Source organism: Adiantum capillus-veneris, chromosome 18 (assembly GCF_014529385.1).
Source record: "Adiantum capillus-veneris isolate H3 chromosome 18, ASM1452938v2, whole genome shotgun sequence".
Classification (NCBI taxonomy): Eukaryota; Viridiplantae; Streptophyta; class Polypodiopsida; order Polypodiales; family Pteridaceae; genus Adiantum; species Adiantum capillus-veneris.
Window position 1 is genome coordinate 54,685,420 of NC_140948.1, and position 72,089 is coordinate 54,757,508.

Genomic DNA, 72,089 nt, shown 5'->3' on the forward strand with positions numbered 1-72,089 from the left:
CTGAATACTTTCAAGGGAGCTTCACTTGCTCTACCTTGCACTAAAACTTGTTCACCATTTGCGTTTTTGAAAAGAAATAGTACCTTTTACAGGAAAGATGGGGTGGAAAAAATGCTCTAGCATGGTCTCCTTTTCTCTTTCAGAGTTTCTATTTCCATTTCCTCTTGCACAATTTCAAGAACTCCTTCTCAAGAGTTCCTTTCCATTTTTTAGTTTCATTTGCTCTTGCACAATGTTTTTGATAACATCTCCTTCTTGAGAGCTCCATGAAATTTTCTATCCACATCTCACTCTCTTCCTACAAAATATCTACTAAAATCTCTATCTCGGTAGGGATATAAAATGTGCTCTTGACATCCCTCCCGCTTGAGACCGACACCATGACATGACTCCTCCTACTCTTTGATGCCAATTCAAGGGAGTGATAATAGTAACTTTTTCTCATAAGAACCCTTAACCTCAAAATATCTTTCCTTATCGATTCAAAACTTTCCAAACAAAGCCATCAGACGAAATTTGAACTCTACTTTCTATGGTCAACTGCTGAGAGTTCTCTTTTTCACCCTTGGTTCAATGTCACTGACACATTTTCCCTGCTTTATGACCAAGCACAACTATCAATGCGTTCCCCTAAGATGAATGTATTTACTAACTACACGAGTCCCTTGTTCCCAATTTTGGTCTCCACTTCATAGATCATAATTCCTTTCCCCGTTCTTGACTTAATTTAATGAACAACATAAAATTGGGTTCAACTTTCCGGCCAACAATTAACCCTTTAGAATCCACACTCCCACCAAACTATTTGATAAAAGCACCTTTCCAAGGTAGTGCTAGGAGACTAGGGAAACAATATTCCAAACATGTCAAACGAAGAATACATTTTAAGCATTTGAAAGTAACATGCAAAGTGTTCAATACCCTTACAAGTGTGCATTTATCAAGTCATTACCACCTTTTTTCTTTTTAGAGTAGTTTAATTCCTTTTTCATTTAGTATCATTAAAGTTATCTAATTATTTTTCAAGCAATCATATATACTTCTCTAGGCATATCCCTATCCTCATCCTAGGACTCGCGTATCGTGTCTCCTCCGCCACGTGTGGAGGCAGTGCCTTTACACAGCTTCTAATTCTTATTTTTCTTTATATTATTTGGGAAAGGCTTACAATTAATCTATCTTATGTTCTTTTTAGTTAAATATTCCAAGAAGTAGAGCAAAGTTCCGATTGATGAGGACAATTGAAGAATATCAGATTTAGGTCTTCAGTCTTTCCAAGTTTCTTTTTCACCAAACAATTGGAAGAGTTCCTTAACTAAATAACATCATCCTCCCTTATCTGATCCCTTCTTGGATTTTCTTTTCCTTCCTTTTTTTCCCGTCAGCATCACACCTATCCGGACTAGCCTGATTTCCAGACGCATCCACGGGTCTCACCACCCAGTCGGGACACACTATCATCCAATCCCACTTCCAAAGGCATTGAATGAATACGAGCTCAAAATATAGACCAACGGTTATGAGTCCTAGCCACAAAGGACCATACCCCATTGCATCCCACAGGTAAACACCCACGCCGGTCTTTTTCCAAACATGCAAGACAGTTTTAACGCTTAAAACTTCTATGCTATACTAGGGCTATCCATGTCAAATCTTCTCGGTAAAGTTCTAATCCTAGTTGAAGTTTAGAAATAATTTCTTGAGTTATAATTCGTTAGTTCCTATTTCCTTTTAATGTATGCTCAAACAAGACCTTAAGAAATACAATGAGTCTCTTGGGTGTTTAAGGTTTTGTCTCAACGTAAGTTTCAAGTTAACCCCGTCTTGGACAAATCCCATTTGTTTCTGTTGGGGGTCCCATCGTTGCAATAGCTCAAATGACCAACAAAAATATCAATATGGAGGAATGAGCTACCCGGCTAGGGCATGGAAACACTCACACGGTTAGTGAGCTAATCGTGGCAACACAAATGGTTAACTCTATGAGGTGAGCTTCTCGGCCTATGGAGGAGAGAAGCCGCAATCAAGGGCAATCTCCATATCCACTTCTCTTCACCTCTAATCAACCCAATCACACACACTACGATTGCAAGATGTACACAACACTAATCCTATCATGCAACACACTAATCGCAAGCACACACACATAGATCTATCGAGCACCACACTCCAATCAAATCTACATGCACACAGAAGAAAAAGAGGGCAGTTATAAGAAGTAAGAGAGAGGCATAGTGAGAGAGAATGAATCATTGATTAGTGTTAATCAAATCTCATGAGCAAGGAGAAGCTTAAGGACTCCATAGCCACACACCTCAAGATCTCTCACCAAAGATTGCTCTCCACAAATGATTTGAGAACCCTAATTTCTTTTACACATTGCCTTATATACCTAGGTTAAAAATATGCAATGTCCGGGCGCCCAAGGCCTTTAGGGCTCACCACTTACTGAATCTGCAACCTAGGCACAGTAAGTGACCTATTCTTTACAACTTGGAACTCCCATTGAGCCCGTAACACATGAGAAATATTACAATGGCTTGAAATAAATCAAGAATTTACAATACGTGACCATTTTTGGAAAACGTGAAAGATGTGTAATTCCAATCTTTACTGCTTCTTCGTATTCATCCTCGATGTGCATTTGTACATCTTAGGTCTTTAACAGCTTCTGTTAACTGATGTTGACTCAGTTAACATTCCCCCCTTCCTATTTTAGTGCCCGTCCTCGGGCACTGTTGAAAAGTGTCCATGGAGGCTCTAGAAGGTTTTGATTGGTTGTTGATGGGCTGATCATCTTCATTGGTCGTTGAATTTGTTGATGAGGTTCGATTTTTTGTAGCATCTTCATTGGTCTAAATATGTCTTATGTGAGAGATAATGTTGCATTTGTCCGTTGTAATAGCATAATGATGAGGCTTCTATTTATTTATGAAAAGTATGTACAAGAGAAGTAGAATGATGAGGTTCTAAATTAGGGTCTAATACCTAGATGACCAAAGGGAAAAAACCCAGTGGAAAAAAGTGCCTTTGGGATACACGCATTATTGGAGTACTTATTAGCATGGGAAATATTAATAAAGTACTCGAGGGATTATTTGCTAATAGATATGCAATTAAAAAGGTAGAAAATATGAAAGGGTAGCATGATGGAACATTGGTTTTCCTGTTGTAGTCCACTCAAGGTGCATAGGTGGAAGCAAAAAAGAGTGTCTAATGCATATGTCCAATGATGGGACATCCTATATATGCATACACAGAAATGCATGGAAAACAATATGTTGTGCAAGAATGATTTTGAGGGGTTATTCAAAAAGATGGTGTAGCTATAAAAGCATATGACATGGCTTTGCAAGATGGCACCCCTTTAAGAATGGTTTTCATTGACGAGGATATGTGCTCTCATCTTACTGTGCACTGTGCGTGAGTGTTGGACTCCACGACACTCCACCAATTGTAAGTTAATAGACTTCGACTCTTATGCTCATCTCATCCAGCATGAACAACATGACTTTAGATATACTCAACTCTTCCAGCTTGAGTGTAAGCCTAATAACTACGACTCTTAGCACAAAGTTTCATATGACTTGAAGCTTTGGGACAAATGCTTTGCTCATTTTGTGGCTCAGCAGCCCGACTCTGACTATGCCAAAGAGTGTTTTTTGCACCCTCGCGACTTGACTTTTCACATTCTTGTGCTTACTACAAACATTTCTTCAGGAAAAAGTAAGCTTGAATCCTCAAAAAGAGGATTACTGAAGGACCAAGTTGGCATTGAAGGTTTCTTTTTCCATACCTGTTTTATCATCTTTGAATCTGCATTTGTGTTGGTTGGGTCGTCGTTCTTTGACTGTGAAGACTCCATTATCCGTTTGATTCTCCAAGTAGGCCTATTGATAGGAGTCTTTGATATTGTTGTAGGCCTTTGTTGATCGTTAACATTTGACTTTTGACTAGGAGCATTGGAAGACTTAGGAATCCAAATCTCTTGATGACATTTGTATCTCCATAGTTGACTTTGCTTCGTTCTAGGTCTTGTTGAGTTCTTGAGATCTTCATGCAGGTCTAGTTGCAGCTGGCTTTTGGTTGACAGGTAGCCAAATCTTTGTATAGCCTGTGTAGAAGCTTTTTCCAAGAGAAACATTCTTTGAGATCCATCTTGTTTTGTATCCTCTTGAAAGTTGTGGTAGATTTTAGCACCATTCAATGTTTTTTTGTTGTATACCTGCTTCTTAGGTATCCTAGGATATTGTCGAGGTTGATACCTTGTGGGCCTTCTTTCTTGGGAGGGACTTGAAGTTACTTCATATGCTCTAACCTGTGGTTTTGGTACCCATATCTGTCTGTTACCTCCATAGTACTCTTGTTCTTTTAAGCTCCATTGTGATGCTATCCATCCCATGTGTTTGTATTTCTGTGTTGATTTCCTATCTTTAATCCAAACAGGATCATTGACTTTGACTAAACTGCTCAGAACAAACACTTGCTTGGCTTTCCTTTGCTTTCTTGAGTACGTTAGTTGATATACCTTTGCTTTTCTGGGCGTCTCCTTAGAGGTTTCCGTTGGGTCAACAGTTGACTTGAAATTTTGAAATCCTGACTTGCTTGAAGAAGCTGATCCATGAGGGTTCTTTGATGTAGAGGCTAATCGGCGGAAGTTCCACTTTAGCTTTACCTTTTTCTGCAATATTTTTCTTTGATTTTTGTGACTTGTGAAACTCTGAATCTAGCATTTTTGGTTCTATTGAAGATCTTTGTTCTGCTTTTGCCATGGTCTCATCTTGATCTAACTGTGTCTCTATGGAGGGTTGGCTGATTCTGCTGGCAATGAGTGATTGATCTTTGGACTTCCTGTTGCTTCCTGGTTGTCTGCAACCCCGTTCTTCTTAACTTCTGGCTTTGGTGGCATTTTTTGCTCCGTAGCTATCGTGGTTGCTCTTTGCTCTGTTTGGTCTACACTTGCTATTGCCTTATTTTCTTTAAGCTCTTGTGAAGTTTTGATTGATGGAGATGAATCATCTTCAATAAGATTTTCGTTGGCATCGATCTCTATTTTAAATGTGCTCGAGGACTTTGTGTTGTCGTCCGCGGTGACCAGTCTTGGTTTCCATTCTTGGTTGTCTCTAAAGACTCCGTCATGTTTGAACTTTGTATCTCTAGCATCTCCTGGGCCATTGGCGTTCCCATGATGATGTGTTTGGGTATATCTTTTGCTGTGATCACATAGAATTGAGCTATGATGATTTGTGAACTTACTTCAATGGTGGTGGAGATGATTCCCCAGCATTCTGCTCGTTTAGTTCCTGATATGATCACAAATTCAGGAGCATCTTCTAGTTGTGGTTGGCCACATCTTTTCCAAGTGCGAAAAGACATGAAGTTCTTGTCTAACTTGAAATCTAGCTTTACTTCTCTTGACAACTTTTCTTCGTGTTCACCAACAATGTTGCACTTGATCCTCTCAGGATTTGTGTTTGATTTGACTTCTTTTGCTATGGCAACATCCTTTGGTTGAATTTTATTTGCATTTTCTTTGCTTTGACCACATGCTTCAATTGATGTTGACTCCATCGGTTGTAATATTGCACCTTTTTGCAATTGTTGAGCATTGTCCTCTTGCATCTGAGTAACCTTTGACCTTAGAAGATCCATTGTACTTTCTGGCAGAATTTGTCTCTTCGGAGGAGATTTTGGTGGTGACCTTTGTATAGCTTTCTTGACTTTAGCTTCTATTGACTTTGACTTTTGTGCCACCTGTTCTGGTAGCTTGAGGCTTTGCATCATCTTCAAATAGTCTTTGACTTCAGTCGAACCATCCGTAGGGGTTTGTACAAGGTCATGACCTTGTTGATATTTGTTACCATGTGCATCTTGATATGCATATGTGAGCTTCGTCACATGTAACTGTTTGAACACTATGGGCTTTGTCGGCTTTTGGCTTTGACTTGTGGAGATCAACTGAAACTTCTGTCCTTGATGATCTTCATATAAGAATTTATTTACAGATTCTGATGGAATCTGGGTCAATTGGAAACTTCCAACAACCATATGATCTTTCAATGGTTTCTGCTTTGAAGAGGTCTACTGGCTAGAAGCTCTAAGGCTTCTAACTAGTGTAGCATTTCCTGGGACATAAGCTGAGCTTGATGGATTTACAGCTCTCCCCTTCCTAGGGTGATCACTATAGCCTGCTTCATTGTAAGAGTTCAAAATTGGTTGGCTCTAATTTAGTTTCACCTTTTGGGACTGTGAAGGCACACTTTGGGTAGCACTGTTGACATTTGGCATCTGCAAACCTTCTACATAGTTTCCTATGTATCTTTGTGAAACATGACAAATGATTCCCCAAGTTAAGCTGTAGATAGCATTATCTTTGCCATGATACTGTCTATCCCATGGGTCTCCTATGATATGAGCTTCTGTGGTTTCAGGACTCAATGCATCAAAGATGCTAGACTCCCGTCTATATCTACGACTGTTTTGATCAAAGTATATGCTTGTTTGTTCACAACATCGAAGCTTGATTTCCAGTGGAGGAGGGTTTGGCTCTAAACAGATTTCTGGGTTCACTCGGGTAATATCCTTCAACTCTAGAGAGGATGGGCTATAATAGATTCTTTCTTTTGAAATGAACCATCCTTTCAGATCTATCACTGGACGCACTTCTTGAGCTGGTATGTGGGTCGTTCAAACACTAGTTGATCCTTTTTGTACAGTTTTCCTTTTTGGTCTACATAGTGTGCATATGAATGATGTGTACCATACAAAGCTAACATCATTCTGTTTGATGTGTCCCTTAGACTCAGGCAGTGGATGCAGAATCATTTGCAAACCTAACAGTCTTTTCACCCTTTGGTGATATCTCGACACCTTTACTAAATTCATGCAAGAATTTGTTGTTCAAAGAATCTATTTTAAGCTTTTCAGGTGCATATGCATCTTTATGCTCATTATGAATTTGTAGTGCTTTTAGTGGTGCTTCTATTGGTAATGCAGAATCATCTGATTGCATTAAAAGTGACAAGTTATATGCACTTACATCGAGATCTGCATTTCCAATTTTCTCTGTATCTTTCTTGGCGGTTGATGTATCCCTGTTGTCAGGATTTCTTGGACAATCTTCAGCAAAATGTCCACCTTTTCGTCCACAATCTGAGCAATATGCCATGACTGGTGGTATTTCAACTGGCTCTATCATGTCAAGCTCTTGCTGAGAAGTTTCTGTTTCTGTGCTTGCCAAATTGTCAGCTTCTTCTTTCAAAACACTGAGTATCAAGCTGTAGATTGCATTATCTAGACCTTTGTATCGTCTTTGGCTTGGTTTTCCAATTAGATTTGCTTTTATTGGTTGATCTGTTGGATCTTGCAATTCTGGCTCGCGACTATAGATCTAACCACTATAATCCATGTATAATGATCCTGATTGCATATGCACCAAATGTATGTTTTGCGGACTTGTGCAGGTCTCTGGATAAACACTTGGGCTGACTTTTTGAACTTCTATCTGCACTTCATCTTTAAGCTTGCAATACCTTGCTCCACTGAAGTCTGTGAACATCTGGGAGTTCTTTGAATTTGGCTTTACTCTGATCAATAGGACCTTGGCTCATGTGCTGCGTTTGCTGCTCATAAGATACCTATGACCTTCTGTATCTGTATACAAGACCTTATCCCCATTGTAGCCATATAACTGCAAAAGTTGCTATGTTGCAGTTGTGCATGTGTTGCCATTGCTACTGGCTTGCTCTGCTACGCTTGAACTCACAACTCGATTGAGTCCATGTTGCTCGATCTACAAAAACTGTCAATTGGCAGATGCTAGTGTTGACTAGCAGAATTTTTGATGCTCGTTCTAGCCTAATTGCTTCGAGTTGGTCGATTTCTCGCTTTTTTCGACTGATCTGATTCGCTTTGCGCAATGTGCGGCGGTGTTTGCTCAATGTCGGCACTCTTTTCGGCTTTGCCTTTTCGACTTGTTTGCTTTTGTGCGGTTTGTCCGACGTGTGATTTTTTTGCTTTTCTGGCTCTTTTTAGCTTTTGCTGGCTTGTTCTGGCTTTTTGGTCTTTTTCAGGCACTTTCGGTGAGTTTCTTTTTATTTTTCCTAATTGTTTGTGAATTTTAGAATTTCTTTAAATTTTTGGTATTTTTTATGATTTTTTAGGAAAAGTTTTGCTTTTTCTATGATTTTTTGAATTTTTTGATTTATTTTGATTTTTTCGGACGATTTTGGTCTTTTTGTGAGTTTTTTATATTTTTGTGATTTATCTGTGGGATTTTTTCGGTTTGTATTGATTTTTCTATGTGCTTTTTATTTTTTTGTGAATTTTTCTAATCTTTTCCATGAATTTTAGAATTTTTTGAGGTTTTTTACTCTCTTTGTTTTGGTGATTTGTTTCTGATCAATTTTGATTTTTTATGAGTTTTTATGTGTTTTGTATTTTTTATGTGAATTTTTTTATGTTTTTCTCTTTTCTATGAATTATTTATTTATCTGTGAGTTTTTATGTCTTTTTATTTTTTTTTATAATTTTTATCCCTTTTATTGATCTTTTTCTTTTTATTTTTAAATTTTTTTGGTTATTTTTTATTCTCTCTTTTTTTCTGATTTTTAATTCCTCTTTATGAGTTGTTTATTTTTTGTTTTGATTTTTTCTTTTTTGTGATTTTTGCTTTGTTTACTAAAAAAACAAAACCACTTACCTGCAGTCCCTGCCTGGCAGCAGCGTTGACGTCTAAATCCACTTGGCAGCGTTGAATGCGAGTAGTCAGTCGACTGGCCTGGCGCGTCGTATGGCGTGAATGAAGCGTGTGGGACAGCGAAATCTGGCGCGCGGCAGGATCACGTTCAGCCGTTGGTGTGCGTGTGTGTGTGCGTGCGCTATATGACAAAGCCGGGAGAGAGAGTGAGTGAGGTAGAAAGAATGAGAGTTAGAGGGAGGAGAGAGAGAGATAGTTAGAGGGAGAGTCTATGAGCTAGAGAGAGGAGAGAGAATGAGAGTTAGAGGGAGCAGAGAGAGAGTAGAGAGTAAGTTTAAGAGAGAGAAAGATGAGGGGTTCTCACGAGAAAATAAGGGCAAACTCGAAATTCCGTTTTTAGGTCAAAATTTGAAGCTTTTGCCGGTAATTACACTAAAACTTGTGAAAATTTTTCGGTTTTCTTCAAGGCAAGCTCAAAATCTAACCGGGATTTTATGAGTTTCGGCCGGTTAAAATACATTGGATCCCGGTTTTTTTTTTAACACTACACCGCGAGCGAGAGAGTGTATGAGAGAGAGAGAGAGAGAATTAAGTGAGTAGGGGAAGAGAGAAAGAGAGAGTGGGTGAGAAGGGTGTGTGTGTGTGAGATGGGTGAGCGGGTGGTGTTCACCCGGAAAGAGAAGAAGAAGAGGAAGAAAGTTTTAACGTCGCAGGAAATTATTGCAAAAATCCCACCGTGATCGCCACCGACAACGAATTTGATGCGCCGCAAGGCACGGCGGGAGCCGAGCCCAGCTTTTCCTTTTTTATTTTTATTTTTTATTTTTTGTTTCCAAAAATGCCAAAAATTAGCCGAAAACTCCAAAAATAGCCAAAAAAACTCCAACAAATTTACCAAAAAATTCTAAGAATCTCAGATAATTATCATAATCCACAATCGAGCATTGCCGACATGCAAAAGCACACCGAAAATAGCAGATTTTATCGAAAATGCCGATTTCGACAAAATTGTCCACCCGGCCCTCGGAAATAGTAAAACGCTCAAAACTCGACAAACAGAGGCCACGAATGAGAACAAAATGATTTCGTAACTACGCACACACAATATAGCTCGTAAAGATCGCAAAATCAAATTTTTATGAAATTATCCAAAAATTAGCAAAAAATTGTCAAAATTTTGCAAAAATTATCCGAAAAATATCCAAAAATTTTCTTAAAATTCTCCACACAGTGGGAAATGGTGCAGTCAAATAAAATTGCACAAATCACCTCAATTCAATTGCCAAAAATTTTATCATAAAATCAAGAATAAACAATTAAACCGGCAAAATTACCGACAAAAATAGGTCAAAAATTGACGCAATTAGATTGTGTAAATCCCTGTTTTGAGCACAAAAACACAGCATTTGATCATTACACACATCATTTATGCAATCAAATCATTGAATTAACCATGCAAATTACACACTTTTTAGGCACACACACACTAAAAAATTGGCAGTTTTTGCCAATCTTTTAGGTGCGCACACAAAAGGGTGAAATTTGTCGGATTAGCAATGTGACTTCACAAATCAATAGTTAAGCATGAGCACAATATATATCAATCATCACAATTCAAAAATGATAATGCACACATTGATTTTTAGGTGCTCAAACATAGGCAAAATAGTGCACACACACCTAAAATTAGCATACACACACTCAATTAGAATGCACACACACTTGATTTTAGTGCACACACACCTAAAATTGACCATCCAAGCATGCAATTAACTCAATTAGGCACTCAATTAGCAACCTAAAATTATCAATTAGCAATTGAAACTTATCAAATTCATGCGCCACCAATTCTTAAAAATTTCGGCATTACGACGGCGTGAAAATGAAAAATCACAAAATTTTCAATCCCTGACATCACATAGCATAGCATTACATTGCATCATGGTGGGATATCTACACAATTCTACACATCTCTAAATTCTAGGGAGGTTGAGAATACCACCTTAATTACCTTTCCGTTGAAGATCAATTGGGTGGTCGATTGCTCCAATCCTTCATAGCACATTAGTAAGTTAGCAAAAATTAGTCAAATTAGAAAAGGGTTAGTGAGAAATTAGTGTGTGTAAACACACAAATGGCAAGATATGATCACACATTAGGGAATTATGAACACAATGCTTCATGCACACACATTCAAAATCCTCAAAAACATAAACACACAAGTGAAATTAGTAGTAAAATCAGTGAGGGAACGCATTCGTTTATGCCACAATTACACTAGCATAAGCCATCATCCCCGACAACGGCGCCAAATATTGGGGGTCCCATTGTTGCAATAGCTCCCTCGGGGAGGTCACCTAATAAAAATGTAACATATCACGTGAGTTCAACAAAAGGGTATTTAAAGTTCTTGAAACTTACTGAAATATGTATACAGAAGGGCATTATTTTTTCAAATTTGAAAAAACATTACAGATTTTAAAAGAAAAGGATACATCATATTCTTAACAAAATTCACAGATAAGGGGTTTTACAAACATGTCTTGAACGCAGGTGATATGGTAGTTTTACGCATAGTGAACCCCCCAGGATAGCTCCAATGACCAACAAAATTATCCATCCGGAGGGATGAGCTACCCGGCTAGGGCATGGAAACACTCACACGGTTAGTGAGCTAATCGTGGCAACACAAATGGTTAACTCTACGAGGTGAGATTCTCGGCCTATGAAGGAGCGAAGCCGCAATCAAGGGCAATCTCCATATCCACTTCTCTTCACCTCTAATCAACCCAATCACACACACTACGATTGCAAGATGCACACAACACTAATCCTATCATGCAACACACTAATCGCAAGCACACACACATAGATCTACCGAGCACCACACTCCAATCAAATCTACATGCACACACAAGCAAAAGAGGGCAATCACACAAGATTAGAGAGGGATTAACCACTAATTAGTTAAGATCTAGTTAATCTAAGCATCATAGGCAATCATAAGAAGTAAGAGAGAGGCATAGTGAGAGAGAATGAATCATTGATTAGTGTTAATCAAGTCTCATGAGCAAGGAGAAGCCCAAGGACTCCATAGCCACACACCTCAAGAGCTCTCACCAAAGAGTGCTCTCCATAAATGACTTGAGAACCCTAATTTCTTTCATACACTTCCTTATATACCTAGGTTAAAAATATGCAATGTCCGGGCGCCCAAGGCCTTTAGGGCTTACCACTTACTTAATCTACAACCTAGGCACAGTAAGTGACGTATTCTTTACAACTTGGAACTCCCATTGAGCCCGTAACACATGAGAAATATTACAATGGCTTGAAATAAATCGGGAATTTACAATACGTGACCATTTTGGAAAAACGTGGAAAATGTGTAATTCTAATCTTTACTGCTTCTTCGTATTCATCCTCGATGTGCATTCGTACATCCTCAGTCTTTAGCAACTTCTGTTAACTGACGTTGACTCAGTTATAACAGTTTCCTTTGCATCAAGCCATCCATGGGCTATCTCTATGGAAGTGATGGGAGTTTTATGTTCAAGCAATACGGTCATCACTTTTGTGAAGCTAAACCCTTATTCCCCCCTATCGCAATTGCAAAACAATTTTGAAAAAATACAAACTTGAAAATAACACTGCATATACTCTCTATGATGACCTTTGCTTTAGTGTGGGCCATAAATTGAAAACATAGTACTTTAGAGTGCTCCAACTTGTAATCATAACTTCTTTTGAGTGATTATGCAAGAATCGAGACTTGATTATCTGAATGATAGTGTAGAAGTTAAATGTGAAGTTTCTAAGAATGAGTATGCTGGTGTAGTGAAAATGGTCATGCAATTAGGTATGAATGGTTAACAAATCCTTCTTTGAGTTTGGATTTAGGCATAGCTGGCACCGTGGAGAGGATTAATATTGTAGCTAGGAATGGTTCAAGGATTTGGGGTTTTTCAATTGACATGAGAGGGGAAGCATAAACCTACTTGGAATGGGATCCCTATTCCAAAGAAAACTCCTTTGATTATAAAAAAAAGGGAAAATATGAACCCCAAAAGGACCCATTAGGTCAAAGATGCTTTTGGAATATACTCTCTATACCAATGAGAATGGGCTGGTGGCCACGGTCCCACCTTATTTTGCATTTCTTTGAATGGCCATAACTTGAGCATTTTAACTTCAAACTTGTTGGACAATAGTGCATTTGGATCGCATTACAAAGCTCTTTTCATAAATATGTTACATGATATAGTTTTGAGGTACGTAGATATGAGCTATCCATGCCCCCCCTTTTATGTCCTATTGTTGACTGAAACTTGATTGGTTGCTCTTACAAGGCCCCTTTGAGGTCCATCTTTTTCCTAATGAAATCAACTTCCTCTTGAGAGAATTAGGTACTAACCTCAAAAACAATCTCATGCAGATACTATGTAGAGAGGGAAGATGCATAATCAAGAAAACTTTGTGAGTCTTTTATGAGATTATTACAATATCTCTCTTAAAACAACAAGGGTAGTTCCAAAAATAATTTTAATACTTAGTTGCCTTTGATTTTTTGTATTTACCTTTATAAGAGTAATTTAGGTAAGAGTATAAAAGTAGTGTAACATTAAAAAAAGGTAATGCAGGAGATTAAGTGGTAATTATAGATATTAGTCACCATTCATCATGCATACTATTTAAGTAAATAAGATCTCCAGTCACCTATGTTTAAAGAGAATGCTTTCTACTCTCTCTATGCCATATTAGTCTGGTAATCTAAGAAACTTGAAATAACATCGTGGTTAGTTATGATTAATAATGAACCATAATTAAAATGGGACAACAAAATTAAGAAGTTGTTCCTTTTCCCAAGAAAACAAGGGAAATACTTGCTTGTAAGAGTTTAAGCATGAATTCAAGTAAGCATGAAAGGTAAATCACTTTCAAGCAAGTGCAATAGCATAAAAATAACGAAAAAATGTTACCTTAGTGTGTGTATGGTATAATATTCTCCTTGCTTTGGATATAGTCGGCTTTCTCCTTCTTCACCTTCACTTGATGACCACCAATTTTGCTACTTGGATTGAGAGAAAGGAATGAGATAAACGAGATTCAAGTGATGTAAAGCTTAAGGGTTAGGAGAGAAGAGAGGGAGAGTGTATAATGTGAATAAGAAGATCAAGTTTTGACAAACTTGATTAGGGTTTTGGCCATGGATTCTCTTGGAGAGGGTGTATGTGTGAAAGAGGCTTAGCTATGCCTTTCTCAAGCTTACTCTCAAATTTTCACCTTGAGAAATGAAGGAGAGAAGTGTAAAATGAGAAGAGAAGCACTCTTTTTATGCACATTTTAGGTAAGTGCCTTCTCTTATCTTGATAGCTTATTTTCTTTATCGATAAGTTCTTTCTACTTATCTTGATAAATTATCTTGCTTTTCAAAACTTCTTTAACAAGTTACTTACTCACCTTATCCGTATCTTCTCTTTTCCTTTATCCTTACCTTTTTATTTTTCCTTTATCCTTATCCTTTTCCTTTATGCTAGCTTTCTCAAAATGAAAAGCTAATTTTTTATGCATTGGTTAGGCCTATGTCCCCATGGTGTAAGCTGGAAGTGACTCGTGGGTAAACTTTGGAGCTTGAATTTAGCTCGAATTTATTTGAAAATATTATTATTATTATTATCTTTTTTCTTTTTCTTCTTTTGAGACGGTGGCTTAGATGTGTTGGCTATGCGTAAGGGCTAGGAGGAGGCCCTTACAGGAGTCAAGATGACCATTAAGGGTTTCTAACCCCTTTGAGAAAGGTTATTGGGAGTACATTCATAGAGAGCATGAGAAAGCACCAATTTTACCAAAGCAAGGTGCAATTACTATGTAGAGTGAAGACTTTAAGGATTGGAACCAGGGAGCTTGAAAGTTCATGTATTGTATTTGTATGAGTGTATTGTTAACTATAATTGGGAACACACAAGATGATCATACCTCTAAGGAGTCTTGGGACACCAAACTGTCATTGGTGGATGTGACCAACACAAAAGAAAGGAGATACTATTGAAGACCGAGTTGAATATAATGCAAAAGAAAATCTTGTCTATCAATGACCATTCATTGAAGATAAAGAATAAAGTCCCTTGCATCAATCAGCAAGGGAGAATAAAAAGGACTATTTCTTCTATTCAATTGTGCGTGTATTTTGATTTCCTAAAGGGTAGTGATAGTGAACCTGAGGGGCTATTTGTGGTGAATCACATGTAAAATTCTATGTTTGCAAATGTGACAAAGTCTAGAGATAATGTTTGTTATGCATATCTAGGTGCATCAAATCATATGACGAGTTAAGGTAAGTTGTTCAAGGAAATGCAGATATTTTGTAGAGTCTGGTAATGTAGAGAATGGGGATGATATTACACATCCCATTATGCATACAAGAAATGTACCATTATCTACAACAAACGGTAATGTAAAGTATCTATATTATTTGCCACATATACATAATATTACAAAGAATTTGGTTTCTATCATGGACAGATGGTTGAGCAAGGTCAGCAGATTAGGCTTAGCTCAAATGGTCTCTATGTTGAGTAGTACAAGATTAATGGAAAGTTCGTTGCATAAGGAAAAAAAGTGGGAAGAGATGTTTACTTTAGATATAAATATTCCTAGGTGAATGTGTTCATGTTTTCACAAGGTGCAGGAGTTGTTGTAGATATAAAAATCTGGCACAAGAAATTGGTTATGTGAATCTACAACGACTGAAACATGTAAAGTGCTTGAGTTTAGATGGAGGGGAGAATACTTATCAAACGAGTTCAATAGTTCTATAAAAAAAGCATGGTGTAGGTATACTCCACAATGAAATGGTGTTGTAGAGCAGAAGGACATGCACATAACAAAAGTTGCTAGAACTATGATGAATGAGAAGAACATGCCTTAATGTTATTTGGGACAAAGTTGTTGCTACATGTGTTTACATTATGAATAGGACTCCTATTGTTGTAGTGCATGGTATAACACCTACAGAAAATTTTAGTGGTGAAAAACTTGATGTGTCAGATTTCAAATTGTTTGGCTGTATTACTTATGTACATGTGCTAGATGAATTGAGAAGCAAGATTAACCCAAAGATTGAAAAATGTGTATTCATTGGTTACTACCTTGAACAAAAAAGATATAAGGTTTACAATCCCATCACAAGTAAAGTGAGAGTGAGAAAATATGTTGTCTTCTATGAAATGGCAAGCTGGTATGCTGATGTGAAGGATGACTTAGGGTCAAAATCTATGGCTGCAAAAAATACAAGCGTGTAGTCTCTCAAGTTTTGAGTGGGTTGCAAGGGTCACCTAGTGTAGGTTATGGTGAGAATCCATGGAGTGGCAGGTAGCATGAAAGACTGCATCCTACTAACTCTTCAAATGTATCAAGAAAAGGAAAGGAAAAGGTTGATTATGCCCCTAAGGTGTCAAATTTGAGTGAAGGTCATGATGATGGTGACATCAATGGTTCTCAGCAGAGTTTAGATGAGGAGTTTTGCATACCCTCTATGAAGACTACGGGTAGATGAAGAATGCAAGTAGGGAATAAGGCACCTAGAAGTGATCTTAGACCACAGCCGGATCTGAGAGAGTAAGAAATCATATGTAGAGATTGACTTATGAAAATTATGTGGCTTGTCAATGTGCATATATGGAAAAGATTACGGAAGGAGTAGAACCCACTTGTTTTGAGCATACAATTAAAGATGCAAAATGGTGGCAAGATGAGGAGATGGCTGCCCTTGATGCAAATGGAACATTGCGCATATATGGCAAAGATTACAGAGGAGGTAGAATCCACTTTTTTTTGGATGATATTAATGATGCAAAATGGTGGCAAGCTATAGATGACGATATGGATGTTGTTGAAGAAAATGGAACATGGGAATTGGTGCCATTACTAGAGGGAAAGAAGAAAATTGGATGTAAGTGGGTTTACAAGATAAAGCACAATTTTGAAGGCAGTGTGAGTAGGTACAAAGCAAGGCTTGTGGAGGGCTTGTGACCAAGGGTTATGTGCTTATATGGGATTGATTATGAGGAAAAATTTATCCAAATAGTCAAGATAGTTGTTCATTGTTTATTGTAGTGGTTGCAACTTTTGGACTGGTGTCGAAATAGACAGACTTGGCGGAAGCTATGTATATGATGGATCCACACAGTTATGTAAATATGAGTCTACATGAACTTATATGTACATTAATAAAGAAATCATTATATGTGCTGAAGTGATCACCTAGAGCTTAGTATGAGAGGATTGTGGCATTTCTCTTCTCTTTGTGCTTTTGGATGTCTGTGATGTAGATCACTCTTTATATGTGCAAAAGAATGACGTGGGAATTGTGATTATTTGCATCTATTTGGATTACTTGATTGTTGTTGGTGATAATGTGGCTAAAGTATAGGGTGTACATGCTCTACTTATGTAGGAGTTCATGATGCAAGAATTGTGACTATTTTCATCTATGTAGATGACTTGATTGTTGGTGGTGATAATGTGGCTAAAGTAGAGGGTGTACAAAATCTACTTATGCAACAATTTAAGGTATAATATATGGGAGATTTGTGTTACTTCTTTTTTAGCATTGAGATTATTTGCACACAAGAGAGTGTATGGCTATCGTAAAGGCTATATGTTTTGGAACTGTTTAAAAAGTATGGTATTGTTGATTATAAGCCTATGCCCTTAGGTTAGAATTTGAAGTTGGGTAAGGATGCAAGTCAAGTGCATGAGAATGCTACCATGTATAGGAATATTGTGGATAGCTTGATCTACTTGCCTATCTCACATCTAGACTTGAGTTAAATATTTGGATTAGTGATTCAATTTATGAAATCTCCCAAGAAGCCACACTTTTATGCATTGAGGTGCACATTGTGTTATGTGAGTTATGCTTTGGATGATGAAATATTTTTAGGGTTGATGTTGAGTTGCAGCTCTATGGATACTCAAATGCGGGTTGGGCTGGTAGCACATATGATTGCAGGTCTACCAGTGGGTTCATATTTTCACTTGGGAGTGCTACTATCACATGGAGTAGCAAGAGATATAGTACATGGTCATATTATAGGGGTGTTGTAGTGGCGGAATGTGAGGTAGCACGGTTGCAATTACTACTTTAGGACTTCAAAGTACATGTATAAAGGCTGGTTGTAATCTATTGTGACAACCTTAGTATCATACAGTTGGGATCGGAACTAGTGTTTCATGCAAGAAGAAAGCACATTGAGGTGCATAACCACTTCATTAGAGAGAGAGGCATGGTAGGTGACATCGACCTTGAGTACGTAGCCACAGATGAGAAGGTTTGTAAATATATTCACATAGGCCCTTGGAGTGAAGAGCTATGTCAGTTCTTGGCATATGAGAGATGACATTGAGCTTAAGGGGGAGTGTTGAGATGTCAAGTTCAATATGCACTAATCCTAGATGACTATCACACACAATCATCATCACGGGTGTGCCTTGGTGGATACACATATCTTTGCCAATGATACTACAACTGGACTACACCAACTTTGTCTACCTACTCGAGTGATGGCACATTTATCCATCTAGATCATTCATAGTGGTTCAGACTAGACCGTTGTACTAGTTTTCTCTTATGTTGTATTTTCTCTTTTATGCATTGTAGATTTCTCATTTTGAGTTAGTGAAGAAGAAGAATAATAATAATATTTTGCCTCCATTTGTCTGTGTGTGTGTGTGTGTGTGTGTGTGTGTGTGTGTGTGTGTGCACGCTTCAGCTTGCAAGAGCTCAATCTCTCTCCTTCTCTATCTCTTGACACTCTCCAATCTGGATGACAATGCTAGGTCATGCGTGGAGATAGAAATGAGGAGCCTAAGGCGAGGTAAGGAGAATTGGTTTGACTTGCCTATATTCGGATATAGGCTTGGTGTATCTTTAAGGAAGACATGGTATAAAAAAAAGAGGAGTAGTCAAAAGACCTATACAAGGCAAGCATGGATAAAATCATTAGGAACATCGACCGAACTTATAGAAATAAGACCTTAAAGTGTGCTTGAATTGAAGACCCAAGCAATGGAGAGGATTTCTAGAGTGCCGTATTCTCTTTGCCATGGCATGAGTCAAGAAACCACATAGAAGAAGTTGAACATGATAGCCTCTTCCTTTATCAATGACAATGATAAAGATTTGATTTTCAAGATGCTATTTCTCAAGCTACCATACACAGCTTATAGGGGATCCTTGACCAAAAGTAAGAGATGGTTGCATATGTTCTTCTTTTGGCTTCAACTTGTGGACCATGACCGTGGGCTACTCATAAAGATCCAAAATGTTGATCGGTGCCCATTGCTGCTAGACTCAAGGTTTACCTCCTATTTTTTGTTTTGTAGGAGATAATTCTTCCAAGAGGCCTTCTAGGCACACGAGGGGGGAGTAAGTCTAACAATGAGCTAGAGCATCAACCAAAACTAAAGCCTACTACATTGAGGATTTTTACAAGTATGCTACTCAAAATCTCCTCTTTTGTGTTCAAACATTCATAAAGCATCATTCAGGTGAAGTATATTGTGTCGCCACCCCTGGGGATACTTTGATTGAGCACGAGTACTTTTGGCTTGGCCATTACCTTTATGGACCGGTATGTGCTATTGTTTGAGCAAGACCAATGCATATTTTGTGCACTAATTTCCCCTTATGTAGTGGAAGTATGAGGATTTTTTTTCCTTATTTGTATGCAATGGAAGTTTGGACCATTGGTTTTTGAAAAAAATTGGCCTTCATGGAAACCAATGTGTTTGTGTATGTAGCGGGCTCATGGTTGCTACCTCAATTAGCTATGATTGATAAATCAAGTTGAGTCTTGGTCACACTTGATTGGAATTAAAATTTCATTTTTGTCCAATCTCTCTCTCTCTCTCTCTCTCTCTCTCTCTCTCTCTCTCTCTCTCTCTCTCTCTCTCTCTCTCTCTCTCTCTCTCTCTCTCTCTCTCTCTCTCCTTATTATAGTGACATACAAGTAGTAATGTTTAGGATTGCACTCTAAATTTACATAAATTGTGGCAAGTTTGTGCTTTCCATCCCATGCAAGTGTGTCACTTGGCTTTAAAGATTTCATTTGAATTTTTTGCCCCTAGCTCACCCTGTACTCGCACCCGATTTAGCTGCTTTTGATGATAAAATAGCATTTAGGCCATAGTTTCCTTCATTTTCATAGATATGTCTTTGTTCTAGTTAATGTATAAGCATATATTAGATCTCTACTCCCCTACAAATGCATCTGAACTAATAAGATCATCTTCTATAGCAAGCATCAAACAATGAAGCACTCGGGGGGTGCCCCTTTAAGAAACTATTCATATATTGTGTGTTCAAAAGGTATTTAAAAAACCCATTTACTTACATGCTTAAGGTGATAAAATGACCCCTTTTCTTCAAAACTTATGGATTTTTCTCTAGAATCAATTAAAAAACCCCCTATTGTTAATATAATCCTGTTAAAAGTTTAAAATTTTGGCAATTTAAAAACTCGGTCATTTGAACGTCTCACATGGTAAATTACATGTCTAATATGTGAACCCCCCAAGATGAAGCACAACATGCAAGAACTCAAAGCTTCCTACATACTTTTCTAATTTGCTGCTTTCTAGACCACAAGTAGAGTATACTCCAACGCACAACTTTTAGGAAGGGTGTTCTCCTCTCCAATAATGTCATTCTTTATTTTTTTGCTCAAAACTGCCATCACTAAAACTAAGTATGCACAAGCTTCCACCACATTATTGGAGAAAGAAAGCTGCACACCTCTCTAGGACTTTCAAGACTTTTCCAGGTCCATGTCCCACTCTTTAGGATGTTCTCTAGTATACTTTGATAGCATCTGCACAATTTGATCATTGCAATTTTCAACCAACCCATTGCATTGCAGGTAGTAAGGGGAAGAATGCATATGCTGAGTTTTCAAATTCTCCATGAGAGCACCAACAAGTTTTCCTTTAAACCTTGGGCCACGATCAAAAATGATAACCATAGAAACTCCAAACCTGCAACACACCTGTTCATACAAAAAAGAGGCCACTCTTCCTGCTGTTACATCTTTTACCGCTCTTGTTTCCACCCATTTTGACAAATAGTCCACAGCCACAAGGATCTACTATTTGCCATTTTTTCATTATTGGTCCTTGGCATTGGACCTACAACATCCACTCCCCATTTTTCAAGTGCATCAAAACACATTATAGTTTTTTGAGGCCCAATAAAAAGGTTTTTGTTTGAAAACACTTGGCATTCATGGCATGACTTGCACCAAAAATAAGCATCTCTCATCATAGAGGGCCAAGACTAACTTGCTCTCAGAATACAAAATACAACCTGGTCCCTACCTTGATGACCTGTTTCCTCATGGCAATGCTTCAAACTCAAACCTATTTCTTCATTGTACGACACTTTCCTCAAAATGCTATCTCTATGATAAAACATGAGATCCTCACCTACCAATGTGTAGTTTCTTGATTTTGCAACTATTCTCTTACGTCGAGCCTTCGACATGCCCTCTGAAGGTTTCCCTTTACCAAACAATACTTCTACATCTTGCACTGATTCCCTTCCTGCATACAAGGCTTCCTTGACCTTTAAAGGAGCTACCAAGGTATCCAACTTGTCCCTAGCCAACTCATTAGCTTCTTTATTCTGATCACGAGGAACATGCTTAAACTGTATCTTCTCAAACTCATGCAAAAGCTTCTTGATGCCATAGAACCACTTCTTCAAATTGTCTTCTTTAACATTCCACAAACCAAGCAATTGATTCATGACTAGCAATGCATCCTCTTTCACAATTGTCCTCGTCAATCCAAAATCAACACATTGCTTCAATCCAAGGAAAAGCGTGAGATACTCGGCCTCATTGTTACTTTCAGCTTCACTAGGTTTGTAAGCTCTAGAAAAGATTACATCGCCTTTTGGGTTCGTAATGATTACCCCACCACCTGCCTTTTGAAGAAATTTCCTATATGCACCATCAAACAACATCGTATATGCATTTGTAATATCTACTTCCTCTTCATGATCATCCTTGTCAATTCTTGGGTAAGATGGAAGGTCCCCTCCCTTGTGTATCACTATGTCCACCAAGTGAGCTTTAATGGCATGATCCACTTTAAACTCAAACTCATACTCTTGAAGCTCCATAGTCCCCTTTAAGGTAAGCTTGCTAGGCTTCAAATGTTGTACTACATCACGTTTTATGTGGTGAGCACATAGAACTTTTGGGGCAACAAATATTTCTTCAACCTACGACAAGAAAGAACCAATGAAAATACCCACTGTTCCATTTCCATGCAGGAGAACTCGCTTACATTATTCATCTTGCTCTCAAAATAGACTGGCTTGCAGTTCCTTCCCTGCTTTTGTAAGAGCACCGACCCAAAATTTACTGACCCCACACTAATAGATACATAGAAAATTGATTGCAATTCAAAAGGACTCACTGTTGGAAAAGCACACAATACCTCCTCGATACCATCGAAAGCCTCCACTCAAACCCTTGAACTCTTTGACGCAATTTTTGGAGAGGATACACATAGTGACATAGCATCCAAAAAAAACACGACAGGTAGTTGAGCTTATGCACAAATGATGCCAAATCCTTTGTAAACTTACACTTCTTTGGGTTGAGTTGCCCACCCTCTCGTTGAAGCCTTTCAAAACTCAATGTCAGCTTCTCCAAATGTGTGACCATGGAGCTATAACATCCAACGTCATCCATGATAACTCAAATAAACTTACCCGAGTCGGGACCAAACACTCTAGTCATCCACCCTTGGAAGGTAGCATATGCATTATCAAGCCCAAAAGGCATTCTTTTGTAGGCAAAACAACCCCAAGGAATAATGAAGGTCGTCTTCAATTGATATTCAATCACTATCAAGATCTGAAAGTAGCCAGAAAATCCCTCCATGATTGAGTATCATTCATCACCTGCAACCTGATTGAGGATTTCATCCATGAATGGTAGTGGATAATGATTTGTTTTTGTGGCATCATTCAAAGGTTTGAAACCAGCAGGTATCCTAAATATTCCATTCTTCTTGGGCACAATAACTACTGGAGAGACCCATTCAAATTCCTCTACTTGAAAAATGAAATTTGCTTCCAAAAGCTTTGTCACCTCTTCACAAAGTGCTCTCTCATGAATGACCCCCAACCTCCTAAGCTTTTGAGCCTTTGGCTTGGCACCTTCTTTTAGGTTGATTCTATGCTTGACTCCTTTTTCTCCTTGCAACTCCGTATATTCAGTGGAAAATAGCTTTGGAAGCTTCGCAAACATGTCTTCATACTCCTTTTTTTTTTGTCTTCGTCAAGTCCTCTCCTAACATGCTCCTTATGTTCACTTTGGTAGGCTCTACAATATATTTTTTATTCTCTTTCTCCTTCTTGACCTTCACGTCATTCATGGATGCTTCGTTTTTGACACTTATCCCAAATAGATTAGGACAAAATTGCATCAAGCCTTCTTCCACACTCTCTTCTCATGACGTAAATGAAGCATTACTATCATATGAGGTAGTTCTCATTGAATCTTATCTTGCATCTCCAATAGAGGCTGTGTATAGCTCGCGTGTGTTTTCATATTGTAGACAATGGTCCTTCCTTTCTCTTGGTCAAGGATGGTGATCAGTCATGTGCCCCAATCCTACTTAGCACCAAGGGTTATAAGCCATGGCCTCCCTAAAATGATCGGATAAGCATTCTCACCCGCTTGCATCATGTACCAATCAACCAAGCACTCACTCTCCAAGACTTTTGTCTTAACATCTTCAGCTATCCCAAGACACCTTGCCGTTTTGGTTGCTTTTTGTCTTCCTCCAAACCTTCAAACCACTCACGAGTTTCTTCTTTGAGTGCAAGAGTACATACATGAAGCTTTGCTTCATCATTCACAATGCGCAAATCAAGTGTATGCCACTCAAAGTCGGCAATCCAATCTTTCACATCCTCCTTCCCTGTGAACATTGGCCGACTATATGCCATCCCTTTGAAGTCGCTTCTCCCTTGCTTGAGTAAATCCTCAAAAGTTGAAGTTTGCACCTCAACCAAACCACCACTTTTCTTCAATGATGCTCAAACGTGACAGAAAAACCAATTCACCTAGGTGCACAACCTGCAAATTTCCGCTCCCTAGTAGGATTGCCAAAGGATGATGGAGCAACAAACACCGTGCGCACACTCACACACCTTGGAACATTAACACAACACAAAGGAATTTAATTAAATTACTCATCACACACAACCACTCAAGAGATCAATGAAAGTCCTTCCCAAAATCCCTACTCAAACTCTAAACACCTCGACTTATAGGCCCTTGCTTGCTCGCAGACACTACAAGGTGAGTCGAGTTGATCAACGCTTGAAATCACACTTGATGGTGAAAAAAATATACAAGAAAAACCGTGTAGAACTAAAAAACTCCAGCCACAAAAGTTATCTCTCAAACCGTTTCAAAAGCTTCACCAAATTGAACTCTTTGGAGTAGCCTCAACCCTAATGGTAGCAATACAAGGTCACATATTCTTGCAAAACTCCGCACCTTCTTCCCTCAATTCCTTTCACACACAAATCCATGGAAACCTCAAAACTTCCATAGACTCTCCCAAGTGAAAAATTGAAGAGAATAATCTCTCATTTACTCCTCCATACACTCGAAATAGGACTCGAACAAGACGGGACTTTAAAGGACCACCTGTGGAAACCCTACTTCCTCCCACATACAAAGAGGTGAAAGTGTTGTTATTGGGATTCAAAAGTTCTCCCTTAGCCTGAAAAATCACAGAACTGTGAGTGATGTGGAAATTCAAAGCCTTTTCACACCATTTTTAACCATTTTTTGACTTTTTTTAAAGCCTAGTTTTGGCCAGTTTTGACCCTTGACGTGCATTTTTCGTAGGAAAAATACCAAACAGACTCCAAAATCAATCAAAATTTGGAGGCTTGTTCATTGATACCCAAAATTAATTTCCACATGCCCACATTCCACTTTTGACCACTTCTAGGGCGGTTCGCGCACTGCTACATATCAGGTGCCCCACATAGACAATTACCACATGTGTCAATCTTCCCGGGCAGGATGAGAGTTCCCACACTTGTTCCTTGCATTTTTTAAATCCTAAAACGATTAAACACATCTCCTAGAACCAAAAGAAGCCACTTGGGACCACATCCAAGACTTCAATACCCTATACAGGCATGCACGTGTGCTCGACTGCTGCTAGCACACAAGCATGACTATTTACAATGTGTACACATTGCATCATTTTTGAAACTTGAAACCACTTATTAAAGCTCCCAAGTGCATGTATTTACATCTTGTTGTACATATGCCCATGCATCTAAATGCTACTTTGTACACGACAAAAGCAATCTATCAATGTTGTCATCTTTGTGTTGTTTTGATTTTCTCTTTTGTGTTCTTTCTTTATGTGTGTGAGTGCAAGAGAGAGAGTGGGGATTCTTTGCCTATATTCACTACCAACTTCTAGAATTCATGGCATTTACGACATAACTCCTTCAAGTTTCCTCTCAAATTCTTACAAAAAGAGGCTCGGTGCTTTTATGGTAAGACCGCAAACATTTTGACAACGTTCCCTACGATATTATTATAAATGTAGAGAACCGTGTCGACTCCACACCATACATATGATTTATTTTTAAAATGGGCACAAGAATCGCAATGTACAAAATGCATCTCTCTCCATCTTTAAAAATTATTTTGTGCAAATTTTAACTTCCATACATCTTCTAATGCAAAATCTCATTTGTGATGTGAGGCCGTAGAACTTTTGACAAAAGCTTCAAGCAAAGATGCTATGTATACATCAACACAAGCTATGCCATGATGTAAAGTCCACACCACTATCACTTTTCTAATTCTTACCTTGATTGATTCACTGTGTAGATAGTGTGAATTAAACAAGATTAGAAATATTGTACCTTTAACCTCATATTGTCTCTTATTTTGGAGGCTTTGTAGCATCTCCCCTTGAGTCTTAAGCTCCTTGACCTTGTAAGACAACTCAAGTATGGCCTTAATGAATACAGGCAAAATAAAAGTTACACATAGTAATTTTTGAAGATGCAAGGAGATGCATTTTGTGCATTGGATTACTTGTGCCCATTAAAAAAAGAAAAAACCATACATATGTATGATGTATATAAGGTGTGACCATTCTCCACGTTTATAATAATATTGTAGGGAATGTGCCCTTCCCCCGCCACTTTTATCCCATTCAGTGTTGAAGGGGGGATTATGTTTCTCCTCCAGTGTTGGAGGGAATTTCTTATTTCAACAATTTTAGAGTCGCACGAGGAATAATTCATTACCGTTGATTTATGACGGCTTTTGATATTCAAAAATGCCATGCCGTGGTGTACTCTCCAAGTGTCCCTTTGTTGAAGTTCTTTAATTCTTGTCGCGCTCTTCTACAATCTTTTCAATATATCTGATGTGGATCGACTACTAAATGTTCCTTTCGTTGTTCCACCACCTAGCCACTAGTATGTGCACTGATGATATACCCCATCAAGCACAAACTTGGATGTATAAAATATGGATGCATTACCAAATGAATTCTTCTTGAAACCTAACATGTCATACAAACGAATCATAGACCACAAAGTTCTTGAGCGAGATGTTGTTGGTGGGCCCTTTGCATGCCAAGCCAACTATCTTATTGTAATGATAGTGAGAACCATGAACATAAATGTCATACCATAGGACGGAGTCAACCTTACTATTGATGGAGGCTACGAGAGGTTGTCAATATCTCCAAAAACACACTCAATACCTATCTAACACTCAACTACATGTCAAGCACTAAATGCTAACTATGACACAACAAGAAAATCTCTTCAATTCACCAAGCAAACAATTTCCACACAATACAAAACTTATAGGATGGGTAGGTAGTGTCAAATCCACAAAATCGCAATTAATAGCAGCACGGTAGATTTGACCTAGCCATTTTTAGCCCAGAATGCACCCTAGAGCTTAGCAATGATGCTTCAACATGAGGGAGTTATGAGCTTGAGAAGAGAAGAGGAGAGTACACAATGTTCTCTGTAATCGCACGTAGCTTCATTTTCCAAAGTGAACTTCAAAAAGCCTTATGAAAGTTGGCTTTTATACCTTGCCATGAGGTTTTAGGTCAAAAATAAGGAATTAAGGGATCAAGCGTTACAATCTGGAAGCTTATAGCCCCATTGGAATAGACTCATAAAATTACATTTTCAATAAAGTACTTTCTTTGTGAATCAATAAATTACAAAAATTCATGGCTATAAGTGTCCATAGTGTATGAAAAAATCAAATAATACATCCTCATTGTGTCTCTAGATCATCTTGTGCTAGCTAAGCTAGCAACATTCCCTCCCTCCTATTGTGGGTTGTCCGTGACACAGCTTCAAAAAATGGGATAGTGGTTGGGCTTCCTAGACTTTTTTTACTTATTTAGAGCCTCAAGGGCATCATAGTACTTAATCCGCATCTTTATGTTGGCTTCTAAAAAACCGCATATCAATCGGATGACTAAGCTCCATAGCGGTGTATGTGATGAAGCATGCTCACAGGTTCTCTGCCATGGGAGCAAAAATATTAGATTGGAAGGTGAAGAATCCATTGTAGGAGGCCTCTTCAAAAGGTTTGCATATAGTATGAGGGAAAAAACATGACTCGAGCAAAAAATACGTAGAGTACTTTGTCACTTGGTTGATCAGAGGGATTGTAACATAGCCCTTGATTCCCTTCCAAAAAAGCCATCCATAGTGCATCACTTTGTTCTGCACAATGGAAGGTATATATGCATGTGAGGATCATTTTGGCTATCTTGATCATCATAGTACATGCAAGATCAAGGATATGCTTGAAGATCTCCATGGATTCTGTGAGCGTCTTTATCATGTAATCCTCATTTTCTTGTCCTTTGGGTGGGGCAAGCCATGGGTAATTTAGCTAGGTAGGGTGTTTCTTCAGTAGTTGCTGATGGCTTCCCTAGATCTTGACTATAGGAATTGGAAAAAAAATAGGGTCCTTGCGGATCTCCAATGGAGCTTGAGTGTATAGAATTGTGTATCTTGGATGCCTCTTTAACAATGTCTTTCTCCACATGGGATGTGGGTCTGTATGCATCTGTATTCTGATCCTTGGTTAGTCTTTCCTTGACTTTGAGCACTTCACACTTGATCAGTGGATAGGGTAGGGATTGCTGATGCCAGGTAGCAGTTTGTTGTGAAGTGAGTTGGGCTACATTAGCAGAATGCAATATTTGGCCTTCCCACTCCATTACCTCCTTTGAGATATCTGTAGTTTCTTGGAGTATCTGAACCTTGAGCTCCTTTAAGCTCCTGTAGTGAAATTGTCCAGAGGCCGTTTAGATGTTGGATCTATCGTGTCTTCCTCTGGGATTGTGCCATATGTTTTTGGTGGGACTATGCTTTGTAGGAACTAAAGAGCTTCCATCTCTAGCCCTGCTAGCTCTGTTATAGCTTCTTCATAAGTTTGTGTTTTCTCTTTGGATTGCAGACTTGATGTGTCTAACTTACCCTGGATCTTTGCTATTTGATTTTGATACTCCTCTTCTTTGTTCATAAAACTGAGGGAGAGTTCCCTCCTTTGCATTTCCTCTAGCTTCAGTTCTATTTTAAGGTCTTTGCATTGCTTCTCCATCGCTTGGTATTAAAAACTTGTTGTAAAAGACGAGGCCACTTTCAAAACATAGAGAAGGAGAGAGATTTAGCTCTTGCAAGCGCGCACACACACACACACACACACACACACACACACACACACACAAAGATGCAGGCAAAAGATTGTACTTCTTCTTCTTCAAAAACTCAAGATAAGAGGTCTACAAAACATAAGGGAAAATACAACATAAAAAAGGGAAACTAGTACAACGGTTTAGTATAAACTGCTAGTGGGCGAGGTGAGTAGATGTCATAATAACTAATATCTAATTCTCCTAAATGATTTTCTCATGTTAAACTAATCATTTAATATGGGGAAGTACCAGGGAGAAAAATCTAGAATATTTGTTAAGCTGGTAGACTGGCCCCAGTAGGGATCCAAAGGAGGGAAAATAGAGATCCAAAGGGGGGACCATCTTTAAAAGAGCAATGTGCAATAGTGGGCTTTAAAGACCCTAAGGTTCAGCCCATTAAGACTTCCAAAATGATAAGGTTCCAAAATTCAAATGTTGTGTCCAAAGGTCAAGCACTAGGGAAATTGGATGCTTTGTGTGTATATTAAAAAGTCTTCAAAACTCCTACAAAGGAGGGGGCAAGCCTTGCAAGTAGGGGATGAAAGAGGAAAACACACACACACACACACACTCACAAGCTTCCTTTACACAAAGGGAATGAGGGACACATGTTAGCTCCCTAGCCCAGATGCCCACAAGGTGCACTCAAATCCTATTGGACGGCCATGGAGGTGGACCAATTTTGCAAGCAAGCTTAACACATCATTTCCAAGCCTCCTATGTGGTCAAAAGTGAAATTTGACTTTCAGATCTGGTCTTCAGACATCATACGCATATAATGTCTATTTGCTCATAATGAAGTAAATTTCACTCTAGAGGTTCCTCACTACAGAGGCAACTCACAGCAAGTTTCATAATTGAATTTTGACACTTTTTGAGCAAGTTATGGCTAATACAAGCAATTTGGCCTAGATGCTCCCTAAATGTTGTGCATCACAAGGGTACACTCAAATGTAACTTTTGACGCTAGATCTGGTCTCTAAGACTTCATATGCGTATGATGTCTTTTGCTCATATTTTAGTTATGTTTCTACCAGAGGTGCCCCTTAGTGTGTGGAACAAGAATATGTGCTCACAGCTTTCAATAAATAAATAAATTAAGAAATACCAAGTGTGCGGAACACTCTAGCTTAATGTTGGGCGGGGGGGGGGGGAGAAGTTGGGGGGACAAACCAAACGCATTTCCCTCTTTAGAGAGCTCATCAGTGGTGTTTCCAGGGAGATTGGAGATTGTAAAGAAGCTTTGGGAAGGGAGTAGGGGTTTTTTTAAGTAGGGTTACTTTAGGAGGGAAGATGTTTGAAAAAAAAGGGGCAAGTAGGTTTAGAAATTTGAAATTTGGAATTTGGAATACCAAGAGGATTAAGTCTTGTTTTGTGTGAAAGTGACATGAGATTGAATGCTAAGGGTGACCCTTATTTCAAATAGGTTTTAAGAGGGACAATAGAGTTTCAACTAGGGTGAGTTAGTTATGTGGGGAGGGTTTTAAACAGAAATTTAGTGCGAAGGAGTCTTACCAAAAAATAGGTAAACTTATAAAAGGATTCCAGGGATTGGTTTCAGTTTGATAAAGCTTGGGTAGAACAGTAAGGGGTATGCCCGCGATACTTGTTTAGGTAGGGAGAGAAAAAATTTATTCTGTAGTAAAGTAGTGACAAAGGAGAAAAAATTATTTTTTTTTGGGTAAAATATTGACAACGAAGGTTAAGAGTAGTGGCAGAGGAGGTTTAGAGTAGTGACCAAAAAAGGTTTTGCCCATAAGTGGGGTACAAAAAGGTTTTGCTATAAGTGGGGTACAACAAGAGGGGTTTTGCTCATACGTGGGGCACAAAAAATGGTTTTTCTCATAAGTGGGGTACAAAAGATGGTCTTGGTCATAAGTGGGGTACAAAAAAAAGGCTTGGATCATAATTAGGGTACAAAGACGGGCTAGATAGTGACAAAGTATGGGTATACTTTGATGGGGGGCAAGCGGTGATAAAATGCACCGAAGTAGTATGATCCATCAACCTGTACAGATAAGGTAAAAGCAAACGAGGGTAAGTTAGGATAGGTTAAATGTCAATATTGTGCATAAGGTTTGTTTTTGAGGAGTGTATGTAAATTGGGTCCGGTGGTCCAACGTGTGATGGGTTTATCTAGGTGGAAGAGAAGTTGGAGAATTTTGGCAAGCTTGATGGATAGATTTACCAATTACTCAAGAGGGTTTAATTTTTCTAGTTTCAGGGGTAAAAGGTATTTTAAAGATGGTTGGAAAGGGGTGGTTTTTTATTGAGGAAGGTTTTATAAAGAGTTTTTTCCTTTCTAAATAAGAGATTGAGTTGAATACTTTGAGAAGCACTTGCCTAGGATAGCCTCTTTTCCTGAGTCTAATGAAAAAGAGGTTCCTTGTGTTAAGGTAGTATTCAAAGGAGCTTTCTCTCATAATGTACCTTCTAAGTTCTGACTTGATGAAGGCTAATTTCTGGTGGGTAGGATGCCAAGAGATCCATGGTATATAGTGGAAAGAGTTTAGAGGTTTTTGTTAGCAATTAGAGTCTAGGATGCCGTCGGTTCAAAATTTGGGTCCCTTGAAGAAGTGGATGTCTAGGATTGTGGCTTGATTGGTAGAAATAGAGGGGATGATTTTTATGTGTTCAAGCAAAGTCCCCGCATCTATGTTGAGGGCAAGTGTTAAAGATTCGATAGGGCCTGACCATACTCCAAAGTCATCATCTATGAATCTTTTGAAGTATGCCAGGTTTGGGTCATTAAGAAGTGGGGATTGGGATTCTAGGTGGCAAAGGAAAAGACAAGCATAGACCACGGCAAAATTGGATCCCATAGTTGTGCCTTTGATTTTCTTGAAAACTCTATTTTTGAAACAAATGTAGTGTTGTGTAAGGATGAGGGTATAAAGAGAGATGATGAAGTTGGTCTTTGGAGGATCGAAGTGTTTACAAATGGTTTTTTAGAGCATGGACTCCTTGCTAGGTTCTGTGATAATTTCTAGAGAGGGATTGTCTTTGGGTGGTTTTCAATAGGGTTTGGGTAATTTAAATGGAGAAAAGGAGGGGGTTTTTTTGGCTTTGAAGAAATCTTTAAGGTGTAAGTTTCTTCCTAAGCTTTCATGTGCTTCTAGGAGGTGTTTGGGTGTAGGATTGGGAGGAGGTGGGATGTACTTGAGACCCAAGTTCAAGCATTTGTCTTCATTAAAAGTGAGGGGACGTGTGGTGAGGTTATGTACAAAGCTTAAAGATAGGGTATTATCAAAAGAGTAGGCTGCTTGCTTAACAAAAATTTTGAGTTTGTACTCGTGTGGGTTGGTAAGAGGGAGCCAAAATTTATTCCTTCTCCTTGAGTTTTTGCATATAGCGGTCCTATTGCCCGCAAGATTTTCTCTTGGCTATACCTGACTCAATTTGGAGTTGTCTATCAAAAGTTAGAGCAGTTTTGGTGAACTACACTTGAAACAGCACTCAAAACAGTTTCAGGATCAAGGATTTTTGCTTGTATCTTGACCAAATGTGACCCAAATTTATTGAAACTTGGTCACTAGGCATCTTTATAGTGCTTAACACTTCTAGAATCTCACTATGAGTTTTCACCTCCAAATTAGGACCAGAGACATCATACGCGTAAGAAGTCTATGTGCTCAAAATTTGACAAAATTTGGTATGTGAGTTGTCCTTGATGTCCTCTACACACGGGAAGTTTCAGTTTGTGAATTTGACCTTTATTTTGACACTTGAGACATTGTACGCGTATAAAGTCTTTTGTGGCAGAATGAGGTGACTTTTGTTGCACTGATTCCTTATCACTTAAGCAACTCTCAGCAAGTTAAGACCAATACAAGCCTAAATCTGCAGTTTTCTGTCTTTTGCTCTTTGCAAGCCCAAATGAGCTCCACATTCTATGAAATTTTAACTAGAGACTTCTTTTATGCTCTAGGACACTGAGGTATACTCAAATGTTTGATATGACCCAGATCTGGCCTATGAGACTTTATACGCGTATAAAGTCTAATGGCTCAAAATTCACTTATATTTCTACCCAGTGTGCTCCTTGATGCATGCCACAAGAATATGTGATCATAGCAAATTTTGGATGTCAAAATTGCTCAAAATCACATCTTTTTCACCTTTCCAGTCTTGTATCTGCATAATTCTCTTTAAATACAAAAGTATGTGTCCAAATGAGTTGCAATTTTGCCAGCAAGCTTAACACATCATTTCCAGCCCTCATATGTGGTCAAAACTGAAATTTGACTTTCAGATCTGGCCTTCAGACATCATACACGTATAATGTTTATCTGCTCAGAATGAAGTGAATTCCACTCTAGAGGTTCCTCACTACACTAGCATCTGACAACAAGTTTCAAAATTGAATTTTGACACTTTTTGAGCAAGTTATGGTGGCTAATACAAGCTTTCACTTGCCTAGATCCGTCTTTTGGCCTTTGCAAGCCCAAAAGTGATCCAAATTTGATGAAATTTGGCCGTGATGCTCCCTAAATGCTGTGCATCACAAGGGTACACTCATATGTAACTTTTAACCCCAGATCTGGTCTCTAAGACTTCATACGCGTATGATGTATTTTGCTCAGATTTTACTTATGTCTCTACCAGAGGCACCCCTTAGTGTGTGGAACAAGAATATGTGCTCACAGCTCTCAATAAATAAATAAATTAAGAAAGACCAAGCGTGCGGAACACTCTAGCTTAATGTTGGATGGGGGCGCGGGGGGGGGGGGGGGGGGGGGGGGGGGGGAAGTTGGGGGTGAGAAACCAAACGCGTTTCGCTCTTTAGAGAGCTTATCAATGGTGTTTCCAGGGAGATTGGAGATTGTAAAGAAGTTTTGGGAAGGGAGTAGGGGTTTGTTTAAGTAGGGTGAGTTTAGGAGGGAAGATGTGTGAAAAAAAAGGGGCAAGTAGGTTTAGAAATTTGAAATTTGGAATTCCAAAAGGCTTAAGTCTTGTTTTGTGTGAAAGTGACATGAGATTGAATGCTAAGGGTGAGCCTTATTTGACATAGGTTTTAAGAGGGAGAATAGAGTTTCAACTAGGGTGAGTTAGTTATGTGGGGAGGGTTTTAAACAGAAATTTATTGCGAAGGATTCTTACCAAAAAATAGGTAATACTTATGGAAGGATTCCAAACATTGGTTTTAGTTTGATAAAGCTTTGAGTAGAATAGTAAGGGGTATGAGCGATACTTGTTTACTTCGTTAGCGTAGCAGCCAAAATTGCAATGCTGCCCTCTCCTTAACCCACGTGGTTGATCCTATTTTCAAAAATCTGGCTTCTCGACGTTGTCGATTCTTTTATTTAACGTTTTATTTTTCATCTACACTCAGTTTTTCATCCCAAATAGATGCGAAGCGAGGGCCTCTCTCCAGATGCACAATCACCTACACAAGCATAGATGCAATCACCTACGCAACATCTTATTTATGTACGATGTAATCACAAAATCGCAATGCTGCCCTCTCCTTAACCCACGTGGCTGCTCCTATTTTCAAAAATCTGGCTTCTCAAGCGTTGTCGATTCTTTTATTTAACGTTTTTATTTTCATCTACACTCAGTTTTTCGTCCCAGATAGATTCGAAGTGAGGGCCTCTCTCCAGATGCACAATCACCTACACAAGCATAGATGCAATCACCTACGCAACATCTTATTTATGTACGATGTACCACGCATGCAATCTTCATCTATCATACACGATGCCCCATCATCTTGAAGGCATGTGGCTCCACGCAAGATGCTACTATGGGCACAAAAATACAATCACAAAAATCCGTTGAAAGCTCTCGACTGTTTTCAACAGATGCAAAGCGAGGGCCTCACTCCAAATGCAATTACATACGTGTGCATCTTGAAGGCATGTGGATGTACACAAGAAGCCGATATGGGTTTAAAAGTTCACCTTGACATTGTTAGTCAGGGGTTGTTGCAAAAGATGACATCCTGCACAGGAGCACCACATTTGGCATACATGTCGACCAAGGCATTGCGAAGCACGAAATCCATTGAAAGCTCTCGACTGTTTTCAACGGATGCAAAGCGAGGGCCTCACTCCAAATGCAATTACATACGTGTGCATCTTGAAGGCATGTGGCTGTACACAAGAAGCCGATATGGGTTTAAAAGTTCCCCTTGACATTGTTAGTCAAGGGTTGTTGCAAAAAATTGTCGTGCTTTGCAATGCCTTGGTCGACATGTATGCCAAATGTGGTGCTCCTGTGCAGGATGTCATCTTTTGAAACACACTAATTGCATGATATGCCCGACAAGGGCCGGGCAAGTAGCTCTGGGCTGTTTTGAGCAGATGCGAAGTGAGGGCCTTTCTCCATATGCTATCACCTGCGTGTGCATCTTGCAGACATGTGGCTCTATGCAATGTGCTCTTGAAAAGAGATGGCGTGCTTGGCACCATGAGACCTACTACTTACTCTTGCACCTTGAAGGCCAGTGACCTTATGCAAGCGGGATGTGTACAACAGGAGCATGGCCAAAATTCTCTAGGTTGTTTTTAGCAGATGGAAAGCAAGTATATCTCTCCAAATTCAGTGACTTATACTTTCGTCTTGAAGGCATGTGGCTCTACACAAGTGCTCGAGGAGATTCGTGTCCTGAGTGTGGACTCTTGGAATGCGCCGATTTCATGATTTGCTCCACAAGGGCAAGGCCAAAAAGCTCTATTTTGTTTTCAGCAGCCTCTATCCAGATGCAATCACGTACTCAAGAAGCTGATATGGGCACAAAAATTCACAATTGTATTGTTGGTCAGAGGCTGTTGAAAAAAGACGTTGTGCTTGGTACTGCCTTCCAAATGTGGTGCGTTTGAGAAAGCACAAAAAGTGGTTGAGGAGCTTTTCATCCGAAATGTCATCTCTTGGAATGCACTAATTGCAGGATACGCACGACAGAAAGCTCTATGCAGTTTTCAGCAATGCATCTCTCCAAATTCAGTCTGAATGTGACCTTCTACAAGCCGTTGACATGGTTGAGAGAATTAATGAGGCCATACCTCGTCCGGGGCTCTTGGGGAAGCATGTCATGCTATAGGATGCTTTCAGCAGCAGCAAACGCAAAGCAACTGTATATCTCCAGATTTGGTCACCTATACTTTCTTCTTGAAGGCTATGCTTACATCTTGAAGGCATCTTGCTCTATGCAAGAGCTCAAGGAGCTTCATTTTGGAGTGTGGACTCCTGGAATGCACTAATTCCAAGATTTTCCTTGTGCAGCGTGCTTTGCATTGTCTTGGTCGATATATATGCAAAGTGAGGGCCTCTTTCCAGATGCAATCACCGACGCATGTCTCTTGAAGGCATGTGACTCTACACAAGATATTGATATGGGCACAAAAGTTTGCAATTAAATTGTTAGTCAGAGGTTGTTGAAAAAGGATGTCATGGTTGGCACTGCCTTGGTTGATAAGTAAGCCAAATGTGGAGTGCTTAAGAAAGCGCAAAAAGAACTTGAGCAGCTTCCTGTCGCCTCTTGAGGGATGTGTGCAACAAGAGCACGTCCAAAAAGCTCTTGTTGAAGCGAAGCGAGGGGCTCTCTCTAGATGCAATTAGTTATGAATGCATCTTGAAGGCATGTGGCTCTACACAAGATGCCAATATGGGCACAAAGATTCACCATTATATTGTTAGTCAGAGGCTATTGAAAGAGGATGTCATGCTTGACACTGCCTAGTGTGGTGCGCTTGAGAAAGCACAAAAAGTGCTTGAGGAGCTTCTTGTTCGGAATGTCACCTCTAGGAATGCAATTAATAATTGAAATGGCATACATAGTTTCCAATATTTGGCTCAATCTCAATTCTTTTATTTAACATTTTATTTTCATCTGCACGATGAGCTTGCAATTATTTTCGTCTACGCACTCAATTTTTTGTCCCAGACAATGCGAAGCGAGGGCCCATCTCCAGATGCACAATCACCTACACAAGCATAGATGCAATCACCTACGCAGCATCTTATTTATGTACAATGGACCACGCATACAACCTTCCTCTATCATACACGACGCTCCATCATCTTGAAGGCATGTGGCTCCACGCAAGATGCTACTATGGGCACAAAAATACACAATGACATTGTTGAAAAAAGATGTCGTGATTGGCACTATCTTGGTCGATATGTATGCCAAATGTGGTGCGCTTGAGAAATTCAGCAGGTGCAAAGCAAGTGTATCTATATTTTCATCTTGAAGGCTATGCTTACAGCTTCAAGGAATGTGGCTCTATGCCAGTGCTCGAGGAGTTTCTTGTCCAAGGGCCTCTCTCCATATGCAATCACCCACACATATATCTTGAAGGCATGTGGTTCTATACAAGATGCAGATATGGGCACAATTATATTATTAGTCAGAGATTGTTGAAACCAGACGTTGTGATTGGCATTTCCTTGGTTGATATGTATGCCAAAAGTGGAGAGCTTGAGAAAGCACAAAAAGTGCTTGATGAGCTTCTAATCAATGCATTGATTGGGGGATGTGTGCAACAAGAGCAACTTTAAAAAGCTCTATGTTGTTTCCATCAGATGCAAAGCAAGTGTATCTCTCCAAATTTAGTCACCAATACTTTTGTCATGAAGGCTATGCTTACATCTTGAAGGCATGTAGGTCTAGGCAAGTGCTCGAGGAGCTTCCTGTCTGGAGTGTGGACTCTTGGAATGCACTGATTGTAAGATTTTCCCCCAGGGGAAAGGCCAAACTCTAGTCTGTTTTCAACAAATACAAAGTGAGGGCCTCTCTCTAGATGTAATCACCTACGCATGCATCTCGAAGGCATGTGGCTCTATGAAAGATGCTGACATGGACACAAAAAATTCACAATTATACTGGTAGTCAGAGGCTGTTGAAAAAAGATGTCGTGATTGGCTTTGCCTTGGTCGATATGCATGCCAAATGTGGTGTGCTTGGGAAGCACAGAAAGTGCTTGAGGACCTATCTGTCCGGACTATTGCCTCTTGGAATGCATTGATTGTGGGATGTGCACAACGAGGGCAGGGCGAGAAAGCTATATGCTATTTTCAGCCGATGCAAAATGTGGTGTCATCATGATAGCACGAGAAGTTTTTGATGGGGATCATCTCTAGGTTGTAATCTCTTGGAGCACGAGTGGATTGCAGGATATGGTCAACCTTGTCGTGGCAAGGAAACTCTTGGTTGTTTATATCAGATGCTATGGGAAAGCTCGTCTCTAATTGCACTCACATATGCTTCCACCTCAAAGGCTTGTGGCCTCATACAAGATCTTCAAACACAATTTTTTTCTCAGTTTTTGTCTAACTGAATCCAGGGAACAAGCAATGCTCGGAACACAAGTCAAGCATACACAAGCAGAGCATGATGAGGATTAAAAGGAACGGGTTTTTCTTTTCTGGCCGGACTGATTGCAAGATATACCCAACCTAGCTGTGCCAAGAAAGCTCTGGGCTGTTTTTACCAGATGCAAAGAGAAGGCATGTCTCTAATTGCAATCACCTACGCTTTCACCTCGAAGGCTTGTGGCCTTATACGAGATCTTCAAAAACAATTCATTTTCTCAGTTTTTGATTAACACGATCCGAATAACAAGCAATATTCAAAAGACAAGTCAAGCATAGACAAGTAGAGCATGATGAGGGGCTAAAGGCAATGGGTTTTGCTTTTCAAACCGGACTGATTGCAAGATATACCCAACCTGGCTCTTGCTAGAAAGCTCTGGGCTGTTTTGGGCAAATGCGAAGGGAAGGCCTCTCTTGTAATGGCACCCCAGGTAGAAGCATCAGTTTTTATAAAATTCTGACGACACTATTTATATGGTGCCGAGTTTGAAGTAGTTTTTGACCATGAGAGTATCAAATGGTTCACTACTTAAACAGACTTGAAGGGCCGTAAAGCTAGATGGACAGAAATCCTTCAAGATTATGATTGTAAGCTACGATATTGCAAGGGGCGATATAATGTAGTAGCTGATGCACTAAGCCGGATGCCTCATATTAATTCACTTCCTTTCACGGAACTAAAGAGTGGATTTTTGGAGTCATTACGTGGTAAGTGTGCACAATATCAATCATATGCTAAAGTGTGGAGTGCAGTTTTAAAAAGGGATCCCTCACAGTCACATGTCTCTGAACAGCTAGATCAAGATGTCTCTCGACGCGCAGTGTCATAATAATCAATATCTAATTCTCCTAAATGATTTTCTCATATTAAACTGATCATTTAATGTGGGGAAGTGCCAAGGGAGAAAAAGCTAGAATATTGGTTAAGTTAGCAGACCGGCCACATTAGGGATCCAAAGGAGGGAAAATAGGGATCCAAAGGGGGGGCCATCTGCAGAAGAGCCATGTGAAACAACGGGCTAAAAAGACCCTAAGGTTTAGCCCATTAAGACTTCCAAAATGCTAAGGTTCCAAAATTCAAAGGTTGTGTCCAAAGGTCAACCTTAGGGAAAATTGGATGCTTAGTGTGTGTGCCCAAAAAGTCTTTCTGCATCCCTACATGGGAGGGGGCGAGCCCCAAAGCTAGGGGATGAGAGAGAAAACCACACACACACACACAGGCTCCCTTTACACAAAGGGAATGAGGGACACATGTCAGCTCCCTAGGCCAGATGCCCACAAAGTGTGCCCAATTCCTATTGGAAGACCCTTGAAGTGGACCAATGAGAATTAAGCTAGAGTAAATCTAGTTTAATTAATTTAAAAACATTTAATAAAAGAAACCAATAAGAATTAAGTGTCCTAGAAGACTATTGGGCAGTCTCCCAAGGGGTCCAATGAGCATTCAGAAGCCCCATGGCTTGCCTGATTCCTATTGGCCAGGAGGCAAAGGGGTCCAATGAGAGTTTAGTTTAATTATTTAATTATCTAAAGCTCTCACAAAAGGGGAAAGGGGGACACATGTCAGAAGGCTATCACTTATGCTGCTTAATTCCTATTGGCTTGACCTGGGGAGGTCCAATGAGGAAAAAGCCAGCCTAACTTAGCAGCTAGGGCTCGCCCAAGAGAGAGGGGGGGCTGATTTTTGCTGGGCATTCCACTCTCACACTGACACACTTGACCATGTGTGAAGGAAAAACACTCTATCTCCTCCCAAGCTTTAATGGAGAGCTCATCACCTACTCCAAGCTTGTGAGATAGAAGCCTACATCAACACTCTCTTGGCATGTGGATGCAAATCCAACCAAGAGCCAAGCTTCAATGCATGCTCATCTTCTCTACCAAGCTAATTACTAAGCTAAGCTATGCTAATATGAGTGATTATGTGAGGAGATGTACTTCTTTCTCGTAAGATACTTCTTTTTCCTCTCAATCTACTCTCATACCCTGCTAGCTCTCACCATCTTTGAAGGTGTGTGAGGTCTTGGGTCTGAGAACGGGGATAATTCAAGTTGTGTTTGATTAAGTGTTTTGCTTGGTGTATGAAGCTTTCATCTTCATTGCACTAGCTAGTCTTGAAGGAACACAAAGAATTGTATTGTACAATGTCTCTCTTGATGGGAGAAACCATAATACAAAGCCTTTTGGAGGGGGGACCGGCTCCATGCAAATCCGGTCCTCAACTGTTGTCAATAGTTTAATTGCTCTCTCTTTTGAAAGTATTGTCGATGCTATCTAACTAGGTGTTATGCTTTTTGTTGCTCTCTCCACCCAAGCACTCTTGTAATTCTCATTAGGAATCTATTCTAATGAAATGCCCACTATGTTCATGCTAATTTCCGCTACAAGTAACATTTTAGGCCATTAAATGTTACATTGGTATCAGAGCTCAAGGTTTCTCTTTTCTTGCTCAAGAAGGGAGGTCCTCAAGCTAGCTACAAATGGTTGGTATTATTAATTGCCTGTGAGTAAGTAGAATAGGGATTTTTCAGCCTTGCAGTGCGCCTGCCTTTGTGCAGTTAACGGGGCATCACCGTCGAGAGCTATGGTCTTAATAGTGGAGTCCTACGGGGCTTGCCTACGGCTTAACCACTATTGAGCTATTAGAAGCTTGACAGGAGCCGGTGCTGTTTTGGTGTCGAAAGACCCTCTCTTCTATTCCTTGCAATTAATGGTATTCGAGCCGCGGGTACAGTAGCTTGAGTGCTTTTTCTAAAGGGGTAAAGAGGAGTAGCAACTAGGGCTTGAAGTGCCAAAGTACACCTAAAAAGTTTACACCTAAAAATTGTTAGAATGGCTGACAATATTAAAGAGAGTGAAATTAATGTTGATAACTTTGATTTTGCTCATGAGCAAGCTACTAATGATGCTTCAATGCTTGTTAATTATCTTGTTTCTAGGCTTCAACAAGCCATGGGCAATCCATCTCTCCAAAGTGAAGTGCAACGGCAGCTCCGTGCTCACGGGATTCTCCAAGCTCATCACCATGACGAGAGAACACCTAGGAAGCCTCCTTGTGAGACTACCAAAAGAGGTCTCTCTCCGATTCGGGAAGAAGAAGAGAATCCATATGAAGGGCTCAAGAACTTACTTCTTGATGATGCATCTCCTTCCCAAAGGAGAACTCAAGAGCCTCCACCGAAGGAACGACAAAGAAGCGAGTCTCCCGCCACCTCGGCGGAGATGGCTCCACGAAGACGGCGGGCTAAACGCTCTCCATCACCACCAAAGCGGAGAAGACCATCACACTCTTCTCCACGCCATAATTCAAAGAGGGATGATAAAAAGCAAGAGAAGAAAAAGGCGAGAAAGAGGACACCCTCTTCTCCATCTTCTTTATCCTCTTCCTCTTATGAAAGCTATGGTGAAGACGACAAAGATCAAGACAAGAAAAAGGCGAGAAAGAGGTCACCCTCTTCTCCACCTTCTTCAAATTCTTCATCTTCTGAAGAAAGTGATGGTGCAACTTTTGAACCATCAAAAAGAAGAGGCCATAGGAAATCCTATGCCGCATGGAAGAGGTCGTCCAAGCTGAAGAAATTCAAAGAGGGAGGGAAGAGCATCTCTTTCCTTACCTATGATGGCACCTTCGGTGCTACAGACAAAGTTTTGGCCTTTATCCAGAAATTCGATGCGGCGTTTGGAGATGAGGGCTTCACGGAGTCCTCTAAGCTACGCCATGTAGCTATGCACTTTCAAAAGTCCGCCAAACAATGGTGGTCTAGCCTACGAGCCAACGGTGAAGCTCCACGAACATGGAAGGCTTTAAGAGCTTCCATTATGAAGCAGTTTTTGGCCACCGATGCCAAAGACAAAGTACTCACCGAATGGCGAAGCTTAAAGCTCTCTCCCAATGAATCCATCCACAAATATGTAGACAAGTTTTGGGACCTACAACTCAAAGCCACTGTCTTCAAAAAGTTGGATTTTGGAGAGCAAAAGCAACAATTTTGTGCGGGCTTAACCGAAGAAATGGCGGAGTATGTCAACTCCCAAAGGCCACGTACCATATCGGCGGTAATACACCATACTATGGTGGCCTCGCGAATCAATTTCCAAACGGGGGGTAAAAGAAATAATAAGCCCCCGGAAAACAAAGGTACCAATGAGCCTAAGGGGAAGGACAATGTCCAAAAGTCTCCTAAGGGCAATTCCAACAAAGCTAAAGAGAAGGGAGTTTACAAAGGAAAGAATAAACTCTCTCCTGAAGAGCTTGAGCGTTATCGTAAAGATAACCGGTGTTTCAAGTGCGGCGAACAAGGGCATGCGTACCGCGCTTGTCCCCAAAAGAACAACCGCCAAGATCCTCCTAGAGCTTCTTTGGTTGAAATCCAAGAGGAGGAGATTCACCAAACTCACCACAAAGGATCTCCTCTATGCCATGCTTGGGGAAAGGTAAGAGAACATGATGCTTTTATTCTCTTTGACCCTGGTTCTACTCACAATTTCATATCTATGGAGTTAGCCACCAAGCTAGGCATACAATCCTACGAGATGGGAGATATCCTACCCGCAGACAGTGCCTTCAAGGGGCAAGAAGCTTCAGTCACTCCCTTAATCGGGAAATTGAGGCTTCATGTCCAAGGCTATGTGGACAAAGAGGATTTCTTTATCTCTCCTCTCAAGCATGAGGATGTAATCCTAGGGGCACCATGGTTTGACCGTTTGGCTGCCCATGTTAAATTTCTTGAAAGGAGAATCTCCTTTAAGTTCAGGGAAAAGGACATGTATATAGATGCTAGGGAGATGGGTAACACCATCCCCATTGTACATACACCAGCTTTCAACAAGTCAATAAAGAGCTCTATTTCCGTGTACATGATTTTTGTTAAAGATTCTCAAAATGAACCTAATGCTTTAGCAAAAGAAAATAAAAGCAACCAAAAGGAATTAGAGTTATCCAATTTTCTCAAGGGGTTTCAAGATGTCTTTATTGACGACATCCCTTGTGAGCTACCTCCTAAACGAGGTAATGACGACCATGCAATTGAACTTCTTCCAGGAAGTTCACCGCCTAACAAACCTCCTTATAGAGTTTCTCAAGCTCAACAAGAGGAGATTATGCGGCAAGTGCATGAGTTAATTGAGAAGGGCATGGTTAGGCCTAGCTCATCTCCATTTTGCTCACCTGTGCTATTAGTGCAAAAGAAAGACGGCACATATCGTATGTGTGTCGACTATAGAGCACTAAATAGGATCACTATCAAGAATAGGTTTCCCGTTCCACGGGTAGAAGACCTATTTGATAAGCTACAAGGATCGACCTACTTCAGTAGGATTGACCTAAAAAGTGGCTATCATCAAATAAGGATAGTTGATCAAGACATTGTAAAGACCGCATTTCGTACTACATTTGGTCTTTACGAATACATTGTCATGCCTTTTGGCTTGACTAATGCACCAGCCACATTTAACCGCTTGATGGAGAAGCTGTTCAGACCTCATCGAACCTTCACTGGAGTGTTCTTTGATGATATTATCATCTACTCTAATTCATTAGAGGAACATAAGCAACACCTCCAGGTAATATTTCAAGTTTTAAGAGAGAATAAACTTTATGTTAATCGAAAGAAAAGTGAATTTTTCTTGCAAGAGATTCAATATTTAGGTCACATTATCTCTCAAGATGGAATCCAAATGGATCCATCCAAGTTAGAGGTAATAAAAGGATGGCCTAAACCAAGGAATCTTCATGAACTAAGAAGCTTTATAGGTATGTGTGCATACTATAGACGCTTCATAGAAAAGTTCTCACAAATTGCGGGACCATTACATGACCTAACAAAGAAAAATGTTAGGTATACGTGGTCTGCTAAGGAGAACAATGCTTTCGAAAAGCTTAAAGAAAAGCTTATCTCTCAACCTGTGCTTACACTACCGGATCTCACAAAACCATTTGAGGTCCAATGTGATGCTTGTGGTGATTGCCTTGGGGCTGTTTTGCTCCAAGAAGGGCACGCCATAGGCTATGAGAGTCGAAGGCTCGACCCTGTTGAGCAAGCTCTAGGCATATACGAAAAAGAACTCCTTGCAGTTCTACATGCCTTAGACTCATGGAAGCACTATTTATTGGGGACTCCTTTTATTCTGCGAACAGATCACCAAAGTCTTAAGTACTTCATGACGCAGACCAAGCTCTCCGACAAACAAATGAGGTGGGCAAATTTCCTTTCGCAATTTCATTTTCATATTGCTCACATTGCTGGCAAGCATAATCAAGTAGCCGATGCACTCTCAAGACGACCGAGAGTGAATGCGGTTTCCATAGCAACTCACAATGATCTATCTTTAATGATAGATGAGTATGCTATTGATCCCGATTTTAGAGATGTGATTTCAGCCCTTGCCTTAGGGAAGAAAGAAGAACCATTTACTTTACAAGATGGCTATCTTCTCTATGGCAATAGACTATGCGTTACTAACTCACTACGTGAGAAAGTAATGTATGAATCTCATGCTCCCCCATATGCGGGGCATAGAGGGATTCAGTCTACCCTAAAGGGAATTGAAACATATTTCTATTGGCCTACCATGAAAGTGAACATACATGAGTATGTTTCCAAATGTGTGGTATGTCAAAAGACAAAATTTGATAGAGGGAAGCAACTTGGATTGCTTCAACCCTTGCCAATCCCTAATTCACCGTGGGAGAGCATATCCATGGATTTTATCTTTGGATTGCCTAAGTCTATCCATGGGAATACGGGAATATGGACGATAGTAGACAGGTTCAGTAAACAAGCTCATTTTATACCTGTCAAAAAGACTATCAAAGCCCATCAAATGGCAACCCTCTTCATTGCACAAATTTTCAAGTACCATGGCTTGCCAATGTCCATAGTGTCGGATAGAGATCCTAGAATGACCAGTAATTTCTGGAAGGGTCTCTTTGAGAATTTAGGAACAAGGCTAAACTTCTCTTCGGCCTATCATCCACAAACTGATGGCCAAAGTGAAATAGCTAACCTAACTATTCTCGATCTACTAAAAGCCTATGTAACGGAAGTAGATCAAAGATCCCAATGGGAGAAGTACTTACCCTTAGTAGAGTATGCTTACAATAACACTGTACATACTTCTACAGGAAAAGCACCTTTCGAGGTAATTGAGGGAAGATCAAAAAGTCCCTTGCTACTTAAGGTACATGGGAAGATCTTCGTTGCAGATGAGTATAGCCGAGACCTACAGGAATCTTTCCAAAAGATTAAGGATGCTATCTCTATCTCACAGCAAAGGCAAAAGGCTGCTGCTGACAAGCACAGAAGAGCCCAAGCCTTTAAAGAAAACGATTGGGTCTTGTTAAAGTTTCCCAAGGCTCGCTTAAGGCACACGACGGGCAAGAATCCTACGGGCCACCAAAAGTACTATGCTAAACTAGCAAAAAGGTACTATGGTCCCTTCCAGATTCTTAGGCCAATCAATGAGATGGCCTATCAACTTAAGTTGCCCAATCATTGGCTCATACACAATGCTTTTCATGTGAGCCTCTTAAAGCCTTACAAAGGAGAGCCACCTCAAGAACCAACTATTGAAGACCCACCGGAGATCGAGGACCACGAGGAGGTGCTACAGCCCGAGTCCATTCTCCGACATGAAGGCAAGGTATTAAGAGGCGGTAAGACTATCCGACGATATCTTATTAAGTTTAAGAATTATCCTTTTGAAGATGCTAGATGGATGCAAGGCATACAATTAAAGGATAACCTAAACCTTGTCAATGCTTACAATGCTTCCCAAGAGTAAGCAAATGTACAAAATGTTAGAAAATGAACAAAAATTTTTGTCTTATAAGACTCTCTTTTTCCTTATTTGTGCACAAAAATAAAGTAGTATGCATGCTTAGATCAAGTTTGTGGAGACGACGTCTCCCAAACACCAAGTAGAGCTTGTCACTCTACTATGGAAGACTGATAGGACTAATGTGCAGACATGCTTGCGGCAGCCTCAGGCTCTCAAGCGCCAAATGGACTAGTCATCCATTATGGAATGATGTCGTAGGGTAACATAGGGATCCTCTACCCGCTAAGAAAAGGACTCATGCATATGCTTTATCTTCTCTACACCATAGTCGAGGACGACTATGATTTCAAGAGAGAGGTAATGTCATAATAATCAATATCTAATTCTCCTAAATGATTTTCTCATATTAAACTGATCATTTAATGTGGGGAAGTGCCAAGGGAGAAAAAGCTAGAATATTGGTTAAGTTAGCAGACCGGCCACAGTAGGGATCCAAAGGAGGGAAAATAGGGATCCAAAGGGGGGGCCATCTGCAGAAGAGCCATGTGAAACAACGGGCTAAAAAGACCCTAAGGTTTAGCCCATTAAGACTTCCAAAATGCTAAGGTTCCAAAATTCAAAGGTTGTGTCCAAAGGTCAACCTTAGGGAAAATTGGATGCTTAGTGTGTGTGCCCAAAAAGTCTTTCTGCATCCCTACATGGGAGGGGGCGAGCCCCAAAGCTAGGGGATGAGAGAGAAAACCACACACACACACACAGGCTCCCTTTACACAAAGGGAATGAGGGACACATGTCAGCTCCCTAGGCCAGATGCCCACAAGGTGTGCCCAATTCCTATTGGAAGACCCTTGAAGTGGACCAATGAGAATTAAGCTAGAGTAAATCTAGTTTAATTAATTTAAAAACATTTAATAAAAGAAACCAATAAGAATTAAGTGTCCTAGAAGACTATTGGGCAGTCTCCCAAGGGGTCCAATGAGCATTCAGAAGCCCCATGGCTTGCCCGATTCCTATTGGCCAGGAGGCAAAGGGGTCCAATGAGAGTTTAGTTTAATTATTTAATTATCTAAAGCTCTCACAAAAGGGGAAAGGGGGACACATGTCAGAAGGCTATCACTTATGCTGCTTAATTCCTATTGGCTTGACCTGGGGAGGTCCAATGAGGAAAAAGGCAGCCTAACTTAGCAGCTAGGGCTCGCCCAAGAGAGAGGGGGGGCTGATTTTTGCTGGGCATTCCACTCTCACACTGACACACTTGACCATGTGTGAAGGAAAAACACTCTATCTCCTCCCAAGCTTTAATGGAGAGCTCATCACCTACTCCAAGCTTGTGAGATAGAAGCCTACATCAACACTCTCTTGGCATGTGGATGCAAATCCAACCAAGAGCCAAGCTTCAATGCATGCTCATCTTCTCTACCAAGCTAATTACTAAGCTAAGCTATGCTAATATGAGTGATTATGTGAGGAGATGTACTTCTTTCTCGTAAGATACTTCTTTTTCCTCTCAATCTACTCTCATACCCTGCTAGCTCTCACCATCTTTGAAGGTGTGTGAGGTCTTGGGTCTGAGAACGGGGATAATTCAAGTTGTGTTTGATTAAGTGTTTTGCTTGGTGTATGAAGCTTTCATCTTCATTGCACTAGCTAGTCTTGAAGGAACACAAAGAATTGTATTGTACAATGTCTCTCTTGATGGGAGAAACCATAATACAAAGCCTTTTGGAGGGGGGACCGGCTCCATGCAAATCCGGTCCTCAACTGTTGTCAATAGTTTAATTGCTCTCTCTTTTGAAAGTATTGTCGATGCTATCTAACTAGGTGTTATGCTTTTTGTTGCTCTCTCCACCCAAGCACTCTTGTAATTCTCATTAGGAATCTATTCTAATGAAATGCCCACTATGTTCATGCTAATTTCCGCTACAAATAAGATTTTAGGCCATTAAATGTTACACGCAGATAAAAACTCTAACACATAGAACTCCACCCCTACTCAGAAAGAGCTTAAGCGATGGAAGAATTTTTTCATTGATGATGGCTACTTACTCCACAAGGGTAGAGTATGTGTGCCAAAGGACTCAGACACTAGGCGCCAAATCTTATTTGAGTGTCACGATAGTCCAAGTGCTGGTCATCTAGGTATTCGTAAGACATATGCCTAAGTTCGACGGCAATTTTATTGGCCGGGCTTACATCATGATGTTCAAGAGAACATACTAAACTGCCAACAATGCCAAGTTAATAAAGCAGAGTGCCTCAAGGTAGGTGGCCTTTTACATCCTTTAGAGATTCCACAAGGTAAGTGGGAGAGTATCTCCGATGGATTTTGTAGTAGGACTACCTACTACAAATCGTGGCCATGATGCCACTTGGGTAATTGTAGACCATCTCACAAAGATGGGTCGATTCATTCCAACTAAAACTACGGTTAAGACACCAAAATTAGCACGGCTATTTGTAGAGCATATATATAAACTCTACGGTCTTCTAGCTAGTATCATTAGTGACAGAGATCGAAAGTTCGATAATCATTTCAGGAGAGCTGTGTTCCAAAAGTTGAAAACTAAACTTAATCTAAGTACGGCTGATCGTTCATAAACGGATGGTCAAACCGAAAGATTTAATCAAGTGCTAGAAGATATGCTACGAGCATACGTTAGCAAGAAGCAAACCAATTGGAAAGACTACTTACCTATATTGGAATTTGCTTCTAATAGTTCAAATCATGTGAGTACAGGGTTTAGTCCGTTTATGCTTTTATATGGATTTCAACCTAGATCACCCGTTACGGTGGGGTCGGCTAAGGAGAAGATACAACAAGCGAAGGATTTTCTCCAGGACCATTTTTTCATGCTTCGATTTGCTTGACAGAATGTTAACCAAGCTCAAGATCGATATAAGAAGTACGCAGATGAGCATCTTTGTCTTGCTACTTTCGAAGAAGGAGACAAGGTTTTTCTCAAAGTTCCGGAGCATTCAGAAAGTCTGAAGACGGGAAAAGTTTCTAAACTTTCACCATGCTATTGTGGACCGTTTACCATTTTTAAATGTATACGTCAAGTGGCCTATAAGTTAGCTTTCCTAGAGCACTCACGAGTTCATCCTGTTTTTCATGTTAGTCGTTTACAAAAACAGCTAGGACAGAATGATAATGTCATTGACACAGGTGTGTTAGTTGACCTTATGACAGATCAAACACAAATTAGGAAGGGGGGAATGTCTGATGACAGATCAAGGGACGACACAAATTAGGAAGGGGGGAATGTTTGATGACAAATTAGGAAGGGGGGAATGTTTGATGACAGATCAAACAGGCGCCCAACTGGTCGGACATGAAGCCGAACACTACATTTGTACTCTATTAGTTTTCCGAGCTAGTGTAGTAATACTCTGTGTAAATCCCAATTCCAGAGTAACAATCAATCCATGAGTTGTAATTTTGTCATGTTATTTGTAAAGGTCCGTGTGAGCCGACCAAACTGGCCATTTAGAATTCCCTAGGTATAAATGTCAATAACCTTAATGTGAAAGAAAGCTTATTTTCAAAAGAAGAAGGGAGCTCAAAAAACATACGCTCAAGCTACGAGCTGCTCCAATTTGTAATCGATGCAACTGATGAATGGGTAATCAGTTTTCAAATACGAAAGTTGCATTGTGTTACTCTCTCTTTGATCTTTAATTTAAGTGTAAGAATTATCAGTTTTGTTGTGGTTTGCGACTACACGTCTGTGAGCTATAATTGCATATTTGAGTGCTTAAATAACTGTTTTTAGTCGTTTTGACCATAGGAGAGTGTTCTTAGACCATAGGACGACATTTTTGCATATTCTATTGCAATTTTTAAGACCTTTTTCATGATGGATCGTGATTTTGGTACCTTGTCGGATTGCGACCAGACTTGCTAGTATAGTGACCCTAGGTGTCCTAGACCTCCTCCTAAAGTTTCGTTGCATTTCGAGTCCGTTCGAGTGCCGAAATGGCGTGATAACCTAGAGCTGTAAGAAAGGACATAGGCAGATTTCCTTGATCTTTGAGTGTTGGTTTGCTTGTTGAGCTAGTGTGTTTTCTTGTTAAGGTTCACTTTGTGAGATTGACAATCTCATAGAGTCTCCGTGTCCCATCTGAGTCACTTTCCCTGAGTATTGACATTATGTTAGTGCCAGAAAGCTATGTTGCAGACGTCCGTCGCGGCGACTCGCTAACACAATTCCCATTGGATTTTACTCTAAAAGTAGGGCATTTAGTGGTACTATGCAGACCATAGAAAACTAAGCACCATTGTTGCTCCCTTCTTGGATACATATGTTTGTTTTGTGGAGCACGATTGTCTCTAAGACTCTCTTGAATGGCCCTAGTGAGATCTGCTAAAGTCATCTCAGATATCTTTGGCTCCTTAGCAATAGGCTTTAGGGTCATTGGCTGATGCCCCGATGCTTGCAAGCTAGTAGATTTAGGCTCAAAAGACACTCTTTCTCTTTGAATCATTAAATTATCCTCCAATTGGATCACATTGTTGGTGATTGGTTCCCAAGTGGTGATACCACCATTTTAGACATCCTCATGTCGTAATCCTATAATGAATCTATCAAGCAATTGGTTATTATTGAAACACTCATTTGAATTACAACAAGAATTCAAATGCTTCAAGCGACTAATAATCTCTCTCATGGACTCTCCTTCCTCTCATTGGACTTTCTGGAGTTGAGATGCTACACCCCAAAGCACTCCCTCTCGTATGTATTCCTTCAAGAATAGTCTCCTAAGAGTAGGGTAAGTCATTTTTTCTTCCACCCTTAGGGTTCTATACCAATCCCCAGCCTTCCCACTTAAGGTTAGGCTTAACGCATTACTCTTATGCAAGTCATTGTGTTCTCCTAGAGAATCACATGTTTCTTCGATATACTTTCTCACATCCCCGTCTTCACTAAATTTTTGTGTGAGCTTGGCTATTTGTACTGCTTTACTTCTAGGCTCCCTATTAGGTGTGTTACGCATATGCTCAGCAATAGATCAACCAAAAGCTTGAGAAAATGTTGCCAAGTCACCTAAGTGAGCAGGTACCATGGGTAAAGGCGCTCCAGAGACTACATGTGGAGTAGGTATTGGCATTGGGCTTGGCGCATAGGAAGCCCTTGGGTTCCAAGTTTGGTATGGTGTTGTGCCATGTGGTGTCCCAAAGTTCATGTGTGGCCCTAGGCATAGCAGATGCCGGATGTAACATGCAAATGATAGCAGTATGGTCCCATTGAAATAAGAGCTTGGGTGTTGTGGTTGTGGAGCATAAGTTGTTGAAACAATGGGAGGGGTGGGAGCTATATGGGTACGAGGACCTATAGGTGCATATGATTGATACACACTTGTAGGTACTGTTGCCGGCATTGAGCTACCATGTAGCGATGATTTACTAACAAATGAGGTCCATGGCGTGTTCCTTGGAATGCCCATCACTGGGGTAGGCATGGTAGCCGTGGTGTCATCAAGAGAAAGATGAGCTAGACTTGTAAAGGTAACGCATCTAGGAAAGTGAAAGCTTGTATTAGCCATAACTTGCTCAAAAAGTGTCAAAAATTCAATTTTGAAACTTACTGTGAGCCTGTGTAGTGAGGAACCTCTGGAGTGAAATTCACTTCATTCTGGGCACATAGACATTATACGTGTATGATGTTTGAAGGCCAGATCTAAAAGTCAAATTTCACTTTTGACCACATGGGAGGGTTGGAAATGATGTGTTCAGCTTGCTTGCAAAATTGCAACTCATTTGGACACATACTTTTGTATTTAAAGTGAATTTTGCAGATACAAGACTGGAAAGGTGGAAAAGAGGTAATTTTGAGCAATTTTGACATCCAAAATTTGCTATGATCACATATTCTTGTTGTATGCATCAAGGAGCACCTTGGGTAGAAATATAAGTGAATTTTGAGCCAGTAGTCTTTATATGCACATAAAGTCTCATAGGCCAGATCTGGGTCAAATCAGACATTTGAGTATACCTCAGTGTCCTAGAGCATAAAAGAAGTCCCTAGCCAAAATTTCATAGAATTTGGAGCTCATTTGGGCTTGCAAAGAGAAAAAGATAGAAAATTGCAGATTTAGGCTTGTATTGCTCTTAACTTGCTCAAAAAATGTCCAGATTGAATTCTGAAACTTGTTGAGGGTTGCTTGAGTGATAAGGAATCAGTGGAACAAAAGTCACCTCATTTTGCCACGAAAGACTTTATATGTGTAAAATGTCTCAAGTGTCAAAATAAAGGTCAAATTCACAAACTGAAACTTGCAGTGGGTAGAGGACATCAAGGAGAGCTTACATACCAAATTTTGTCATATTTTGAGCACATAGACTTCATATGCGTATGTTGTCTCTAGCCCTAATTTGGAGGTGAAAACTCACAGTGAGCTTCCAGAATTGTTAAGCACTATAAAGATAGCCTAGTGACCAAGTTTCAACAAATTTGGGTCACATTTGGTCAAGATACAAGCAAAAATCCTTGATCCTGAAACTGTTTTGAGTGCTGTTTCAAGTGCAATTCACAAAACTGCTCTAACTTTTGATAGACAAGTCCAAATTGAGTCAAGTATAGCCAGGACAAAATCTTGTGGGCAATAGGACCACTACATGCAAAAAATCAAGGAGAAGGAATAAATTTTGGCTCCCTCTTACCAACCCACACGAGTACAAACTCAAAAGTTTTAGTAAGCAACTGGCCTACTCTTGGGTCTCAAGTACATCCCACCTCCTCCCAATCCTACACCCAAACACCTCCTAGAAGCACATTGAAAGCTTAGGAAGAAACTTACACCTTAAAGATTTCTTCAAAGCCAAAGAAACCCCTCCTTTTCTCCATTTAAATTACCCAACCTCTATTGGAAACCACCCAAAGAGAATCCCTCTCTAGAAACTATCACAGAACTTAACAAACTTCATCTTAAACATAAATTGGATAGCTACAACACTTCTTGCTCTAAATCTACAAAGTTTGTACATCTAGTCATCAAATATCTCTCACAAGATAACTCCATTCTCATTAAACCCCCCGACAAAAGCTTTGTTCTTACTATCCTCTCAAAGGAATGGTATGAGAATGAGGCACTTAGACAACTCAATGACCCCATCACCTATCAACCAACCACCCCTCACAACTACCTAGCCTCTCTCCTCTCTACCATCATCCATAGATACACCCTCCTCCCCATGGAACAACGTATCTTCATCCTTGCACCCCTCTCAAAACCTTTCAAACCCTGCCAAACCTACTTCCTCCCTAAATTACATAAAACATACCTTGTTGCTAGACCTATTTGTGCTTACAATGGCTATTTTTTGGAAAATGCATCAAAATGGTTACTCATAGAGCTATACCCTATCCTGTTAAGTTACAAACAACATCTAAAAGATTACCTGTCCCTAATCAAAGAACTACACCATACCCATTTTCCACCAAACTCCCTCCTCTTTACCTTTGATATAAACTCCCTCTATCCTAGCATCCCTATAAACCAAAGAATGCTCTAAAAATAACCATTTGTAAACACTTCGATCCTCCAAAGACCAACTTCATCATCTCTCTTTATACCCTCATCCTTACACAACACTCCATCAGTTTCAAAAAAATAGAGTTTTCAAGAAAATCAAAGGCACAACTATGGGATCCAATTTTTCCGTGTTCTATGCTTGTCTTTGCCACCTAGAATCCCAATCCCCACTTCTTAATGACCCAAACCTGGCATAGTTCAAAAGATTCATAGATGATGCCTTTGGAGTATGGTCAGGCCCTATCGAATCTTTAACACTCGCCCTCAACACCTATGTGGGGACTTTGCTTGAACACATAAAAATCACCCCCTCCATTTCTACCAATCAAGCCACAATCCTAGACATCCACTTCTTCAAGGGACCCAAATTTTGAACCCACAGCATCCTAGACTCTAATTGCTACAAAAAACCTCTAAACTCTTTCCACTATATACCATGGATCTCTTGGCACCCTACCCACCAAAAATTAGCCTTCATCAAGTCAGAACTTAGAAGGTACATTATGAGAGAAAGCTCCTTCAAATACTACCTTAACACAAGGAACCTCTTTTTCATCAGACTCAGGAAAAGAGGCAATCCTAAGCAAGTGCTTCTCAAAGTATTCAACTCAATCTCTTATTTAGAAAGGGAAAACCTCTTTAAAAAACCTTTCGCAATAAAAAACCACCCCTTTCCAACCATCTTTAAAATACCTTTTACCCCCGAAACTAGAAAACTTCAAGCCTCCTTAGTAATTGGAAAACCTATCCATCAAGCCTGCAAAAATTCTCCAAACCTCTCCCACGTAGATAACCCCATCACATGTTGAACCACCGGACCCAATTTACATACACTCCTCAAAAACAAACCTTATGCACAATATTGACATTCAACCTACCCTAACTTACCATCGTTTTTTTTTTACCTTACTCTTTGTACAGGTTGATGGATCATACTACTTCGGCGCAGTTTATCACCGCTTGCCCCCCATCAAAGTATACCCATACTTTGTCACTATCTTGCCCGTCTTTGTACCCTACTTATGATCCAATCCTTTTTTTGTACCCCACTTATGAGCAAAACCATCTTCTGTACCCCACTTATGAGCAAAACCATTTTTTGTGCCCCACATATGAGCAAAACCCCTCTTGTTGTACCCCACTTATGGGAAAAACCTTTTTTGTACCCCACTTATGGGCAAAACCTTTTTTGGTCACTACTCTAAACCTCCTCTGGCACTACTCTTAACCTCCATTGTCAATACTTAACCGAAAAAAAATTCCTTTTTTTTCTTTTGTCACTACTTTACCGCATAATAAATTTTTTCTCTTCCTACCTAACTAGAGTGCTTCGTTAGTTGGATTGTAGTGTGCATTGCATAGGAGTAGATACGAAGATGAAATCCTGAAGCAGATTATTACTTCTAGTTCTGTCTTAACACATTTATTGCTCAAGGGAGGGAAAAAGAGAGAGAGAGAGAGAGAGAGAGAGAGAGAGAGAGAGAGCGTTCCAAGAGATGACATTCTAGATAGGAAGTTCGTCCAGCACTTTGCTGAGCTTCGTAAGTATTTGGCATACGTGTCAACCAAGCCATTTCCAAGCACAGCGTCTTTTTTCAATAGCCTTTTCCCATATCAACGTCTGCATAATGCCAGATGCCTTTAAGATGCAAGTGTAGGTGATTGCACTTGGTGAGATGCCATCTCTTTACATCTGTTGAAAACAGCCTCGAGCTTCTTGGACCTGTCTCTATTGGGCATATTCTGCAATAATCAATGCACTCCAAGAGACGACCTTCTGGACAAGAATAGAAGCTTCCAAAGCAAGTTTTATGCTTTGTGAAGTACACCACATTTGGCATACATTTGGCACGCATAGGTGATTGCATCTAGACAGAGGTCCTCACTTTGCATCAGCTAAAAATAGCCTAGATCTTTCTAACCCTACTCATGTTTTGTGTATCCCGCAATTAGTGCATTCCAAGCGAACAGTAAGCTCCTCAAGCACTTTTGCGATTTAGACATTCTCCCATGTAGAACCTTCTTCAGGTCTATCTAGCCATTTTACCAACACCTGTCGTCTGACATGATGTCTGGTGTGAAGCTCATGAAAATCCAAAATCTTTTTCGGCTCGTGAGGAATGATTGGCGGTTTGACAAACATTCCCCCCTTCCTAATTTGTGTCGTCCCTTGACACGACCTTGTGCAGTGTTGTCATAGGGTTGTCTTCAGCTTTGTCTTGAAGCTTGGTCTTCAGCCAACTTTGTCTTAAAGGTTGGTCTTCAGCGTGGGAAGTGCTTTGTGGTTGATGACACTCCCCCCTTCCTAGAGTGATTCATAGCTGTCGTGTTGTTGATTCGTGATTTGAGTTCGATTGTTGAGGCAACTTTTCTTCTTGTTGCACATTCTTCTCTTTGTTGCCAGTCTTCGCCGCTATGAAGAGGCATGTTGATGTGTTTAAGCTTGTAGAACAGATTCCTTTGTGGCGTGGACTTTATGTTGGGTTTGTTTTCCATGTCCGCTGCAATTTGAGTTGTCTACAATAGGTCACCAATGTTGAAGCACTGTTGGAGCTAGTTTTGATTGTTGTTGATGACTCTCTTGTGGAATTTGTCATTGCTTGTTGTTGTAGGCCATTGCCATTTTTGATGGAGCTTTGTTTTCATCCTTGAAGATAAAAGATGCTCTTGATAAGCATATGGAAACCTGCTGCTTTTGCTCCAAGTCGTTGTCAATTTATTTGGGTAGCTACTTCCTTATTGTTGATGTAGAAGGAATATATACACAAAGTCAATGATGAGGGTTTCTAGATTAGGGTCTTAAAACCTGGATGACCAAAGGAAAAAAACCCAGTGGGGAAAAAAGTGCCTTTGAGCATTTGGAATTGAAGTCCCTGTCATGCAAGGTGAGTGGGTTGGAGAAACAAAGGAAGAGTGCCTAATGCAAGTGCCAATTATGGGACACTCTATATGCTTATGAGAAATTTGTCAAACAAAAGCATGTAGTATAAGAGATGGAGTTGATGGGTGCTTCAAGGAACAAATGTAGCACATGTGACATCAAAGGATGTCTCAATAACTTCCATGTTTCCAAGAAGGGTTTTCAATGCAAAAGCTTCTCCACTCATACCTCACTGTGTTGAATGTGTGAGTGTCTTTTGGACCTCCTCCTTCACTTACCACTATACTACAACGACTTCGACTCTTATGCTCACCTATACCAGCATGAGTGACACAACGTAATTATACTCAACTCTTCCAGCTTGAGCAGTTCCTAGAATAACTAAGACGCTTAGACCACAGAGAATATTACATGAAGGTTTGGAACTAACGCCTTGCTCATTTAGTGGCTTAGCTGCCCGACTCTGACTTTTATGCCATGTATTTTTAATGGCGATTTTCACTTACCTGTTCAAGGTCAGAAACCCAATTCCATAAGTTCTTGAAATTTAGGCCTTTTCCATTGTGTGGGTCTTTGGATGCCACCATTTTTTCCAGTAGGTTGGCATACTTTGACTCCTCTTGACTTGTTTGTTGTGTGTTGATACTTCTTTGTAAAACAAGTCCTTCAGCTCTGATAGGGCTTGATGTAGCCTTTGCGTTAATTTCCATGAGAAGCGATTGTCAAGATGTGTGGGTTCTCTGTGATTGAGTTTCCACAATCAATTTTGGAACCCATCTTGTGTTTGGTCCTTGTGTGACCGTCTTTGGAATTTTCTTCTTTTTCTCGATAACTTGATGGACACTAGTCTTTGGTAGCTAGATTTAATGATTTTCGTTGTAGAAGCCTTGATTTTGGAGTTGATGACGAGGTATCCATCTAGAGATTGTAGCAACCTTCGTTTCATTTGGCTTTTGTTGGTTGTTGGTGATCATTGCTTGCCTTGGGGTAGAAGCTTGTTTTGCATGATTTTTCTTGGTTGTTCCAGATTGAGCTATACTTTTTGGTAACCATATTTGAGTGTTGCCTTCATAAAATCCTTGTGCTCTGAGTAGCTTCACTGGAATCATCCGTTGCTTTACCTGTTTTTCTTGGGTAACTAGACTAAGGTCTGACTTCGGCACCCATACTTCTCTTGTTGCCCACTTGGAAGGTCTTTTGTCTGCGTTTTGTTGTTGTTCTTTCGCTTGCCTGAGTTTTTTGTATTTCGTTGATATCTTGGCTCGCTTCTTGTAGAACTTCTTTCTTGAGGTGAGTACATCCAGGCTGTCAGTTTAGGCTTTTTGACCCAAACACTAATGTTTCCTTCGAAGTAGCCTTGAGCAGTGAGTGACTCATTTTATGACACCCACCCTGTCACCTTTTGTTGTTGAGGCTGAACTTGTGCTTCATGTATCCAAACTGGGTCTTTGACTTTGATGTGCTCTTTGGATACCAACACCTGGTTGACATTCTTTGGCTTCTTTTGGATGCTTTTTTGTGATGGAAACTTTGGTTGATAGACATTTTACTTTGGTTTCCATTGCATTGTTGATGGTGTGGCTCTTGATGTAGAGGCTTCGCCTGCTTGATGGAGGCTCATTGAAGGTAAAGTTGTCTTGCGAGTTTGATATGCTTCATTGTTTACCTTTTTCCGCGATGGTTGGTTGCTCCTTTTTTGCATTGACTTGAGGTGCTTTTGGGATTTTTGATGGTGTTGTTGTTGAAGATTTTCCTTGTGGTTGAAAGAAGATGTTCCTCCAGAGGAGAAGACATCAATTCATGCAAGCTCTTGGTATCCATCATTTTTGGTGTTGCTTTCCACTGAGAAGGTACCATTTTAACCTCCGATTTTGTTTCGAGTTCTCCTATGAAAGATGGAAAAGTCTTTAGAGAGCGTGGTTTACTCTCTTCAAATGCGACAGACCTGACATCCCCGTATAATGATCGTATATCTCCTAGGAAAAATTCATGATCCATGTTTATCTCAAGAATAGGTGCTGATTGTAAGGTAGCACTACCATCTTTTCGGTTTTTGATTGATTTTCACAAGGATTGTGGCCACGGTTCTTCTACCTCCGAAATAGGCGTCACTGCTTGTGAGCCCACCCCATCTATGGTATTGGCTACTTCCCTTGTATCTAAAGGTGCCTCAAACCTCAACCCTCCTTGGTCTCTATTTACAATACCCTGGCTCTCCAATTCTTGGACTTTATCGCGGATTAGCACCTCCGTTTTTGGAGCATCTAGAACATGTGGTTCCATAAGAGCTTGGGCCTTCTGGATAAGCTCCTTGCACATTTGCAACCTCTCTTTTTCATACCCTGGATGAGTACGTTAGCCATCTATCCTCTTGGGTTTGGTTGGGTTTTAACCTACCTTCATAAGCTTTCAAGATCGCATCCAAAGGTTCAACCACTTTGTCGACCAAGACTGAACCTCCCGAGTTAGTCTTTGACTCTTTAGGTCCCTTTGTGTTTTTGTTCCTTTCTTGCTCTTGTCTAAGATGCTCTCTTGTTTGATTCAGTTCAGTTTCCAAAGCCGCTTTCTCCTTCAGCCTCTTCAATTTCATTTTGTCCCGTCTGCCTTTCCATGATCTTCTTCCAAAGCTTCTCATCGGTTTGTTCTCAAATTCTGTTTGAACAGGCAATGTGGCTTTTTCAGCTAGTTTGTTTTTGTCAGCTTCTTGAGCTTGAGCTCGAGTCATCACGTTTAAAGGAATTGCGGGTTCTGGGTCCGCTTGAAGAAGGCATCACGCCTACAACATTGATTTTTGCTTTCCCTTTGTAGTCTGGATTTTTAGCACAGTGTTGGTGTAGATGGTCTAGACCACAACGTTCGCAGAATACAAATAATTTGATTTGTGGACCCTTGTTTGGGCAACTTCATGCCCAATGATCACCTCCACACTCATAGCATGGACCTTCTTGTTTTATAGTTGGTGATCCAGGTAATGGTTGTTCTTACCTTGTGAGGATGTTCTTTGAACCATACTCCTGCGAATGATTGGCTATGAACATGAGCGTATTCGCATCCATGGAGTATTGGTTTCTCATGGGTTGTGGCATATGCATTGGTTAAGCATAGTTGACTATCACTCTCCCATCGTTCAAAAGATGTGGTTGTTGCCCTAGCATCAGGGATTTTAATTACGCGATGACGCATTTTGTTAAATGTTAATTATTGTTGTTATTATCACTATTTCTTTCATGTTAATAACATATCTAATGTCATGACTTACGAAAACCAGTAGAAAACGTAGAACTGGCGGGGCAACTAACAATCCCGGCAGGCCCGGCGGGCTTATGAAGAAACCCGACGGGCCCGGCGGGCAAAGCAAGAATCCTGCCGGCCCCGTCATGTACCCCCTCCATATTTGGCGGATCTATATAACCCTGCAGTAGACATCACATCACATCACCGCTTCCTCTAAATTTGGTCATCCTTTAAAATTTAGAAGAAAAACTAAAGGTAAAAAAATGAATAGTCTTTTAAAAAAAATTAAAACTTAATGTAACTTTGATCATGGATCATTAGTTCTTTTTTGGACTAAACTGATTCTTGAAAGGAGGTAGAAAGGTGAATCTTTGGGTCGCGGTATCTCTACATTTGGGATGGACTAATCTCATGTTTGGTTCACCGTTATATTTGCTAAATTGATTGCTATATTGATTAGAACTTCTATCATGGGTCATTAGTTCTTTTTTGGACTGAACTGATTCTTGAAAAGAGATAGAAAGGTGAATCTTTGGGTCGATATCTCTACTTTTGGGATGGACTGATCACGTGTTTGATTCACCGTTGTATTTGCTTGCTATTCCAATTAGAGCTCCAATCATGGGTCATTAGTTCTTTTTTGGACTGGACTGATTCATGAAAGGAGGTAGAAAGGTGAATCTTTGGGTCGATATCTCTACTTTTGGGATGGACTGATCACATGTTTGATTCACCATTGTATTTGCTTGCTATTCCGATTAGAGCTCCAATCATGGGTCATTAGTTCTTTTTTGGACTAGATTGATTCATGAAAGGAGGTAGGAAGGTGAATCTTTGGGTCGATATCTCTACTTTTGGGATGGACTGATCACATGTTTGATTCATCGCTGTATTTGCTTGCTATTTCGATTAGAGCTCCAATCATGGGTCATTAGTTCTTTTTTGGACTGGACTGATTCATGAAAGGGGTAGGAAGGTGAATCTTTGGGTCAATATCTCTACTTTTGGGATGGACTGATCACATATTTGATTCAACATTGTATTTGCTTGCTCATGTTTGAGTAGATTGAGGTTTATTCCCTTCAGGCTTCACTACTATGCTTGTGTGTGATATTGATTATAACACTAATGTTTGGTTTGAATAATACTTGAAAGAAGAGATAGCATACTGAGCTATGTTTATTGGTATTGCAGGCATCCAATAAGTATGTCTTCCACCAGGAATGTGAGCAGTGATGTTGGTGTCTCAAGCCTGGCTTCCTTGAGGAGCCCTCCTACCTCGATGCCAGGTCCTGCTTCGCAGGGCACCACTTCGCAGGGCAAGCGAAAGGCAGGTGGAAAAAGTCCAGGACCCGAGTGGAATTTTGCCACAAATTTAAATAAGTATCAAGATTGGAAATGTAACTTTTGTGGCGAAGAGAAATCTGGAGGAGCACCAAGAATAAGGGACCATTTGCTAGGTGGCAATACCAGAATCCGAGGAAAGTGCAAGGGCTTAGGTGTAGAAGAAGCATCTATGCGCTTAAAAGCTTTAATTGGTAAGCTAATTTCCACGAGCAAAAGATCAAAACTCTCTACTTTCGACCATCACACCCCGGTATCGATAAGATCAAACCAGTATGAGGGATCATTGGGTGTAACGCCCACCAATGGAAGCACTCAAAGCAGGGAACCAACTTCTCATATTGATGGAACTACACCTCCAAACCATGGATCTCCTGACTTTCAGGTAGGATCATCAAAAAGTAGACAGTTTAGCTTACAGACGAGCTTCAAAACGCTTGCCTTAGAAGAAGCACAACTTGCACTAGCTAAAGCCGTCTATTTCACTGGGGGATCATTGGCCATTGTAACCCGTGATGCATGGAAGTCAGCTTGGAAACGCATTGGGGAGTATGGTGCTGGATTTACCCCTCCAACATATCACCATATGAGAAACCAACTATTGGATAAATGTTACACAAGCACACAACAGGATATTCAAAGGGTAATATTAAATGCAACATAACAATCTGGATACACCATAGTTAGTGATGGTTGGTCCAACGTTCAAAGGCGGCCATTGATCAAAATCATGCTTGTATGTCCTCGTGGTGAATGTTTTATCAAAGCTATGGATAGCTCTAGTCAAATAAAGTCTAGCAGTTTTATAGCTGACATCATTGGCGACGCAGTTGAGGAACTTGGAAAAGAAAATGTTGTCCAATTAATCATGGACAATGCCAAAAATTGCAGGGCTGCAGGTAGGATACTTGAAAGTCACTTCTCTCACCTATATAGTGTTGGTTGCAATACACACAGCTTGAACTTGGTATTGCAAGATTGGTACAAGAGGGAGGACACAAAGTGGTTCAAATGGATAGTAGACAATGCTCGCTTAATAGTCAAGTTTGTTTTGAAGCGTTGGAGGGTTCTTGACATGTACCGTCAGAGGATGTCTACTATGTTAAAACTACCATGCGAAACTAGATTTTGCACCAACTACTATACGGTAGAATCACTAATAAAAAATAAGAATGCTGTGATGGAGACATTTGTTTGTGCCACTTTTTCAGAATGGGAGGGTGGTCAAAGGGAGAAGATAAAAAGCAAAATAGGGGTGATCAGAGATCTACTAGATGATCGCCACTTCTGGGATGATGTGGTGGATGTGCACAATGTCATGATGCCAATTATGCTCGCATTACGCCAACTGGATTATGCCTTGCCTAACATAGGTAAGGTGTGGATGGCTTGGTGGACTGTTCAAGAAAGACTTGCAAATCCAGAGGAGCCCCAGGAGCCAATTGTGAAGCCTTGGAAGACACCATTCACTCAAAAGAGGAGAGAAATTTTGAGAAAGTATGTGCATGGTCGATGGGTTGGAGCACATAGTCCACTACACAGCGTAGCTTTCTTATTGGATCCAGAGTATTGGGCAACGGAAATAGACAAACTTGATGAGGAGGTGTTGGAAGACTTTTATGACGTGATAGGCAGGTTTTATGATGATCCTGATGAGCATGCATCAGTTGTTACTGATCTTACGAAGTTTAAACTCAAAGAGGGTAAGTTTGGTACAGAATTTGTGCAGAAACTTGCCACGGAGCAACAAACGTGGAAGTGGTGGATGATGAATGGTGGTAGTGCACCCACCCTTAAATGCCTAGCTGTTAGAATCCTAGCCCAATGTGCATCCAATTCAAGTTCTGAGAGAAACTGGAGTACATATAAATATGTACATTCCACCATCAGAAACCGCCTTCTAAATTCAAGAGCTGAAAAATTGGTGTATATGTACTGCAACCATCGGCTATTGGCAAGAGTGCAAGCTGAGAACTACAAAGAGGAGATGCCGCGCTGGACTTATGATGTAACCAATGATGAGGTGGACGAAGACAGTGAGCTGCAAGGGGAATCTCATGAAGTAGAAACTACATGTACTCTAGAAGAGATTGAAGAGAATTTGGAAATTGAACCAACTTTGACCCGTCGTAGCAAGCGACGGTGGTTTAATTAATAGATTATCGAATCCATTGAGTGACTTCTGGTTAAGTTCAAAAACTGTTTATCTTATAAGCTTTTTTTATATTTAGTTTAAGGTTTAGACATTTGCTTAATAATAAACAAAGCCCTTAAAAACCTTTACAAGGCCACAAATCAATATTAAAGCTTCATAATATACAAAGCCCTAACAAATCGTTGCATTATCACATATCATAATTGAAGTTGAAGTGAAGACAATTCACAATTCACTAATAACTTCTCGCAAGACAACGAGTAAATGTTTTCAAATGTTACAAAAACTATCCAAGTGATAGTGAAATATTTGTGAGAATATCTTCATTCTCCTGTTCACGCTGACCTTTAAGCTTATTATAGTCTTCATACATTTTGAACATTGCATATAGCTTTTTGGATATCTCATACTCACATATAGCACAATGAAAGTTATTCATCATGCTTTGCATCAAGCATGATATATGATACATATGTCCGCATGGCAAGCTGAAGTGACCACACCACTCATGAAAGAATGATCTACATATGGGGCAAGGACCACCGTGCTCACCAGAAGCTAGAGGGGCCTCAATAGATGTTGGGTGCTCAATCAATGTGGCAGCATTTTGTTCTTTTATAGTCGCCTCTAACTCTTTTACGTGGCGAGATAGCACCTTCATCTCCCTTTACAAGTCTCTATTTAGTGTTTCTTCTACATGAGAGCCTTGTGTAGCTTGTGATGCTTGCCTGAGTTGAGTTTGAAGATCCTCCTTAACTTGGTGCACTTCCATTGATGCACCTTCTAGTGCCAATGACATCTCTTGCCATGTGACGATGATTGCAGTACTGCGAATGTCCTCAACCGTCATGTGAGGTGTCCTTGAGCTAAAGTCCACTGCTTCACCCAAGACATAATGCATGTATAACATCTTGGCAAACCACAATGGACAATCTATATGATGAATAGGATGACCCATAACATCGAGATATATGTTCTCTCCATTGTCTCGTATGTCTGCATTAATGCATTGTGATAGCTTGAGTCGGCCTTTCTTGATGTTGTCATTTGCAATGCCTGGCCATATGGATTTGACCATTTCTCGGTCAATCCTAGTGTTCACCTCTTTCCATTGTGTACCCACTGGGTTGGCCCACTGGGAGCAACGAGCTGCAATTCGAGCGGTGTCGTTCACTCCACCGCCTTGACACATGGATCTGAGACGCTCAAAAGCGCGCTTAGCCCTTTGATTATCATTATCTATATCCTGATTAAACACTATACTTCAGTTACGGCATACAAACTTAATGATAATCAATTGCTATAAGAGTAACCACCATTTTACGACAATCAATTGCTATAATTTTAACCAACATTTTACGACAATCAATTGATATTAGAATAACCACCATCTTACGACAATCAATTGATATAAGAGTAACCACCATTTTTTAAATCAATGAATGAATAAAGTGTTTTTATTACTCATACATCATCCATGGCGCATAAAACCCAATTTTTAAAAGTGCTTTTATAAGTCAAAAGTCTCAGAAAACCCTGCTTCATAAAGTACATCATATATCCATCAAAAAAAGGCTACACTCATTTCAGAGGGAGGGCGTAAGCATCGTTCTGGTTGGGCTTCAAATCTTTCTAATTCTTCGTCCAAAAGTGCCAAGGTCTTTCTGTCTGTGGATTCTTCCTCACCCAACCTTCCACAACAATCCTAGATATGGCATGTACCTCCATTGAAACCTTATGTTTGAACCAATCTGTGCTGTAGTAGTTAGAGAACTCTCCACAAAACTTACAAAATTGCCATATCACCCATCCTATGGCGTACACATCTGTGGCCTTGGTCCATGGGCATAAATTCTTGCCATCTAGTAACTCAGGAGCTCGCCAAGGATGAAGCTTTTGCCAGTTTTCATCGGTATTGTTGATCTTTTGTGTCTCTAAGTCAACACGCAGAGCCAATCCCCAATCAATTATTCCAATACGGGGAGTGAGATCCTTGGTAAAGTCCAACATGATGTTCCATGGATGGAGATCATTGTGAATCACTCCCTCGTCATGTGCGAATCGCAATGCCTTCACCAAGGCATGGATCAACGAGGGAGCATGATTGCACAGGCTCTTGATACGTGTTTTCTTGTCTTCAGAGGGCTGCGCCCATTTAAAGTCTTCAGGGATCTTTCCTTTCCCCTCTTGATGCACTACAAGCGTCGTGAAAGAGCCATGTGGAAGGGGCAATGTCTCCATAAGATCACCTAAAGTTCCCCCACTGAAGTAGGGGAATATCAGAAACCATGGCAACGTTACAGAGTGGGCAATACTCCTCACAATCCCTCTATGGTTGAGATCTACCGCACTTTCTGATGCAAAGCTTTTCCACTGATGCTTGGCCTGTCCTTTGAACTCCTTTGCACAATAAGTATTCGTTGCAGGAAGGAAACTGATCCCTTTGATTTGAACTTGCCACCCTGTGCCATAAGCCCCTGACCCAAGTTTCTTGATCTTCTTAATGGACTTATTTGGAATTCCCAGAGTCATACTACATTCAGAATTGTATATACTGCTCTCCAGGTGACTGCAGAAGCAGTAGAACCCGATGTTCCCTCAATGGCAGCCTCCTCAATAAACGATTCTCCAACTTGGCTGCTCCCCATAACTCTAGTGATAGCCATTCGCACTTTCTTGCTTAGGCCAAACTATGTGTCTATGTGGGATGCTCGCCTTGACCTCTCCTTTTCAGCTCTCCATCTCGTGTTCCAATGCTCTAGCTTACCATTGTCTACTTCTTGAGGGAATTCCCTTTCAAATCAGAGGCCACCTTGGGCAAATTGCCCACCCAACTGCTCAGTAATGAGATTATTGATTCGGTTGTTTTGTCTGGATATAACAACAACATTTTGCGGGAAATCTCACTGTATAATGATTGCAATCTAGACTCATCTGCAACAATTTACGCTATATCGTCGGGATCTAGTGCACTGACGATTGTAATCAACAATTGTCTAATTTTCTTTTTGAACTCTATCATTGAAGTAGCATAAGGATCCATTTTGCCTGCAATGGTATTATTGCAAACAACACATTGTGAAATATAACTATGTGCCACTGCATTTGGATCTTTTCTACGTGAAAGAAAAATTGCAGTATAGACCATAGATCTCGTACGCTTTTACAGTGACACACCTAATCGCAATTGCAACCATGTGCCAATGCCTCACCGTACAACAACTTACAAACAGATGCTCATATCATTCTAGCAGCAACACACCTAGTCGCAATTGCAACCATGTGTCGAAGCATGAATGACTGGGAGCAACATAAAACATAGTCACCCTACGCTTTTGCAATGACACACCTAGCGGCAATTGCAACCATGTGCCAGTGCATCCACGCACGGTGACTTCTTTCAAACAGATGCTCCTGTCATTCTAGCAGCAACACACCTAGTCGCAATTGCAACCATGTGCCGAAGCATGAATGACTGGGAGCAACATATAACATAGTCATCCTACGCTTTTGCAATGACACACCTAGTCGCAATTGCAACCATGTGCCAGTGCATCCACGCACGATGTCTTCTTTCAAGATTCAAGAATATGAAGCATTATGAAATTATTTGAGCACACATTCATGCATTAGATGCTACCGTCAATCTAGCAGCAACACACCTAGTCGCAATTGAAACCATGTGCCGAAGCATGAATGACGGGAAGCAACATAAAACATAGTCATCTTGCGTTTGTTCAATGACACACCTAGCCACAATTGCAACCATATGCCAGTGCATCCACGCATGATTTCTTCTTTCAAACAGATGCTCCTGTCATTCTAGCCAGCAACACACCTAGTCGCATTTGCAACCATGTATTGAAGCATGAATGACTGGGAGAAACATAAAACATAATCACCCTACGCTTTTGCAATGACACACCTAGCCGCAATTGCAACCATGTGCCAGTGCATCCACGCACGGTTACTTCTTTCAAACAAATGCTCATGTCATTCTAGCAGCAACACACCTAGTCGCAATTGCAACCATGTGCCGAAGCATGAATGACTGGGAGCAATATAAAACATAATCATCGTACACTTTTGCAATGACACACCTAGCCGCAATTGCAACCATATTCCAGTGCATCCACGTACGATGATTTGATAAAAGAAATTTTATACCTTTAAGTTTTAACGCAAAAAACTCAAAAAAACATCAATAAAATAAGGAAGGGATTAAAAAATTACTGCTACACTGCTTTGAGAATGTGAAAAGCTGCCAGAAAGTTTGGTGAAGAAGACTTTTCAATGTACCTCTTTTGTGAAAAAGACAAGCACCGGCGTCGCCTTTATATAGCCACGGCGGGCCCGGCGGAGAAGTAGCTTTACCCGGCGGGCCTCGAGCCGGTCTCCAGGTCTCCATGGAGGTCTTTGTTATTTTGCATTTCTATTGTTATTAACCTGAAATTATAGTGTGATCACGTCATTTTGAAATCCCTACCTAGCATTTGTTGCGGCTTCGGTTGAGTGCTACACCATGAAGTGGGGTGATCCCCTCCTCAAGTATTGCATATCCTCAATTGAGGATGTCGTACATTTATGTTGCTTGTAGCCTTGGTTTATTCTTCTAATCACCCCCTCAACCACTTGATCAATGATTGGTTCCAAACGAGTTTGAACATCTTGCTTTGTGGTGGGTTTGCTCTTTGGAGAAAAGCACTACTAGTCGTGTTGTCTGTATCTTCAGTCACCTCTCCATAGGCCTTGCAATTGTCGACTAGATACAGAGCTTCTCTAGTGACTTGCTCAAACGTCGTGCATCCTTTTAAATGCAGGTCCTTTTTGAGAGTTTCATTCCTCAAGCCCTCTATGATAATCTCTCATCTTGCGGTAGCTCTCTCACAGGACATCTCTCAATGTATTGTTTGAAGCGAAGCAAAGCTTCCTTCACTCTTTAGTTTGCTTTTTGTATGAAAGCATAGATTTGGGACACTGTGCTATGTTTGATTCCCCTTTTTGAGAATTACTCTACAAACTCTTGTAAGAGTTGTGCTATGTTTGGAAAATCATCTCTATTTAGTGGTTGGAACCAAATCAAAGTTGTCCTTCTAATGTCAACCCAAATCCCTCATACTGAGTATGGAAATCTGCAATCTGTTCAGCCCTCAAAACTTTTTTAAAGAGTGAGACATGAGCATATGGATCCCCTGACCCATCGTATTTTGTCTTGACACATTGAGCCACTTGATATGGTCTTAATCATTGTGATTCAGTCATCAATTTAACCAATTCATGGTCTGTTGGAAAAACGTCTCTTGCTCTCTCCTCTCGTCTTGGAGAGAATCCTGGCAGAATCCTCTGTGAAGTGTACTCTGGCATCATTTCTGGCTGAAAGTAAGTAGGGATCGGAGTACCCTTGTACGTGCATCGTTCTAAGTCAATTGGATTGACAAGTTGGTACTCACCTCCATACTTATCTACCATCAAAACTTGCACTCCATTGGCATCTGTGTACGTGAATGCCTAGATGTTTTTATGGGTGGTCAACTCTCCAGCATTAGGTTCTACACATCTGTAGAAGATGTATGGATCCCCGTTTGTGAGTCTATATAACCCCTCATGAGTGTAATCTATAAGCACTCTCCTGGATTCATTGGCTTTGATGAATCTCACGTTTGGTTTGTCGATTAGAGGATGTCTCTCCTCTAGGTATTCTCCCAATCCCCCTGTTGAAAGCATTGCAGCGTTTTTCATGTCTTTGGGTGGAGTAGAAAACCCTGATGGTGAATGATTTATCATGATTAAGGATCATTCAAATCTCTCAAGATTGTCCCTGACAAGCCCACTTTGGCTTAGTGCAACTTATCCCTTTTTGCTCCTGATAAGGTCTCTCAAAAGTCAAAAATTTGTGACTTTTTGGTCTCTGGAAACTGGTCTTGGGGTACCCTAAAAGTTTGGAATTAGGAAACCTGGAAAAATGCAGCTTTCTTCCTAGCCCGCAAGCTTTCTTCCTAGCTATACCTGACTCAATTTGGAGTTGTCTATCAAAAGTTAGAGCAATTTTAGTGAACTGTACTTGAAACAGCACTCAAAACATTCTCAAGACCAGAAAACAGAAACTTTGGCTTGTTTCTTGGTCTCTAGAGGTATTTTCAGCTCAAACTTGAGATTTGGGATGTACTCAAGTATGGCTATAAGATCACCAACTCAGATACCCCCACTATGTTGAGAGGTACATGGATCGCGATCCATGTTCAACCACATCTTTTTCCAAACTTTCCCAAATTTTAATTGTGTGTAGACAAGGTCATGTGCATGCTATATACAAATTTTCATCAGATTCTGTGGTGGAGGTACATGGATCGTGATCCATGTTCAACCACATCTGGACTTATCCTCTTAGGAGTTTGTTCCTAACTATGTCCACAAGCTAAATCTCAAATCTTTTTGGATTTGGATTTGGTTTGACAGGTCAAATAGCCAATACTAGGTTTGCAAAGCGGTTTTCAGTTTGTCACCTATTTTGCTCCCTTTTGACCCAAATTTGCTCAATTTTTCCAAAACTGGACATGGGGATATGTTTTCTTGTGTAAGCACTACTGATCTGGAAAGTTTCGGGTCAAGCTGTCACTATGGGTACATGGATCACGATCCATGTTTGGAGCCCAAATCGACTTCTCTTGGTATCATCAGATTCACCATGCTTAGGAGACCCTATGGTCTCAAAATTTTTGAAAATGAACCTCTGGATTGAAAGTTAGGTTAGTTCTGGCACTTGCACAGAGTACTTTGCAGTTTTGGGCTTTTGGATAGGTTTTTGGTATCCAAAATTCAGTTTTGAAAAGACCAATAGATTCCTTGTGATGTCCTCTAGCTATAATGCAAATATGGTATCAGTCTGTGACAAAGGAAGATGGATCGCGTTCCATGTACCTTTGTGTCAGAATGTACTGAAACTTGGCACACGGCTTCCCCTTGGTCCACTGATCCTGCTATATGGTTTTTGTGTGATTTGGACTTGTTTAGGTCAGGCAAAGTCAATTCACAGGTCTGTTTTAGGGTTTCCACCTTGAACAGTTTTTGGCTCTTTTCACCCACTTTTTGAACCTTTTTGACAAAATTTCTTTGGGAACTTTTGTTCACAATGATCTCTGTTATAGGTTGAAAAAGTTTCTGTCCAAAAATTTCCCATAGGTACATGGATCGCGATCCATGTTCCACCACTTTTGGATCTGAAAATTTGGTGTGCTAATATCTTGTGATGTTTGTAGCTTGCTCCACAAATCTTTCTGAATTTGGATCAGTTTTGCCCAACCAAAACTGACTTCTACAGTCTGCTGCGATAGTTTTGACAATGTTGTGTTTTTTGCTCTTTTGACCACTTTTTGAAACTTTTTTGCATATGGTTCCTTTGGGAAAAGTGTTTATCTTTGTGTCAGCTATCCACACCACTGCTCAAATCTCAGCCAATTTTTTTTCAAAATCCATGTTTGACCACATTTTGACATGAAACTTGGTCAGCTTGAAGTCTATGTTATGGTGATACTCTTCCCCAAATCTTTTTCAATTTAGCCAACTTTTTTATAATCAAAAGTGAGTTTTTGTGTCTGCCTTGCGATTTTTGACTAGTTTCTGTATTTGGCTATTTTGACCAACGTTTTTTCAATTTTTTGACATGGTCCCTTTTGGCAAAGTTGTTTCAAATGATATCAGTGATGTACTTGTCAAATATCAACCCCAAATGTCAAAAAGGTACAAACATGGATCGCGATCCATGTTTGGCAGCATTTTTTCATGAATTTTGTTATGTTGGTTCTTTATACCCTGTAGAAGCCAACTCTCACCCCTTTTTGAATTTGGATCCCAAAATCTCAAGATTTGCTCAATTTTATGTCTGCAATGCCTGTTTTACTGTTTTTGGCCTAACAGCCAATTCTGATGTGATTTTTGAGTTTTTCTTTCAAGCAAACTTGATCAGAGCAGTTTCCCAATAATGCTCATTGTAACTGGTCACTTTTCACCAAAAATGACTTTTTGGAGTACATGGATCACGATCCATGTTCCTCCACAGATTCTGGCCAAACTTTCTAGATTGCTTCTAGAGAGTATGCGGATGCCTTTGATCCATAAATTTTTGAATTTGGATCATTTTTTAGGTCTCTACCATCAAATTTTTAGAATTTTAGAGTTATGGTCATTTTTGCCAAAATATGGTTTTCACCCTTTTTTCCCTCAATCTTTTAGCCCAAATTTGATGCTTGTAGCTTCTACTTACCCTACTCCTAAGTACTGAAATGAAACATGAAACAAAAACAAACAAAACGGTAAAAAATAAAGTCGAAACGAAAAATGGAACAGCACTTTGAAAGTAATGAGAAAATCGAAGAATGAAATGCTTTTGGCTATCTCACTTACAACCCTCTTTACTTCTCAAGAATAGATCTAGCAAGTCCTCGACTTCTAGACTCTATCAAGCACTAAACCCGGTGTCTAGTTGCTTCACTGCTAAAGTGTAAATGGAATGGAGAGACAAATCCTCAAAAAAGAACGCTCTAAATACGCACTAGGTCACTCACCATCTAAGTATCATATCCCCGTCAGCGGCGCCATTGTTAGCGGGTCGTCGCGATGGACGTTTGCAGCATAGCTTTCTGGCACTAACATAATGTCAATACTCAGGGAAAGTGACTCGGATGGGGCACGGAGACTCTATGAGATCGTCAATCTCACAAAGTGAACATTAACAAGCAAACACACTAGCTCAACAAGCAAACCAACACTCAAAGATCAAGGAAATCTGCCTATGTTCTTTCTCACAGCTCTAGGTCATCACACCACTTCGGCACTCGAACGGACTCGAAATGCAACGAAACTTTAGGAGGAGGTCTAGGACACCTAGGGGCACTATACTAGCAAGTCTGCTCACAATCCGACAAGGTACCAATATCATGATACATCATGAAAAAGGTCCTAAAAACTGCAACAGAACATGCCAAAAATGTCATCCTATGGTCTAAGAACACTCTCCTATGGTCAAAACGACTAAAAACAGTGATTTAAGCACTCAAATCTGCAATTATAGCTCACAGGCGTGTAGTCGCGAACCATAGCAAAACTGACAATGCTTACACTTAAATTAAAGAGCAAAGAGAGAGTAACACAATGCAACTTTCGTATTTGAAAACTGATTACCCATTCATTAGTTGCGTCGATTAAAAATTTGAGCACCTCGTAGCTTGAGCGTACATTTTTTGAGCTCCCTTCTTCTTCTAAAAATAAGCGTTCTTTCACAGTAAGGTTATTGACAGTTATACCTAGGGCATTCTAAATGGCAAGTGGCCGGCTCACACGGACCT